Genomic DNA, 66,898 nt, shown 5'->3' on the forward strand with positions numbered 1-66,898 from the left:
ATCATTTGAATTCGACTAGGGAAAGCTCTCACTCTTGGACTGGTTGGCGCAACATTTGGAAATTAAGAACCTCAATCTTGCTAAACATTCTCTCATGTCTAAAAACATCTTCAAATATTTAAACAAACATGATTGTATTTGGGTTGATATCTTACTGTACAAATATGGAACTATTAATTTTTGGCTAGACTCTGTGCCGGCTAAATGTTCTTGGTTCTTTAGGGGTCTTTGTAAATCAGCAGCTTTTATTAAATATCATTGCAAAATTAACAAAGTCAACCCTTTGAGAACATCCTTGCTCTGGGATCCCTGGTTATATGATATTCCTGTTGCTTTAAAACCCACTTTTCTTAATATGGAAGTTGATTTTGATGCTATTTCTTTCTCTGATATCATTATTAATGAACAATGGTCTGTTCTGGATATGAATCATATTTTTGGTACCAATGCTGGGGATTTTCTGTGTTCTCCTTCTCCTATTGCTATTGATTACAACTCTGAGAATCATTGGACCTGGTTTTCTGTTGAATCTCACTAAAATATCTTCTGCTGTTTATCATACTTTGAACAAGCATTCTGGTTGTTCTGATGACTGGGATGGTTGGAACATTGTTTGGCATATTCCAGTTGCTCCTAGAATTAAACACTTTATCTGGCTATGCTTGAGAGGTAGGCTTTCTACATCTGCTTTTCTTCACAGCATTCACCTCAGTCCTGATAGCTCTTGTGTTTTTTGTGGTTTACATCGTGAGACTACTGATCACCTGTTATGCCAGTGTGATAGAATCCAAGCAATTTGGGATCAGGTTAATCGTCTGGTTAATTTATCTATTACATTCTTTAATGGTTTTTCCTCAGGCATTTGGGTTACTGATTACAGGCATTCTGCATATACTTTAGCATTATTTGCTGCCTGTGCTTGGTTCATTTGATTGTGCCGTTGCGATTACATCTTCAGGGACATTCGTCCCATTTTCCCTAACATTGTTCTTAAGGCAGTTGCCCATGTGGATGAGTTCTACTGGAGCAATTATGTTCTCATGGGTAGAAAATTATTACTGTCTAACTTCTCCTCTGCCGATGACAACTTCTTGTTCACTCACGCAACAACAAACCACACTCTTAAGGTAAATTTGGTAGGCTTTTTCTTTTCCTCTGCTAACTATAAAATCTCTTTTGCTGGCAGCTCCTCCCGCCAACTCTCGGACAGCATCTTCGCCCCGATCCTTGCCATTGAAGTTGCTCTCCAGATTGCCTTGGATCTTCATATCCCTGTGAAACACATTCTCTGCGACCACGCTGCGGTCATTCATCTTCTCCAATGCTCTGATCACGTCTCGTCTTGGAGAATTGAAGCACAAGTTAACAATTTGAAATTCCTTCTTGACATGTGCGGGCATCCTCATATTCATATCATCCCCTCATTTTGTCGATTATCCGGCAAATGAATCTTGCTTCGCTTTGGCACGCTCCATCAACATCTTAATTTGTTTTTTTGTTCGGCAAAGACCTTCCTTTTTGGATTATGAAATCGTTTAGAAAGTTTGGTTTTTTCTTTTAAATTGTTTCTAGTTTTTCCTCAATCTGTAGTCTTGTTCTTCTTGAGTTTCTTTCAATAAATTAGCTTCTCCTTTTGGAGAGGTTCTTCCAAAAACATTTGGAAATTATCTGTTATTCCTTGTGTAATGGTTTTCATCTGGAAAATGGCTCATGGTAAACTCCCCTCTGGTGCTCAACATCAGGGTGTGTCATATATGGCTTGCAAATTCTGTGGTTTGGAATTGGAAACTACTTCTCATCTCCTCTGGAATTGTTGCATGATTCATTTTTGTTGGATTAATCTCCTCAACTCCCTTGGTATTGATCTTCATTTTATGAACGCTATCAAGACTGGTGATTGGTTGGATGCCAAAATAAACTCCTGGACTGGAGATGCTTTGTCTAAAGCACTGGTCTTAGTTTTATCATTGTTTTTAATCAGAAATTTATTCTTATGGCAGATGCAAAGGGTGCAAAGATGGACAATCCAACCCATGCTGAAACTGCTGCCATCAACTGGTTGTTGGAGCTGTGCCAAAGCAAGAATTGGACGCCCAACAAATCTGCTGTGACTCTCTGGAATTATTCGAATGATCAATAACTTTGAACAGTGTGTTGCTTGGCACTACAATAACGAAATTCAATCTCTCAAGCAAAGATTACAACTCCTTCCAAATGTTCTAGTTGAGTGCATTAATCGGGAGGCCAACCATATTGCTGATACTCTGGCTCATCATGGAAGATGCAACCTTCAGCTTTCCCTCTTCTTTCATGGCTTGGAGCTCCCGAGATGGCTTGAAGATCTTTGTTCTCATTTCAACCTAGTCTTTTAATCTTAGTTCCTTTTTTCTGTTTTTCTTTAGCTCTGCTCCTTTTTGGCGAAAAAAAAAAAGCTTGGAAGACATTGTTCAGTTTGGATCTTCAAGTACTCTTTTGACGATTTTTTAATGCAGATGGCAGCTCTAATTTGATGAAATATATAATAACCAAAGAATATTGATAACTTTTTTCAAATATTTGAAGTAAAACATCATACTTTTGTCAGTCAATTTGTTCATAATTTGATGAGTTTCTTCTATTCTATTAACTTCAAGAAGGCTTGTTCAACATTTCCAAGGATTTTTCGGATTTGTATGAAAGTTTGGCCAACAGTATCACTTGGGCTTCCATTATGAGCATATTTTTGCATTTCAATTTATACACAAAAGTTACAATTTGTCATTGGGCTAGACATTGAATAAGGGATTTACTTCCATGCACGAAGTGGAATATTCAAATCTCACCCAATGCATGATGGACAGGGATATATACTATAATGGTCCCCATTGTGGAAGGAGTTTGTAACCCCAATCCTCTTGACGATCAATTTTTGGTAGTGCGCACACCCCCTTATTACTCTTATTTGAAAAAAATAGGATTAATTTTTTGACAGGTCACTAAGTTTTGAACTTATTTCATTACGGTTACCAAGTTTTAATTTGTATCGTAAAGGTTATTAAATTTCGATTTTGTTTCAACGGGAGGTTACCCGCGAGTGACCACATCCATGCTGCTGACGTGGATGCCGGAAAAAACACAGTCAGCATGCCCAGACACGTCGTCAACCTGAGTTGGAGCCTCCACGTCAGCCCCCCTGTCCACGTCAGCATTAAGTAACCGTTTTGATACTAAATGAAATCTTAGTGACCGGGAATGTAATAATTAAAACTGATTGTGTGAGCTATAAAAATATTAATCTTGTATGGAATTGGAGATTTTTCGTATGTAACATTTTGCAGCCTGTGTTGAGTTGTGTATAAATTTCACAGTTTTAAACATTTTATAATCGAATGTTTAATCGAGGAAGAATCAAGCAAACTTCATCCATCAGCTGCTTTAATACATTCAAAAAACATTCAAATCTAACATCATCAAGTCTACCATTCAAATAACTTCATTCAAGTATAGATTAGTTAAATTCAAGTCTAACATCATCACATTTACATCAGTAACTATTTATATACATATATAGTGTTAAATACTGTACTCAAAATAGATATCACCATCAGTAGCATGTTCATTAAACCACAGCAAGCACATTCAAAATTACAAAAAAGGAACAAACCCCCAAATCCATAAACGAGGCTCTCAAGTTGGTCTTCCTTGTGCGACACCACCACCTGTAGGAACCCCTTTTCCCGGGGGAAGCCACACTCTTCTTTTTTTGCCATTATCTCCCTCTTTTGTTTTCTCATCATCCTTTTTACCTTTTCCTCCAGGTTTCTTTGCATTTTGTCTTTCATGGGCAGATGTGCTTTTATCTGTTTGTTGTGAGGTGGTATTATCAGTCCCCTTCCTGATGCCTAGCTTTCCCCTCCTCATCAAATTCCCTCTGTCAGTATTAGTGTCAACAGTAGCAGGGATAGTTTCTTCAAGTGTGGAATTTACCTGCCATGTGTGAAAGAAGTATAGGTTGCTCAGGGGTGTAAGGGGGTGTAAGCGAAAGTGAAATCTACAACATTAAGAGAAGAGATACTTACTTGTGATACAAGCTCCTGGGTGAACTCTTCATGTGTTGTGCCTTCCTCTATCTCACTGCCTTGCCTTGCACACTGCAACTTGAACACATGAAATAGAGCATATCTTAATTTCAATAGACTGGGTTGTCTTTATTTCATAAAATATATGTAATATATTATATTATATCATGGTATAAATTACCTCTTGTGTAGTTCTATCTTGCATGTTATTTGGCCCACCACCATCATCAGAAGGTTGTTGACGGTCTTCAGGATCCTATTTTAAGTAGGGCAAGAAGAAAATTTTTTATTGTGTAATGTATGGAAGCAATTATGTTGATTCACATTAAATGTGACCACAATACCAGTGGATTCAATTGTCTTGGTATGTCAGCACATAAATCACCATCTTGCTGCCTGTGTTCATGGCCACTTGACTCTGCACAATCCATGTTACCCTGGCATTGAAAAGTAAAAAATAAAAATCAGTAGCTGACGTACAAATGAATTTAGTCAACATTACAATACAAACACAACAACTTATACCTGTTTACCATGGTATCTTCTATTATGACCTCTTGCTCCACAAACCCCACAAGTGACTTTGCCTCCCCTGTTGGCCACATTTCCCTTATTGAACCGAATGGTATTTTCATCAGCATCCTTCCTTCTTAGCAATGTTTTCCTTCCTCTATTCTTGTTCACGGGCATAGGTGGTATCATGGTTTGCTGTTCAGCTGTAGGCCAAGAATCCCTGTCATGTGTGGGGTTTAAGGTGTGCCCATAAGTATCTAAATATATGCCTACATTGTAACACTCATGCAGACAATTTTCTGGTTTTTCTTTGTTATAATATATCACAGACACTGCGTGTGTGCAAGGCACACCTGTTAGTTGCCAAACCCTACAAGAACAGTTGCACTCATCTTTATCAACAACAAACTGTCCCCCAATGCCTATGACTTGATACTTGGACCCCCCTGACCAAGTTGTAGTATAAAGAGAACTCTGTTGTTTGTATTTCTCTAATGTTTTAGAATTTTAGGGCAATGAGTGGTTTTGCAATTTTTCATAGAATCCCTCCTCCTTTGTATTCTAACCATCAATTGAGTTCTGATCATTTCATTCAATAATACTATACCTTTTGTCCTTGCTTCAAGAATTTGGCCATTAAAACACTCACATAAGTTGTTCAATAATATGTCACACTTAAATTTAGGCTGGAAATATGCCCTACACCAGTGCTTTGGATCTATTTTTCTAAGGTAATCAAAGGTTCCTTGAGACATAATAGCCAAAGTATTCATTTCTCTATCAAATGCTGCTGGGTAAGTAGCCCTTGCACATCTCCACATTTGGTCTTTAAGTGACTTTCCTCTAAAGATTTTCCTGAAGTTGCTGTGGATGTGCCTCACACAAAATCTATGTTCACTAGCAGGAAACAACTCATCTATTGCACTAATTAATCCCTAATTTGGACACACCATCCCCACAAGAAAAGAAAAACAAAATAATATATGAATCAGTAGTCAGTGATAAACCAATAAAACACAATATCAGTTGCCAGTTTCTACACATACCTTCTGTCTATCACTCATGAAGGCCCAGTTTTGACTGTCTGTAATCATTAAATCTTCAGATAATAGATGCAAGAACCATACCCAATTTTCCCTGTTTTCTTTATTAACGACAGCCCATGCTATAGGATAAATGGAGTTGTTAGCATCTATGCCCACTGCAGTCAGTAACTGGCCTCCATATAACCCTTTCAAAAAACACCCATCCACAGATATAACTCTCCTACAGCCGGCTAAAAACCCACTTCTAAGAGGTGATAGACACACATACATTGCCTCGAACATGCCTTGGTCACATCTGAACTTAATTGTTGAGCCAGGGTGGGTCCTAAGTAGCTCTAGTCTGTAATCATATATCCTTACCATCTGTGATTCCTCATCCCCATCTATTGCCCTAAGACACATATGCAAGCATACAAAAAATGAAAAGATATAAAAAGTTATTAAAAAGAATGTAAATGTATTTAAAAGTAATGTTTAGTAGCCACTTTCCATTAACCAACCTACTATCCCATCATCCTATATATAATTACCTTAAAGCAATGCTTTTGGCCCTAAATGCTGTCAGCCTTGTTATTTCAACCTCTTGGTTAATCTTCATAGCCTGTACAATCCCAGCTAACTTCCATGCAGGGTCAGCCCTGAATTGCTCCATGTATGTTTTTGCAATCCAACTGGCATTCACATGTCTGTTCTTATGGTCTTTCCCACACTCATGCTTCATTCACTAGTCATAGTTACTAGAGCATTAGACAGGCATTCACCTCCATTTGTTTCATCATTAGAGTCATCATCAAAGTTGTAGTCTGATTCATCAAAATCAATTTCCTCATCAAGCTTTTTCCCTTTTCCTGAACTCCCTATCAATATATCTTCCAAGTAATCTTCTTCAGGATCTTCATCCTCATCAGAAAATTCTCCTGATATAGCAGTATTACCACCTGTCCCATGTGTGCTACCACCAGCTTCACTATCCATACCCATATTTGCTCTATGCAGGTACCCCCTATCTCTAACAGCTATGCGGACATGAGTAGTTCTTGAGGAATCCAGAGACATGGCCATTGTGAGAGCATCTAAGTCTGTTATAATTTTGTTGAACTTCCTACAATTGCTATTTACATCCATCCACCATATGATACACCCTTCTACAGCTATGTTCAATTGTTGAGCCATGTTTAGGATCTCAATCTTTGATATCTGATCTGCACAGACAAAGTCTACATATCCTGCATGCCTCTCTACTCCATGTAGAATGTAATGCATCTTAATTGTAAATAAGTCTGCTTGTGGTACTGAAATTAAATCCAATAAATCACTTAAGTTAGTTGTACTTCAACTTTTAACCTAGATGATAAAGTCCCATAGTTGTATACTAAACTCAAATGGACAAAAGAAATCATAGCCATGAACAGAACAAATAAATCATAGTTTATTATGCCTGTTTGTCCCACTCCAATTCTCTAATGCCATACTGTTCAAACTCATTGGGTATGAATAGAAAATTCAAAGGGGAGCACACACACTTGATGAAATATCAAATATATTGGGCATCAACAGAAAATTGAGCAAACAAATTGCTCAAAATGCACATTCTATTCAATGAACACATGAACATCATCAAAAAATTAAATGAACAGAACTATATAAAACTTAAGCAAACAAAAAAGTCATTGTAAAAGAAAAATTTAGAAGGGTTTTCAAGAAGGAAAAATTCACTTTAAATTTTAAAAACCCTGCAAATAAAAATTCTCTTTGAATGTGTTATGAATGCCACCAACCCATTAGAAGCCGAACGGTTTGAGGACAGGCTTTAGGGCTCAAAAGCCTCATTAGCCCGTAGCTCAGGTTGCTCTTAAGCAACAAATGGGAAGGTACCATCCTAGCACACTCAAAGGTTAGTACACACTTAATTAAAAAGGCATATACAATGGGCATAAAAACAAAAATTAAGCAACACACATTGATTAAACTGCACAATATATTCAATTAAAGACAACATAAAACACTGCACACACCACACACTTTATAAAATAAATTTAAACCATTACCAAAACATCACAACGAAAATAGACAAACCATTACAAACTTATCAAGATTTAAAGAAAGGAAAACAGAGAAACCAGTACAAAAACAGAAACCTGCGAGTGTAATTTCAATACATAACTTAAACTTTTAAATAACAATCGGATGAAAAGAACATATACAATGGCATGAAAAGAAAAATTCAGCAAAATTATAATTTAAGCTTAAATTGCACATTCTATTCAATTAAAGACAGAATAAAAATCAATTGACATAATTATAATTTAACACACTTCATAAAATAAAAACAAAGACATCATAAGGAAAATAGAGAAACCATTACAGACGGATGAAACATAGAGACCTTTAACCCTAAATTCAGTACATAACTGATTATTTAACAAATAACAGACAAAACAATGGAAAACGGAAACCTTCACCCCCAAATTCAATACAAAACTTATTATTTAACAAACAAAACTGTGGAAAAATCAAACTTTGAACTCCAAATTCTAATTAGATCCCAGGTAAAACAAAAGAGATTTTAAAACATAAAACTCACACTAATTGAAACCTTTTGAAAAATCAAACACTACATCCAAAATAAAATAAATAAATACTTAAACATCATACTTACAATATTCTGGTGCTTGTGATCCTGCACCCCGAACCTCCCAGTCAATCGACATCACTCCCAGCTTATCCTTGAACCTCCTTGAACCTCTTTGTTGGTATACAAGATGCTTCCCAGATCTGCAAAGATTAAAAGAAGGACGTTAGGGTTTGCACGAAGGGTACGAGGGAAACAACTCACCAAACTAATGACTATCGAAGGAAGACAAACCTAAATGGACATGCAAGGGAGAACAAGTGTTGGCCGAGTAGGTGGCTGCTCAGCTTGGGAGATGAATATGGGGGACCTGCAAGGGAGAAGAAGTGTTCGGTTAAGGGAATACTACTAGGGTTTTAACATGAAAAGAGGAAGAAGGCGGCGGCTGCTTGCCTTGGGAGATGACTATAGAGTTAGGATGAGCATGGGTCGCCGCTCTACGGGAGAAGACGGTGAGGTTAGGGTTAGGGCGTTGAGGTTTGGCTTGGGAGATGAGGGGTCGCAGCTCTGTGGGAGAAGACGGTGGGGTTAGGGTTAGGGTCTCGTTATGGTTTGGCTTGGGAGATGAGTGGCCGCCGCTCTGTGGGAGAAGACGATGAGGTTAGGGTTAGGGATTCGTTAGGGTTTGGCTTGGGAGATGAGTGGCCGCCGCTTTGTGGAAGAAGACAATGGGGTTTAGGGTTAGGGTTCGGATGAATGCAGGGTTTATATATTCACACGCTGACGTGGACCAGCTGACGTGGACAGGCGGGCTGACGTGGAGGCTCCAACTCAGGTTGACGACGTGTCTGGGCATGCTGACTGTGTTTTTTCTGGCATCCACGTCAGCAGCATGGATGTGGTCACTCGCGGGTAACCTCCCGTTGAAACAAAATCGAAATTTAATAACCTTTACGATACAAATTAAAACTTGGTAACCGTAATGAAATAAGTTCAAAACTTAGTGACCTATCAAAAAATTAATCCGAAAAAAATATATTAAACATCTAATAATAAGCCAAATACAATATCTAGAGTTCATTTTTAAATATCTTTGACAACACTACCTTAAAAGAAGAAGAAAGGACCACTATTTCTTCTCTAATTTTCGCATAACTATTATATTGTTTTTAAACTTTTCAAATATCCATAGGTTCCTCATAATTATCATTTTAAGAAAATTAACTTTTTTTTAAAAGGTGGATAACCCACATGCATTATTGAAATAAAGGAGGGATACAACCATCTACCAGAAGTGGAAAAGTATGCGCAAATAATAAAAGAAAAACAGGGGAGAAAGGAGGGAAAACAAATATGGTACATTCAACTCCCGAGAAACGAGAGTGAATAAAATGAAAAGGCTAGCCTTCCTCCTGATCAGGGTCTTCTTTACTGGTAGCATTTCCACCGGTAATATCGGCACTGGGTTCTGTCAACACCCAGCTACACCACACTCTTTGGATTGAATCTTTGAGCTTTACTCTTTTGCCTTCTGAGGCTTCAGCAGGATCTCCATGAGCACTTTGTTCTGAGTCAATGCTTTTAAACTTCCTTTCATAGCATGCAGGGATTAGTGATCATATCCTGGAGATGAAGTGCCAAATGAAACCTTCAGGAGGTAATGCTAGTGGCATGTGAGTGGAGCCACCAATAATAACATCAAATAAAACAGAATTATCTACCCTCATAGCATTAGTAGGGAGAACAATAGGGAAACCACCACCAGGATTACAAGGAACAAAATTACAGGAAGAATCTTAATGATTATTGAGGGCCTTCATAATCTTTATGTGGGCTAGCCCACCATTTAATTGTTCCAGGCCGAAGAGTTTTGATTCTAGAGAAAGAGGAGCAAGTGGGCCATCTGAATGAAGGAAATACTCCAAAGGTTTGCTTTTAGGAAGAGTGGAGCACATGGGCCCGATAACAATGTTTTGAAAGCTAATAGAAGCTTCCATCACATGGCTTAATCTTTCATCATTTTGCTCAACATGTGGCAATAAATTGGGCTCAAAGGGAGGCACCCAAGTCTGCTTCTCGTTCACCCATGCACGTTCACTCCATGCACGTCTATGTGTGCCTCATGAAAAGCTGCTTTCTAGAAAATTAACTTTCTCAAATAAAATATTTTGGGAAAATGTTCTTAGACTTGGTCAGGATTTTTTTTTCTTTTCCTTTATTATTTATATTAAAAGTTGGCTTAAAACATAAATGGCTCCATTAATCTTGTGAAGATATTTTTGTATTTATGTTTTATAACTGTGTTTTTGAAAAGTGGATAAATCACTACGATTAAATTAAAAGGAGCAAATACAAAATCAACGCCCCTTAGTAGCACTGTCGAGACAAGGCACAAAACATAACAAAAGCAACAAGCTACAAGAAGTGGAACAGAACAAACAGAGGACAATACAAGAAAGAAAGAAATACAAAAAACACAAAGGGTGCCACACAGCACCTAAACTAAATAGCCACTAGCCCGTGAACTGATCATGTGTCTCCTCAGAAGGAAAAACTTCTCTTGTCTCCTCAAAAGGCAAAACTCCTCCTGTCTCCTCCACCTGAGGGCCTGCTAAATCCAAACTTCGGCGAATGGCATCGACGAGATCCACCAACTTCGCTCTAGGACCCTCCACAACTGAAGCAAACCAAGACAATAGCATATGATCAATTTTAATGGTAAGAGCATGCGCAGACAAGTAATTAGCATTAAAGATGCAGTCGTTTCTAGCAATCCAGATATTCCACACAATTGCTTTTACAACTAGGTCCTATATATCCTTACAAGCAGTCCTCACAGAAGATCTCTAGGGTCCCCATATCAATTGCACAGACATAGGAGGATCCGGGAGCTGCAGTAGCCTCACATAATAAACCCACACCTGTTTAGCAAAAGAGTATTGAAGGAACAAGTGATTCACCGTTTCCAAATCGGCATGACACATAACACAAGTAACCGTCAGGAGTTGATTGCATCTTCATTTTTCTATGTTCTCAAGAGAAAGAATTCTATTTTTCTAAGCAAGACAGTTGAACAAGGTGATTCTTTTGAAACATAAGTTATGCCAAAAGAATCTCTCAATTGGGCACCGCAACCCTCATCATTCAGGAAATTATGAAACAATTTAACCGAAAAAGCACCATTTCCTGTAAGCCTCCACCATTTCCTATCTCCCAAGCTTCCTACAAGCCCCTGCAATCGCGCACTGAGTGTCTTGATATCAGGATTAACTGTAAAAGGGGCTTGATCGAAGAGCACTAGCAGCTCTCGGATTGTACCATTGGGTGCCCGAGTCCTTCTAAACTTCTCAGGCCAAAGGAACATAGGAGCACATCCATTAATCCAACGATCTTTCCAAAAAAGAGACTCCGTCCTTGTATTAACCCCTTGTAATACACAGCCTCTAAGAGCTGGAAGGCAGCTCAACACCCTTTTCCAAAAGAAGGAAACCCTACCTGATATCCTATGAAACATGTTCCAACGGTGAATACCATAGCTAAATTGGATAACATTTGCACCACACCAAGATGCATCAGTCATGAATTTCCACCACCATTTACTCAACAAGGCTTGGTTAAAACTGTGTAGATCTAAGATTCCCTATCCTCCTTGATCGTGGGAGAAACAAAGGTTTTTCCAAGCGACCAATCGACATTTGGGGTGGTCAATGTCCGGTCTTGACCATAAAAAGTCTCTACAAATCCAATTGATCTTCTTGATGACCCAACAGGGAATCTTAAATAGGGACATCCAATATGTAGGAATCGCCGAAAAGACTGAATTAACCAAAGTGAGTCGCCACCAAGTGATATGTATCGTACTTTCCACGACGCAAGCCTTCTGCTGACCTTAGTAATGATCTCCTCCCAATCCTGCCTTCGTGGCCTTCTCCTAGAAATCGGGATGCCTAGATAGGGCTGTAAACGAGCCGAGCCGAGCCGAGCTTGGCTCGTTACTATTTAATCGAGCTTGAACTCGAGCCGAGCTTTCTTCGAGCTTCATTTTTTATGTTCAAGCTTGGCTCGTTACTATTTTAACCGAGCTCGAGCTCTAATCGAGTTTATTTCGAGTTTCATGCTCGAGTTCAACTTGTTAAGAAAATTTGAAGCTTAGACTTAGCTCGTTAACTTGATTAAGGCATGACTATTTTTTTTTATATTCTACTTTTTTTTTATTTAGTAAACTTATTTAATGAATCATTATCAAGTGTAGCTCAACTCGATTTGAGTTTGATTATATTAATGATTGTTACAAATAAAATTATAAATGATACTATAAACGAGCTTTTAATTATACAATAAACGAGTTGTTCACAAGATTTAATGAGCCGCGTTTGGTGGTGTTCAAGCTTGGCTCGTTTATCTCACGAGCTTATTTTACTTAATGAACTAGTTGACCCGAGCTTTTAATAGAACATCGAACAAAGGGCATCCATGACAAGCACGAATAACATGGGAGATAACGGATCTCCTTGCCTTCACCCCCTTTGATATCGAACATAACCATTCGGAAATCTGTTAACCAAAATAGAAGCCTTAGTAGAGAACAAGATACTCTTGATCCAATTGATCCACCATTCCCTGAAGCCCCTGAATTTCAACAAATCAAACAGGAAATCTCAATCCACTATATTAAAAGCTTTAGAAAAATCAACTTTTAAGATGTGACTTAGGACCCTACCCTTGTGAATACTGAAGAGTAGTTCTTTAACAGTAGAAATATTATCAAGTATACATCAAGTATACATCGACCTTTCAGGAAAGTCGATTGTTCAGGTTCCACCAAGTCATTTAACACCTTACTGAACTGAATGGCCAGCAGTTTAGATATAATCTTCAATAACGAATTTATCAAACTGATGGGTCTATAATCACTAGAAGACTCTGATGCTTCCACTTTAGGTATAAGAGCAATGCTGGCCCAATTTATCTTCTCCAGATTAGCTCTATGAAAGTAGAAATCTTCACATAGAAGAAGAAAAAGATCAGAATTGATCATATCCCAAAATTGCTTAAAGAAGAACATAGGAAATCCATTCGGGCCCGGGGCTTTGTCTTCCCCCAAATCAAAACAGCTTGTTTGACTTCCTTTAATGTGAAGGCCCTTTCCAGCTCCACCAGATCAATAGACACCTTATGCGCAAACAGTTTATAACTATTCTTTTCAATGTGGTTTATCCATCTTTATATATACATATATTTGTATTTAAATTTATATACAAATGTCACATTTTGTCATATATTAGAGATTTAATATTAATCAAAATACAATACCTTGATGTTAGTTTTAAATACCTGTGAGACAACATAACTTTAAAAGGAGAAAGGATCCACAAGTCATTCTCAAAGTTTCACATCAGCTCTTATTCTTTAGAGGATTGTGAATGCTAATCATTTAAAACCTTTCATCTAGATGAGTTCTATAAATCCTGGTAATGTTTCTTTCCTCTTTGACCCCTGGTATTTTGAAATTCCCATAACTTTTCAACTGACTTATCTTAATATGGAATTATACTTTGAAACTTTTCAGATTTCTGATATAATTTTAGATGTGAACTGGAATATTCATTTACTTCATTCTATCTGTAGAGAACATCTGAATATTTTTACTTTTAGCCATGGGAATATTAGCTTTGACAATGGCAATAATTGGGTTTGGTTCCCCATTGCTAAGAGTAACAAATTACCTTGCATGGTTTACTCTCATTTTCAACAAAATGCAAATCATTTGGGTACCTGGAATGGTTGGAGTGTTATTTGGCGTTTGAAAGTTGCTCCAAAGGTAAGACACTTCATTTGGTTGTTGTTTTACAATGGCATCAAGACTTATGATTATCTTCACAATTTAAATTTAGGCCCTTAAGCTCTGTGTATTATGCAATTTAGATTTTGAAACCTCTGAGCATCTCTTGAACTTATGTCCAAGGGCTGAAAATATCTAGAAAATTATTGGTGATGATATTGGAAAACATATTTCTTTCTCTAATGGTATTACTTCTGGTGGTAATTAACTTCATCCTGGGATAGATTTGTTCACACTTGCAGTCAATTATAGCAGCAGGAGCCTGGTTTATATGGAAGGCTAGATGCAGCCACATTTTCAAAAATGATCCAGTTAATTGCTATGACATTTCAAAGAAAGCGGTAAATCATGCCAGGGAGTATTCTAATGTGTTAGTTCCGCTGGTGTGGTTTGTGGGTTTTAGGGAACACTCAAGCACTCATATATCTCATACAAATTAACAAAAAAAAGCTCACACAAACAAACCAAGAAGGAGACAAACAAGATTGGTAACCTAGTTCGACGTCCACTTGCCTACATCTGGAGGGCCAAGCCCAGAGATAAACAATCCACTAAAAGAGATGAAAAATAGATGAGTACAAACACTTGTCACTCACACTCTCAACAATAAAGATCACTACCCTCTCTAGATTTTTTAGTGCTCACACACTCTCCTCCACGAGTCACACTTACAATCTACGAGCAAGGTAAATTATATAGACGCCTCAACGTCCCAAATATAGCACATACCTCTTTTAGAATCTTCGCGGCTACTAATTTAAAAACCTTTCAAAATTAGCTGATGCAACTCTGTTGTAACATGAATTGCAACATGGCCTTGACTGCTGACTTAACTGAGTTCTGGTTACGTTACGAACAACCTCAAGACCCATCAATCTCCCGATCATACTTAGTCTGAATCGGTGCAACCAAATCTCCCGATCCCGACTGCCGGCAACTGCCCTATCTCCTCAGTTCCTCATCATGCAGTCCCCTCGCAAGGGGCGCATGTCCTTGTGCATCTTCCATGAAACTTGCCAAACTTGATCTTCAACCTTCCAAGTTTGGTCTTCAAAGATTCTCCAAACTTGATCTTCAATTCACCCAAGTTTGGTCTTCAAATCTTGCCGTTAATGATGTTCAATTATTCTCATCAAGGATTCTTCAAATCATATATTCAATTAGCCTTCATTCATACCATTGATAGATATTTCTTCAATTAAGCTCCATCCTTATTTAGTCTTCAATCACATCTCCTAAATATAGTCTTGATATGATCTTGTCTTCAAGTCGTAACATTTTACCAAAAATAACTCCACCAAGATCTTCAAAATATTAGCCTCGATGTTATAGACATACTAAAAATAGCTCCACCAAAATCTTCAAGATGTTTTGCCTTGCAATCTAACACTCCTTGCCATATCACCATGCTTAGCCATGTCATCAATTTTGTCACGTCACACAGGTTGCCACGTCATCTCGACTATGTGTCAGTCATGCCAATTATAGTGTGATTGCACTAACATAAAGCTTTATGTTCTCACCCTGGAAAACAACTTAATATCAATAACTTCACAACCCATGATAGTCCCTTCCTTTTTATTGTAGCATTATGGAATAGGGATTTATCCAGTTATGGGGTTGGGTTTTGTATTATAAATGCTAATTCTGTTATCATGCTTGCAGGAAACTACCACATCTTTGAGGAAGTAGAATTGAAAACTGAACTAAAGGCTTTTAATGTTGCTTTGAGATACTTGAATATTAGACCGCTTACATGGAAACATACTTTCACTTCCTGCATTGAGCTTTATGGCGCCATCAACAAAGGAAGCCCACATAATGCTTGGAGAATTGAACCTGAAATTTCAATTGCAAATTATTATCTAAATAATTTGGGCAACACTCTTGTACATGTCATTCCCAGAAGTTGGGTGAGGATAACATTCCAATTAGCAATTCATGGGGCTAGCCTGCATGAACTTACACTATTTCATCAAGGCAGAATCCTCCTCAAATGGATCATGAAGGATCTTAAAGCTAATGGCTTAACTATGCAGTTCTTTTATTTGTTTTTTTTTGTTCTTTTGTTTTGTCTTTTTCACAGTATTTCCGGCTGTATTGATTCTCTTTGTTTTCTTTTTCTATTCAATAAATAGCCTTGTGCTCCCTTTATCCAAAAAAAAAAAGTTTCACATGAGCACAAGCTCACCTGAAATTTTCAAATATAAATCCCTTATAATTTAATTTTTCCAAAAATTAAAAATTTTCACTGGTGGTAGAAGCGATGGTTGTGTAGGTTCATTTTCAAAGTTTGATGAGCTTGTCACTTCTGCTTAATTTTGAAATTTTCTTGCAAGGTAATTTCAGTTCTTGGATATTGTCTGAATATTCGATTAATCACTTTGGAGAACAATTGCTCTTCAAAAGTGCTTCATTTCTTTCTGGAATGAGAAAAAGGTGATCATACTTGTCTTCAAAATGGCACATTCTCATTTCTATCTATTTACCTAATTGCTTGCCTATTTACTAGTAAATTGTTTTTTGAATAAAGTGGATAAACCATAACTTTATTGAAAAAGACAAAAGATAATAGGAAGAACTCATGAGAAGAGAAACAACCACACAAAAGAAAACAAGTAAACTGAAATCCTCACTAGTAAAACTTTTACCATAATTTCATTTTTTTTTATAATTTAAGAATTGTCTCTGTGCATCCTTCTGCTCCTACTAGAGCTTGTTAACTTACATCTGTTTTAGTTTGAATTACCGTCTCTAACTAACTCAAAATCAATAGTACTACCAAATGGTTGTGAGAAAAAATAGCGAAAGCATAAGATAGCAAACTTCTGTAATTTTTGCCGTTGGTATCTCCAGGATTTGGTCAATCAATGTTGCTTTTATATCAAGCATGTGTGTTTATTTTCTGTCACAAGTTTGTTATTTAGCAAAATTTCACTGGTTTTCAACATCAAAACTACTATTATGCTTTCATCTTGCGTTATACACATATATATCAAGTTGTCCTCCTCTTGAGTGTCCTATGAACTACAATAAGCTAGTCCCTTACCGGTTCACATGTTCCTGCTCTGTCAAGAGATTGCCATGGATATATCTTGTCTAGTATATATGCCTACTGTATTTTTGCAGCTAAGATAAGTTCCATACCAGTTGTTGATCGCCATGGATCATTGATTAACGTACATATTCTCTCGCAGGTATTCAATTATTCACATGGCTTGATATAACGATCATCATGTTATATATATATATATATTATCTATTCAATTTTTTCAAGCCATTGTCTAAATTGTATAACATAATTCATTTAATAATCATCACTATAATCAATAAGTTTAGAATTTTTATTATTATAAACTAATTAGTATTAGTTTAGCTTCAGTGTTCTCTGCTCTCAGGATATTAATATGGATAAGATTATATCACAGGCTCCAACTGGTGGATCCATTCCAAGGAAGCCAAGTGTCCGATTTTTAACCTTTCATTGGGATAGCCCATCACATAATCAATTGGTTTTTGTTGATCATATGGGATAACAAATCAAACTCTTCAATCTGTTATCTTCTCTTCACAGCTCTTCCCAACAATCATGGCTTCTGCGACTTTGTCTATTCTTGCAGGATCTCTTCTTTCACCCTTGCTTGAAGTCAGTTTGGAGAAACTGACTTCAGTAAGCTCACATCTCTTATGAACTTTGAAAAAATCAAGGTTGCTAATGAAGTTCTCATGTCTCAGTTGGAGTTGGATTGCAGAAATGCAAAAATGATGAAGTTAGTTGAGAATGATGTTTGTTGTATTTAATAATAATAATAATAATAATAATAATAATAATAATAATAATAATAATAATAATAATAAGTGTAAAGACCCGCGCCGTCGGTTGAATATATAAAAAATAAAATTACGAAAATACTATAAATTACGAAAAACAAAGCTAATTATTTTCAGTAGAGGAAGTATATTTTCAAAATTTGAAGGGCTAGGAAATATATTAATGGAATATGTTATATTTTTCATTGGATGATGAAAATTACTTCATTTAGATTCTTTGAAAAAAAAAACGATTTTAAAATATTAAGCCTTCCTCTTGGTTGTTCTCTTCTTTGTTGCAATAATTGAACTAATATGTTTTAGAAATTATATTCACATTGAATGATGGAAGGGTAATAAAAAAGATTAAATGAAGAATGATTTTTTTTAAAAAACAAATTCCCTTGATTTGTTTTCAAACTTGATAGCCACATGTGCCGGAAAGAAAAAAATGTCCTTGTCTCAAGATAAAAAAAAAAAAGCACATACATTAACATATATAATGTATATAACTATATATATTACTAGTCATCCATATTATATATATAATTTATACGCCAAATTGCTAAAAAAACCATAACTTTGCCATATTGCCAAAAAAAAACCACCAAAGTTTGCAATCCCCAAAATCCCCTTCCTTTTACACTCCATGATTTTGAAACCCCCAGAGTACGTAACAGTGGTAAACGGAGTGGTTTTTAAATTTTATGGACAAAATGCCCTTGCACGGGAAGTCGTGGCTGTAGAAGAGGAGGTGGGACGGTTTTTCTTAGGGCTACAGTCATTTGAGCCGTTTGTTTGTCTTTTGTCAACTCGCTTCTCCAGCCAGCCATTTTCCCGCTTGATCCTCTGTAAAATTTAGGTTTTCACTTTCACCGGTGTCTCGAAGGAGAAGTCCTGCACAAGTATTCGGCATTTCATCAGTTTGCATTCTAAGGTATTGATTATGGCTTTATGTTAACTATTCTGTTACGAAGAAACATTTTTCGGCTTTGTTTTGTGATTTTGTTTTTATTGGAAGACATTGAAGCCTGCAGGGGGATTTATCGGCTGGGGTTTTGTTAGTCTGCAGGGAGGTTTCTCAGCAAGGGTTTCGTTTTGTTTTATATTTTTCGTCTGTGTACACGATCGAAATAGTTTTTCGATTGTTATGATTTGTGTAATATTTATAATCTACATTTCCCCTTTCAATTGATATGGTTGTAGTTGTACAAATGAGGTCTCCGTTTTAGGAATGAGCTTTTACCATTTTAGTTTTGTCGTCTCCGTTTAACTATTAGTATCTCTGTTTAATAATATAGGTCTCTCTGTTTAACAAATGATATCTCCGTTTAATAATTGAGAGTTTACCGTTTAACAACTTATATTTTTGTTTACCAACTTGTGAATACTACTGGCTGAATGTGTTGTTATTGACGCAGGCTTGTGATTATGGCGGTCAATCTAGTTAATGGGCGATGCTACTTGACAACGGTAATGGAGACCGTTGCTGAATTGAAAGTTCACATGATCCCTCAACACTGGGAGATCATCCGAAGGATACTGTTTGTAGCATTTACTGAATTGGAAGCTGTATTCCAAGAGTGGGCCCTTCTTGATTCTCTGTTGCAAAGGTATGATAGCCGCAGTAATAAATTCAGGATCGGGGAAAGCATGCTGACTTTTAGGCCTGAAGATGTGGCCCTCGTTCTTGGTCTGCATTGCGATGGAGACGCAGTTGTGTTTCAGAAGAATAAAACACGCTCAGCTTTCAAAGAGAGGTATTTCTCCAAAACCTACGAGAGACACAGAGACTCCATCAAGAGCACTCTTCACCAACTCGTTGGACAGAGGGGAGAAGAAGAAATTTTCATGAAACTACTGATGGTGTACCCCATAGGTACAATCCTCTTCCCAAATACCTCCTTCTCGGTTCTGAACTGGATCGTTGATTATGTCGATGATCTACTTGGCATAGGATTATACACATGGGCGCAGGCGACGCACAAGTGGCTTATGGAGGACATTCCACAAGCAGCCGCACGAGTGCAAGCTAGATGCGTGGGGAAGAAGACCAACACAGGGTATGTTAAGGGTTGCACGATAGCGCTTAACATCTGGTTTTATGAGCTGACCGGAACCAGAAAGAAAGTCCATTTCGGCAAGATCCCAAGGATACTGTGTTACGGTGAAAATACTTACCGGAAGCAAGCAACGATAGAAACCAGTTTGTCATCTCTCGAAGGGAAAGAGGTAATAAATCATGAGCAATATGTTTAACAGTAGACTTTAATATGTAAGCATATTATTTACCATTTAAATTGATTAATTTACCGTTTACAAATTAATCTTCATTGTTTAAACACTTTGTTCTTTGTTTAAGTTTATGCTATAATGTTTATATATATATATATACACGTTAAATGTTTAAGTATAGTTTTTATTGTTTAAACTGAATGATTTCGCTAAGATTGTTTGGTTTACACATATTAGTTTCCTGAGCTGGTTCCTACGAATGCTGATAAAGATATATGTGTTCGGGCCAACCGTCGGTTGGATGCTATTGCTCCGGAACCACTTGCTCGAAGGCAAGATAAGAGGGCAACCTCTTTCGTGCGTGCTCGACGCCGTTCTCCTACTTCCAGCACAAAACGCGCACGCATTACTCGAGGCCAGAGAAGCCCTCCCTTACCCCGCCCGATTGCAACACCCCCACTGACGACGGCATCGACAGTCCCCCCGACGGCACTAGGCGAGGATGTTACTGCAACTCTTATACATGCTTGTCAGATATTGATGACCGAGTTCTCTCGACTTGTCGCTGGGGTTGAGGCATTGGAAGGTCGGTCACAATCGAGTGCGCCGTCCCTCCAAACAAATGAAGCACCCAGGACGGACGCGGCGTCGGAATTCGACGATGACGACATCATCGGGTGGCTATTCCAAGACGGCCTCATTCGAAGAGGCTTGCGAAAAAGAGGAATACAATAATGCCTCCATCTCCACCATAGGCTGATGATGAAACAATAGTAGTAACATTATCGGCTGATGTTGTTACCGTTGATGGCATAGCTATCACGGTGGAAGAGATCACAGATGATGTTGCCATTGCCGCTGTTGATAAGATCGTTGACTCAGTTGTTAACGAAAGCATGAACCCGATGGAATAGGCGGCTGAGAGTGCGGCATCAAAGATGGACACAATCCATGAAGAAGAAGAACTAGTTAACGTTGTGTCTATTGTGGCACCTCCGTCTCTCATTGGTGCTGTTGTCGTGGCCACGCTTGAGAAGGTCGTTGACTCTATTGTTAGCGAAATCATAGCCACGGTGGAACCAACGGCTGACAGTGTCGCATCGAAGGCAGACACAATCCCACAACAACAAGAAGCATGTAAGGATGTGTCTCCGCTTGATGCTGCCGTCATGGCTGCATCAAAGGAAGATGATCCCAAGAAAACTGTTGACCGGGGTCAAGGGAATGCTGCCGAAATGGTAACGAGAGAGAAGATCAGCGCCAATAAAAAAAAGAAAAAGTTCGGGACGCCTTCATTCCGAAGAAGAAAAAATACGTTGGTCAATCCCACCTCAACAAGTACGAAAATGAGTTGATAACGATCTTCCTCAACTGCCCTATGGACAAGTAAGTTTGCAATTTTTATGGTATTGTTTAAACTATTATATGTTACACTTTAAATATCTTAAATACCCCTTAAACTATTATATGTTACCATTTAAGTTATATAGGTAACGTTTAATAATTCCATATACCATTTAAACAATTGATGTATCAGTTAAATATTTATAATATTGTTTACGTATATTTGTTACTGTTTAACCGCAGCACTGTCGTGTGGAAGAATGACGCCGTGATGGTTGTAGACGATGTGATGGACGCTTTCGTATGTATAATTCAAAAGTCACTGAGCATAGTGCCATATCCTTATAAGAAGCTCTCGTCCATCACACGACCATTGGCGCTGTTTATGTCGATGCAGGACGACGCACATGAAACCACTATGGCTATGGTCGGAGATGTCACACGCAACTTGCATGATGTTGAAATTGTCATTCTCCCGATAATTATGAATGGTCACTTCCATATCGTCGTCCTCGACAATGACAAACATAAATACAGGCGTTATTCTTCGTGCCAAAGCGAGGAATACGATAAAGACGCACTAGAAATGGTAAGTGCTTTAATAATTTGTGCTTGAGTAATAGTATTTGGTAAATAATCGGTATTCTAATATGAACTGGTATACCTCCACAGTGGAACCTATTCGACCTTTGTATCAACATGGAGTTCATCGAGTCGGCGACCGCAAAGTACCCACTAGTTCACGACACTGAAACCCTACAAAAAAAAAAGGAAGTATCGACTGCGCTGTCTATGTCATGTGGTTTATCGAGCAGTTACTTGCCGATGAGAGCTACGGCTACCGCATACGGACGTCCCTTATCTGCGTTTAAAGTATATTTACCGCATATTTAGGGAAAGGAGGGCAGCCGACATCACTGTCAAAAGGGAAAATTCGAAACGTGGTTCATAGAATACGTTATCTTAGTTTGAAATGTAAACCATTGTAAATTCAATTCATTGTTTTCGAAGAACATGTCAAATTTTGTCAATGTAAATTAACATGTATCTTTATTTATATAGTTAACTCTTTCTTTAACCTTCCAGTTTCATTGTTTAACTTTCAGTTTCATTGTTTAATTTTAAGTTTCATTCTTTAAAATACCAAACTCTCTATTTAAAATAACAAAGTCTCTATTTAAAAGAACAAAGTTTCTGTTTAAAAATGAAAAATTAGCACACAATCAAGTTTGTTTCTTTTTTTTTGGTTTTACAATAGCTAATCGGCGACAGTTTCATTGCAAGATCTGCGATTATGACCGGAGCCGTGGCAGCGACTACAATGTAATTTGCGGACCTCGAAGGCTTGTGACTCGATCCTCTTTCACCTAGGACGCCCAGGTTGCCTTCTCGTCACAGGCGGTCGTAGACGCAGTTCACGATTTCTGTCGGTAAGCTTGTTATCGTCGGGTATGGGGAATATAGCTTTCTTATACGCCAGTTTGTAATTGTCAACGGTGAAGTAGCCGCTAATAAATCGATGAACGTTGGTGTCTGTCTGCATTATTGCAACGCAAGCGTGTTTGCACGGGATACCATAAACTTGAAACCTGCGACATGAGCATGTTCTGATGGCAAGATCTACAGAGTAGCTGCACTGGTCAATCACTTCATAGCGCTCATCAACACAACGACCAACACAGAGATTTTTGCTATCCTCAACAAGTATCTCCACCTTCGAATGTATGTCCGGGCACAAGTAGGTCTCCCATTTGTTCGCTTACTCACGGTGGTTGCATAACATGCGCATCAACTTGAATATGTGCAACGTAGAACACGAGATCTTAAAGCATATTAAGCAAAGACGATGATATTTAAAGAGAAAAAGATTCATTTAAACGATAATATAATAAATTAAATAATTTTTTAAACAGAGATAAAAAAAAGTTAAATAGAGAAAGAGAAAGCTAAACAGAGAAACATAAAGTAAAATAAAGAATACCGTATAGAGTCGACCATCTTGGTTACCGGCAAATGCCGAGCTTCTGTGATCCAAGCATTGAACGACTCCGCGACATTTGAATACATCTCACCCCATTGATCACCTCTGAACAGATAATTCGACCAATGTGCCATATCCGATTTATTAATCAACCTGCAGTTCATTCACGGTATCGTCGAAATCTTTAGCCGTGGATGGCTACGCAATACGAAAGTACATAGACCAGCACTCCCCTCTCAATGCCTTCCCTAGTCTGATGTTGCCTTTAATGAAATTGGCCTCCAAATGTCGAAGACAGTATGCATGCGGGGAAGAAGGGAAGACTCTTGCAATAGCGTTCACAAGACCCTTAGACCTGTCCGAGACGAATGTAATTATCTCATGATAATATCCTTCCTCGTATAAAGCATCACCTAACTTGGATATGATAATCTCCTTCATTTTCTTATTAAATATCAACTTACTTAAAATACAAATCTCTGATAACATTCAGTTTCACTGTATAATTAACTTTATTAAACAACTTTATTTTCCTCTGATATCAACTGATAATTTCTCCCTTTAACTTTATTTTTCTCTGTTTAAATTTCATTTTTTCAGTTTAACATTTTCATATGAAGTATCAACGTAATTACAATGAAATGTACTTAAAATACAAATCTCTGATAAAAATAGAATGTTCATTCAATACAATATAATACAACATTCATTTTATTATTAAATATCAACGTAATTACAATGACCTTTACTTAAAATACAAATCTCTGATAAAAATAGAATGTAAGACAATACAAAAATTCTCTGTTTAAGCATCAAACTCTCCGTTTAATGCATGACGTAACCATTACGGACCTTGGAATCGTCCAAGTACACCTTTGAATAGGGTGTCCACAACACTTGCTCCAGTCAGACCACATTTTTTTATAGATCAAGTTCTTTTTAAATGATATGTGATGAACTTTCTTCTCGTAATCATCCGCAATCAACTTGTAAGTGAAACCTTCTTTTCTTGACCCCAAGTCGAAACGCACTTCCGTCATTGCTTACCCGTAGAGCAAGAGGGCGAGCATTTCGACTTGGGCAAGAAAAAGAAAGTTTTCACCTACAAGTTGTTTACGGATGACATCCCAGAGGAAAACAATCATAACACATCATGTAAAAAGTCTATGATCTAAAAAATGTGGTTTGAATGGAGCGAATGTCGTGAACACCAAATGTTCGACTCGACAGGATGACCATCACACAAGAAGAAGAGGAAAAGGAAGAGGAGTGGTTGCGCCAGTATACTATGTTTAACGAAATGGTTCTTCCTTCCCATTTATACTGCGAAATCCAACAGCTTGCTGCTGCTTCGGCTTCCGATTTTTATGTGCGACGGGAATGGAAACGCTTGGGTAACCGAGCGTGCATTAATTACACTTAGGGAACCGCTGGCACCATCGCGTTGTATATTTTAAGCAGATAAAAATGTAGTTTAAACGATAAAAAAATAAATTTAAATAGAGAAGCAAATATTTAAACCGTAACAGATATATTTATATATAAAGTTCAATATTTAAACAATAATAAGAAGTATATACACAATGCCTACTCGGCAACAGATTCATTGCACGATCTACGATTGTGACCGGAAGCGTGGTAATGGCTACAACGCAACTCACCATCCTCGGACGCTTACGACTCGATCCTCTTTCGCTTAGGACGCCCAGGTTGCCTTCTCGTCACAGGCATCGGTCTCGTTGTCGACAACACCGAAGGCGACGTGGAAAAAACCGTTATTCCAGTAGGATACGATGCCACATCATCGGTCTCGTTGTCGACGACACTGAATTCGACGTGAAAAGTTAAACAATAAGTTAATAAGTTAAACGGAGATAATATTGTTTAAAATGGAAATTTGATAAATTTAAACATAGACAGGGATAATTAAACAATAATTAGCTTCTACAACTATATAAACATAAACGAGAAGAAACTTATAACAACAAGAACTCGTTTTCAGTAGGATACGATACCATATCATCTGTCTCAACAACAAGATCAACAACAGAACATTTGAAGATGGAGTGCACGTGACGCATGAGACAAACCGTTTTATGTCCTTCGGGTGTGATAAACTTCACCCTGACACGAAAGTGAGATTTATTATTAATTAATTGTTGGGAAAAACCCTTTTATGTCTTTACGGTGTTCAACTCCTGAGTCCTGTTTAAACGCATGTGATCCACCTTAAAATATGTGTATATATATATATCTAATAGAAATAATAATTGTTGGAAAAAAATATACAGAATTTTGGATAACAACAAGAGCATTTTTGTGATAAATGTGTTTGATAATATTGTTTAGTTTAGTAGAATTTGTTGATGATCATTTAATGCCAATGGCAACTTTAATTTGCTAAAATATTTAAAAACATAGAATATTGATAAAAATTATCACATTATTTTTCATATTTGCTTTTTCAATTAAAGTAAAACTCCATTTTTTATTAATATAATTTTTTTGTAATTTGGTGAATTTTTCATTGTAATATTTTTAGAAGTTTATGATGGACTGTGTTCAATATTTTCAATTTGGATGAAAAGTTGGGGTAAAACAAAACTTTGGCCTCCATAATAAATATATTCCAGAATTTAAAATTTATGCCCAAATAATTACATCTTGTAACATATTAAACATTTAATATTAATGCAAATACAATATCTAATTACAAAATCGTATATATAAATATATATATATATATATATATATATATATATATACTTGTGTTGATAAGATTCAATCACAACCTGTAATCTCTTTTTCTTCGTTCACGTGGTAGGATGGAAGCAAATTCCACTAGTTAAAGTCAAAGGAGCGGGAGTTGTTGGTGTAATTGATTGGAAAGAACCAAAAAACCAATGCTACTAGTCAAAGTCAAGGAAAGAACCAAACAACCCAGTGTCCATTGTCAAATGCTACTAGTCAAAGTCAAGGAGCGGGAGTTGTTTGGATAATTGATTGGAAAGAATAAAAAAAACTAGTGTAATCCCCTTCCCCATCTATCAAAGTCTTTCCCTGAGTTTTCTCTTCTCTGTTCTTCTCTTCTCTTCACAAGAATCACAACCCTTTTCAACAATCATGCCTTCTGCAACTTTGTCAGCCCTAGCAGGATCTCTTCTTTCACCTTTACATGCCGTAAGTTTGGAGAAGCTGATTGGTTATTTATGGGATTATCTATCATCAGCACCATCACCATCCTCCTCTGATGAAGCAGAGAAACGGCAACAACTGAATGATTCACTGGAAGCCTTGGAAGATGCCAAGTTGAATGTCGAGTTGATGCAGAGTAGAATCATGAAATTGTTTCAAAAACATAAGCAAAACAAGAGGGTTGTGGGTTTGCACAACAAGCTCAAAGATGTTGGTTATGACATACAAGACTTGGAATCAGAGATGAAGTATATGCAGATGGAGAGAAAGGTGCAGGAGATCAACAAGGCTGAAGAAGAAGAAGAAGCAGCAGCAGCTGACAGTACTAGTAGCCGATTCAGTTTAAAGCGCTCATTTCCATTTGGTCTGCCAATTGTTTCCTTCTCTAAGAAAAAACGTCGCCTTCCGACATCATCGCAATCTTCAAGTCTGTCAACATGTTAGTGTTTTTTTTTGCCTTTTTTTTAAGTTCATTTTTATTAGTTAATTTGTTTTTTTAGATGATGGATTTATAAGGCGATTGTAGTTTATTGAAGCTTGAGAAATTTAATTATGCTGCAGATGAAGACATTGTGAGACAGGTTACTAGTATTCTAAAACAAATAAAAAGCATTGAATCAAAGTTGAAAGATGAAACCACTTTGGAAGATTTGTTTGACCAGCTCATAATGAACAAAGTTTATGATCCACGGGAACATCACTTCACACAAAATGAACGTGTCACCACGTCATCAACAAATGAAAGGAAGATATATGGTCGAAATAATGAAATACAATGGTTGATTGAGTTTCTCAAAGAGCCAAATGTGAATGGTAATGTTTGTGTTGCACCAATAGTTGGGCTAGGTGGAATGGGCAAAACTACTTTGGCTCAGTTTGTCTTCAACCATGAAGAAATCAAAGATTATTTCAACAATCAAGCATGGATATGCGTATCAGATCACTTTGATAGATTCAGAATCACTAAACAAATGGTCGATTCATTCCGTAGTTTAGCTGATTCATGTAGTAGCACCACCAGCTTGGATCTTCTTGAGAGAGAACTCAAAACGCATTTAAGAGGGAAGAAATTCTTACTGGTGCTAGATGATATTTGGTCTGATGAATGGCAACAACTCCTTATTCCTCTCCAATCTGCACAATCACAATCTATTAAAATCAAAATTATTGTGACTTGTAGAGATCCTACTGTGTTAAGAAGCATAGACAAAAAAAAATATAATTATTTTGAGAGGTATAGATGAAGAAGAGTATTGGTCACTTTTTCTGCATTCTACCTTTGGGGAAAACAATCCTGAAAATTATTCGCGTGAACTACATGATATAGGAAAGCGTATAGTGGAAAACCTGATGGGATCACCATTAGCAGCAAAGACAGTGGGAAAGCTTTTAGAATGCAGCCTAACAAAGAAGCATTGGAAGGATGTATTGGAAAATGATTTGTGGACATTAAAAACTAATGCACATGATATTATGCCTGCACTTGCATTGAGTTACTACCATCTACCTCAGCATCTCCAACAATGCTTTGTCTTTTGTTCGTTGTTTCCTAAAAATCATGTCTATTATAAGGATGAGTTGATTTGCATGTGGATAGCCAATGGGTATATACAAGAAAGCGGAAGTAGTTCAAAAACAATGAATGATATAGGAGAAGGCTATTATTATGAATTAGTGGCAAAGTGTTTCTTTAATAAGCGGAAGGATCAGTACCTAGCCTTCACAATGCATGACTTAATGCATGACTTGGCCAAATTAGTTTCTCATGGGGAAACTTATATTTATGAGAGTGGAAAAGATAAAGAAATCTCCAAAAATGTCCGTCATTTGTATGCAGAATGTTCAATTGATCAAGGGTTGGTACGTGAAACTAATAAAGTACGCACACTTGTGTTAAAGAGCGCTAAAGACATGTCTGCCATCCTCAACCATGAAGCATTCAACAAAATCAGAGTGCTAGTCATCTCTAATGCTAATATGCAAGAATTCCCAAATGGTATTCCTCATCTAAAGCACTTGCAATATTTAGATTTGCGGGAAACTCAAATCAAATCAATACCGGATTCATTATGTGAGCTTTATTTGTTGAGAGTATTGGCATTGCATTGTCCACAGGCCTTGCCAAGTCGATTTCATAGCCTCATAAATCTTGAAATATTGTGCATTTGTGACAGGTTTGATTTCCTAAAATATAATGTGAACAAAGAAACAGGTTTCTTGGTTGCCCAATTGAGGAATATGAATGAACTAAGAACACGACTTTCAATTAAAGACTTACGGAATATTGATAATAGGAAAGAAGCGATGAAAGCCAAATTGAAGGAAAAATGTCATATCAAGAGTTTGTATTTAGATTGGAATATTGATTCGGTGGATGATGATTGCAAACATGATGTCGAAGAAGTACTTGAAGGCCTTCAACCTCATCCTAACTTAGAAGAATTACATATTGGTGGGTACATGGGTTACAACATGCCAAAATTAAATAACGATATTGAAAGACATTACAGAAACTAAAAGAAATATCGTTATTTAATTACAGAAAATGTATACCTACAGCGCTCGGATTGTTACCCTCTCTTGAGGGATTACACTTTTCTGACTGTGAGAACATAACAATTGAGTGTGAATCATGTGATGATTCTGAGAATGAGATGTTTCCATCCTTGCAGCTGCCACTTTTATGGAATTGTACAACATTATCATTTACGGGCATTCCAATGTTTCCATCTTTGCAGCGGCTTTCATTGCGTAATACAAAAGTATCATTTACGGGCATTCCAACTTCATCATCATCATCATCATCTCCAACAACACCAGGGCCTCGCAAGGTGTTTCCTCATCTTCAGGAACTCACTATGGTGCAATGTAATGAAATGAATGGATTTCCTTGGGCCATATGTGTAGCTCTAAAGAAGCTACACATAAAAAATAGTTCAGGCATGGATGACAAATTGCCAGGATGCCTCCGTGGCCTTTCTTCTCTTACTCTATTAAATTTGACAGGGGCAAAGATCAAAACCTTTGATGCAGAGGTGATGGCCACACTCCATGCACTATGGCGGTTAGATCTTTCAGATTGTAATAAGCTTTTATCACTGGAAGGTTTACAAGCCCTCCCCTCCTTGACAGTTTTGTGGATTTATAGATGTCCCAAATTTAGATCCTGGTGTACGGCGGAGATGGCAAAGCTACATGAACTAGTTATATTGTCTTGCCAAGATCTAGAATCTCTGCCTAATTGGTTGCATTGCCTTTCTTCACTAGAGGCATTGACTATTACGCGTTGCCCAAAGTTACTTTCACTGGCAGAGGGAGGTCTCCCTTCCTCTCTTGAAAAATTAAAGATCATAAACTGTGACCCAGGCTTTTCGCAACGGTGCCGACAAGAGGGGTCTCCAGAATGGCTAATGATTCAGCACATCCCTAATCATCAAATATATTTTTTATGAAAATTATCTGAGTGGTATGTTTGGATCCATGCCTTTGCTTGTCACTTTGTTTTCTCATTCGAATTATTTATAATATTATCTTCAATTTCACTTGACTAATCAAAATTTATATCAGGAAAACGATCAACCTTATTTTATTTTACCGATATTTGCCTAATCTTTAGATACTGGAATCTCTCACAGATTTCTCGGTAACTATGATGGTGATATTGTAAGTATGTTAACAACAAATAATTTTTCTGATTAATTATATTTATGACATGATGTTATGGCTTGGATTTTCTTTTTTAATTTGTTAACACATGACATTTAATCACATTGGTCTTTCAGCTAGTTGTTTTAAAAAAATTTGTGAGTTAGTGGCTTCTCCCTTCAATTTTTTTTAAAGGAAAATATTGCGCTTGTCATAGTATAATTTATGATGCTCTTCCATTTCTATTTTTTTACATATCATTATGAGTTTAGATTGACTAGCACATGGTACACATGTAACTTTTGTCGTTGTCCAAGGTTTCTACAACAAATGCTCAGTACCTGGCCTTCTTTAACATGCTACTCAGACTTGAATTAATAGCATTAGTTATCTATCATTCTTGAGAGATTGGTGGCAAATGTTATTCCACACCACTCAGTTGGCGCATTCAACATTTCATAACACAAATCTTGTAGGCCAAGAAGATCAGGAAAACATAGATGAACAGTAAATATTCATGAACGAAGAAGATGAACAGTAGAAAAAAAAACTATAAAATCGGGCATCCAAAGCAAAAACACCATACACACCATACTGGATATCACTTCACTACTACTTTCACACATTGCAAGGACTGACTCAACAAACATATATAAAAGGACTCAGTACACAGCTTGACTTGATTCAACACATAGATAAAACAAGACCCAGATTGCCTCGAACTAATGCAAAACATCCAGATGATTAAACCCAGACCGTTCAAATCAAACTTCACTATTCCCTCCAAACATAACCAACTAAACTGCCCAGTAATTCTCAGCACCTTCTGCTGAATTCTCAGACAGAGCTCTGATCAGAGGCATCTTCCCTGTCTTCAATCACTCCATCAAATCTGAGAAGAAATATGGACGAACTTTTTCATGATTGTTGTATTTTAAGTATTGATTTGCTCTTTGCAAATGTTAATTCTTCTGCTAAACAAACTAAAGGTGTTGACTGCATTACAGTGAACCTTGATTTCACCAAATCTTCCCTGTCTTCAATCACTCCATCAAATCTGAGAAGAAATGTGGACGAACTTTTTCATGATTGTTGTATTTTAAGTATTGATTTGCTCTTTGCAAATGTTAATTCTTCTGCTAAACAAACTAAAGGTGTTGACTGCATTACAGTGAACCTTGATTTCACCAAACTAGAGGTTGTTGTTCAGAGCAGAACAAAGAGATGTATGGTTTGTTTTGTACTACTTTTTATTGCCTATGGTTGTCTTGGTTGTTTACAGTGAGTTCTCACTATATTAAAGATCTTTATTGTGACATTAACCTTTTCTTTTCAGATGGAATTTTTTATTGTGGAAAAAGAAATTGAGATTGAAGAACGAGCAGGATGTTTATTTTTTCTTTTTCAATAGACATTGCTCAGTTTGTTTCCAGTGGTTGGTTACTCTGTTGACGATTCTTTAATGCAGATGGCAACTCTAATTTGATGAGATATTTTTAAAAAAAATATTGAAGTAAAAAATCATACTTTTGTCAGTCAATTTGTTCATAATTTGATGAGTTATCTTCTATTATATTAACTTCAGAAGGGCTTATTGCACATTTGTTAGGATTTTTTCTGATTTGTATGAAAGGCCAAAAGTATAACTTGGCTTCAGTATCAGCATGTTTTTGCATTTCAATTTATGCATAAAGGTTACAGCTTGTCATATATTAAAAATCAATTATGGACTAGCCTAATAAATAGGCATTCACAAGAATACCATAAAAAGATCTTTATTATGGGAGGAGTTTGTAACCGAATCTTCATGCTGTAGGGTGAGAGTTTACTGGACGCCTGGACTATCAATCCCAATTGTGCATCCCACTGTTGCGTTTTTTAGAAAAAAAAAATTAAATGGTATAATAATCCAAATACAATATCGATCTACACTTCATTTTTAAATATTTTTTACCAACACAACCTTAAAATAAGAAGAAAAAAACCCACAAATCCTTCTCGAACTTTCACATATTTTTTTTTTTTGAGAAAAGTGGATAAACCACGAATTTATCTTTCACATAATTATTGTATTCTTTTTTAAAACTTTTCAAATATCCATAGGTCCTAATAATTCAAATTTTTAAAAAATTAACTTTTTTGAAAATTACAATTTTATTTTTATATAAAAACTTCCTCTATTCTAAATTTATTTAATAAAATTATCATATTATTTTTCTTCATGTTTGTTTCTTTTAAATAAAACATCATATACTTTTATTAATTTTGTTTTCATAATTTAATGAATTTTTTGTTATATCATTTTGGGAAAGTGGTGTTAGACTCCTGTAGGGATTGTTTTTTTTTTCTTTTCCTTTATTATTTGTATAAAAAGTTGGCCCAAAACATAAATGGCCCCATTAATATTATTTTCATATTTTTGTGTTTAAATTATACACAAATGTTTACATTTTGTCATATATTAACCATTTAATACTAATTAAAATATAATACCTTGATGTTAGGTTTAAATACCTTTGAGACAACATAACCTTAAAAGAAGGAGGAAGGATCCACAAGTCACTCTCAAAGTTTTACATGAGCACAAAGTTCACTTGAATTTGTCAAATATAAATCCCTTATAATTTAATTTCTCAAAATTTGAAAACTATAAGACTACTTTTCTTCGAGCTTGTTTTTCTTTCAATTAAAAACATCATACATTTATTAATTTATTTTTTTTCCTAATTTGGTAAATTTCTTTTATTATATTATTTTGGGAAAGCCTTGTTTGACTCTAATGGTTTATTATTATTATTATTATTATTATTATTATTATTATTATTATTATTATTATTATTATTATTATTATTTTGACAAAGTCAAGCGACAAAGAAAAAGGCAAGCGGGCACTGAAATGCATTAGTTACGGTGGCTTGATTACATGCAACCATGGAGGGTAGAACGAGAGTTAATTCTCACACAAAACTCCCATAAAGGACCTGAACATGAATTGTTATATGAGAGATCTGAACTCGAGACCTCTCAATCACAATTATAGGTAGTTACCGTTGGTTTATAATAGTAAAATTGGTCTCAAATATAGATGAGCCTCCATTATAAATATATTTTCATATGTTGGGGCGTTCTTTGCCTGGTGTCATGTGGAGTGATATAATTTGTCCACATTTACAAAATAAATAAATAAATAAATAAATAAAAATTAATTAACACTAATCAAAATACAATACCAAGACTATAGAGAAAACACAATTTTAAAATAAGAGAAAAGGATCCATGAGTCATTTGGAAAGTTGCACATGATCACAAGTTCACTCGAATTTTTCAAGCATAAGTCCTCTGTAATTTCTTAAAAAAAATTAATTATTTGTTTTAAAAAATTATAATTCTACTCTTAAACCTTCTCCATTCTTTTATTGGCAAACTCACCCCCTCACTACATGAACTTATCCTAGACTTGGAGAGTCTTAGTGAGATCACTTGTGGCTTGGGCTAAGTCCAGGTGAGCTTCCCTCGATCATGAGTAGTTCCATGGCTGGGCAACCATGCATCTACCCTAGAAGGCCTTGCGCGAGTATAGTTGGTGGCCTAGAGCAAACTAAGATATGGTGGGCTTGCCACAAAGAGTCAATTATTGGACCATGTTGCCACATCATTAGCTTTTGGGGGGTTGGCCCATTTATTTTTAAATTTTTATTTATAAATAAAAAAATCTAAAAATATACAAAGATTTCAAAAAAAAATTTCTAAATAATAAATTAGTAAGATTTGGAAGCATAGCTAAAAAATAACTTAAAATAACCATACATATGAAAAAGCTAAAATAAAAATTTATGCTCCCTTTGTAAATACTTGATAGTAAAAATGTCTAATTAGTATAGACAATATATATCTATGAAATATGACCATCACTATAAATTAAGCCTTGTTATATAACAATATTTCTGTAGTGATTTGATCACCATCACCATAAATAAAATAAGTTTTGAATTTTTATTGGTATAATCTAAAAATTTTCATTAAACTATTATGCTAATTCCATACTGATATCACAGACATTTAGATAATTTTCTTTTTTCAAACACAATATTATTTAAAAATACAAAAATAATAACAAGTTAAAATTACATAAAATTTCTTGCATGATTACTTATCCTAGCACTATTTTTTAGATCTCTAAGTTAAAAAAAAACCTTATGACTTTTTAGTCTATTAACACTTAGTCCCTTTTGCATGGTGTTAATATTTTTGTTTAAAAGATGAGTTCGAACCTCAATTCAAGTAGAGTGAAAGCACAGATGAATTGCAGTATTAACTCTTCATTTGTATACGTCTCTAACATAACTTGTGCCATATTTAAAATTCAACGCATAATCCAGCAAAGTCACATCTCTTGGCCGTCTATTTTCCTGTGTTTTCCAAACACTTATCTAAGTTTTACCCATTACCCTACTAATGTAACCATTCTCATTAATCATCCTCTAAGCCCTCCATGTCATCCTTTCTTGTTTGTGATGCAGCCATTAGAGACAACACGGAGACACTACAAGAAAAATCCTCAATTGGTACAGAAAAAATAGTGACAAATTTGTCATAACATTTAACATGGAACTAACAAACTGTATAAAATATATAATTTTTTTAAAAATAAATTTTTTTTAATTTTGTACCAAATACCGTGTCAAATATACAAATTCAATAATTTTACATGTAATGTCAAATGCAATGCCAAACTTTTTTTAGAAATAATTTATTAATATCGTGCCAAATAATTTGCCATAAATCCAAATATAATAATATATTAATGCCGTACCAAATGCCGCGCCAAAATACAAATATAATAATAGTATATTAATACTGTGCCAAATACCATGCTAAATATTGTGTCAAAAATATAAATATAATTATATATTAATAACGTGCTAAAAATATAAATATAATAATATTTTAATACCGGGCAAAAATATAAATATAACAATTTTTTAATACTGTGCAAAATACAGTGCTAAAAATATAAATTTAATAATTTATAAATAATGTACCAAATACACAAATATTTAATATTTTATAATCAATTTTCATAATTCATATTTCAGATAATTTTACTTTTCAAAACCCCCGTCCCATTCTCCTCGACATCCTCTCCGCCCGCACCTCCGGTCATCTTTTCCTCAACTCCATCCCACTCTATCTCCCACTCCGTCCTTCCCTCGTTCGCTGCATCTCCTCCCACGTCCCCCGACACGACTTCTTCTTTTCCGACGTCGAACGCCGTCGCATCTCCATCGGAACCGTACTCCGTTGTCTCTCTTTCTCCTCCTCCTCCTTCCCTTCATTTTGGTCCCGATCTTCGGGAACTAGGGTTAAGGTTTCGCTTTCAATATCGATTTGGAGGTGTGATCACTGTTTCACTGATGCTTTTCATTCTCGTTTGGCGCAGGGGTTTTGAGCGGACCTTGAGTTAGTAGGCTGGGGTCTGGATTGAAGCGTGTTTAATTGCAGGTACAGGTACCCTTGGTTGATTATAGAATTCTGTGGCAGGGTTTTTAAAAGAGTAAAATAATTAACAATTCTTTGATTCATTCAGGAAATAAGAATGACATTGTTAAGGTTCTAACAATTGTCATTTCTCTGGTGATTGCTTTCCTGTTGATTTGCGCTATTTGTGTATTTTTCTGGAGGAGCAGAAATTTGGGCAAAAATATTCCTGGTGAGTTGTTCTTGAATCAAATGCTTTTCTTTTCAGCGTAAATATTCTTGGGACCAATAAAACACGGACTGACTCTACTTATCTTGTTCTTGTGTATTGGAATGTGTAATTGGTATTGGTTTTGGTTTGGCATGATGCTTGGAGGATGGTAGGAAGTTGTTTGTGTTGGAAGAATGGTAGAAGTTGAAGGTTTGGTTTCAGATCTTGTTGGATTTTTTCCCCCTCAATGTTTAGAGTTTGTTGAATTTTCACTCAGCTTTGCAGGTTGATTTATTTATTTATTCTGTGTTGGTTTCATGTGTTTTATGATAGTTGTGATGTGGTTTATTCTTTTGAGTTATCTGTGTTGCATGAAGCTAATCCTTTATTAGATCAGATTGAAAATTTCAAGTGATGAGCATATGTGCAAATATTTGTGGTCATGATAAGTTAGATATGTTCTTTAAAATGGCATATGTGAACTGGCATCATTGGCTAATTTTATTTCAATCTTTTCCATTGTTCTTCAGGCTGTGAAAAATACAAATTCCGTGGTAGTGTTTATGTGATCACAGGTTTTACATGGATATCCTTATATCAAATAGGATAGAAGGTTGATGTTTCTTTTTGTGGATGTTTCAAGCAGAATTTTTGAATAATAGGCGACAAGCGCCCTTTTTTTTTATTAGTGTAAATAGTACCAAACAGTACTGGAGCCTGGATATACAGTGTATGTACAACATAAGAATCCCGGAATCCCTAGTGAACAGTGTATAAGCAGTATGGAACAGTAATGCTAGGGGAGGAATTTGAACCCATGACCTCCCCCTTTACACTTTGGTGTATACCATTGGGCTATCCAATGATTGACAAGCAGAAATATTTTAATTCTAGAAGTCGTGAACCTTATTTTATAGGCAGTTTACACCTTTGAATAATTCAACAATAATACTTTGGAGATGATTGAGAATTAGCAGAGAAGTCTAGAACCTTATTTTTCTCAGTTCACTTAACTAGTATCTCATTGTTTTTATTTTAAATTGTCCTATAAACTCAAGATCACATTCCCAGACCATTCCCACCCTGTATTAATTAATGAAATCAACCATACAAACAAGAACATGCCTTGAAATTTTATATGCTTTCTCAAATGTAGTTTAAAAAATTATTTCTGCCTATTTTTCCAAATGTATAGATTTTTTTATTGTTGTTATTGCATCTTGTTTCTCAATGCATTTACTATGTTCTCTGTCTTGTCAGATGAAGCTGAAAATGTCTCTTCAAAAGAATTTACGGGCATTCACTCTTATGACTTCTTGTTTGTTCCATCAGGTGAAGCTGAATCTGGGTTGGAAAGGCTTCACCAATGCCCAGAAAAGGAAATCCAACGCTACTTTGAAGCAGATTCTCCTTCAAAAGACTTCAATAATTTTCACACAAAGCTTGCCGGTTTGACTAGGTAAGTTTATTGAATCTTTGGCCATTGCTAACACATCCAATGTTTATACTTGATTTATATTTCAAATTTGAAATATATAAGAGAGCAAAATTCTTTCCATTTAATTTTATCCTATAAAAATTATGATGTTTATAGGATAAAATTGAGATAATGTTTGATGAACAGTGTGCTTGGTTAGGATATACATTTTCTATATGGGTTGGCTGTTGCGGTTGTGTGATGTGGATAGAATTATTTACCTAATCTCTTCAAACACTTTTCTTTCTTATCTTTTACAACTCTCTTAGAGACAATCTATAATAAGTGAAATAGATAAGGCATATTCATCATTGTATAAGCTATGTTTTACTTTATGTTTTATTACATTGGTTGAAATTTCGTTATCCAAGAATAGAAAGTTAAGTTATAACACAAAATCTTTAAAAATAATAATAATAAATAAATAAATAAAATAAACAGATGGCTTTATGGGGCACTAAAGACACAAATATAAAACCATTGAGAAGTAGAATTTTCCTTGGTAAGAAAACCATATACCATGTACAGATATCTCCAACTATAAGCTGTTGGATATGCTTTGTTGGGTGAAATTACATAGTAAACCTAAATGAGCCAAAAAAAAAAAAAATGCTAAAACTTCATATCAATTCCATCTTATAATTGTTGAAAATAGGAAATAATCCTTAAAAAAGGGGACACATAGGTCTAGAAACCACAAAGAATCAGGTCCAACAAATAGCTAGCACTAATGGCTTCTTGTTGTATATTTAGTTTAGCTATATAACTTATGTGGAGAGTTGGGTGAAAAATATGAAACAAAAAGCTTAGATATTAGTTTTATGAAAGAAAATCTGTTAGAGCCTCAAGAGCTTCTCCATGTAATATATAGAGAACATTTAAGTTCTGGGGGCCAAATACTGAAATTGAAGACAACAATCAAAACTGTAGAACTTGCTGCTGAATCTCCACAAGGCATCTTAAGAACACCTGAGATTGTGGCAAAATTTCAGGTATCTAATCATGTTATTTATTTTCTTGATTTTGAAGGTACATTCAATTGCACATAATCAAGCTACTTCAGATTGTAATCTCTCTTTCTCTATGTATATTGTCACGGACTCGGACTTCCACCAATGTCTCGTGCCGGCACTTGATCCCTCCTTTAGATCAAGTTCAGCTTCCCAACTTCCTTTGCCTTGGTTTGCCTACCAAAGAACTCAAAGGAACTTGAAAATTTGACTAAAGCTTAGGAAGAAAGAACTTACCAAAAAGCTTCTTGAGGAAAACTTCTATTCTCCTTAAGGACTCCAAATGATTACAACTTTCCTTGATGTCCCCAAAGGCAAGCCCCTTGGGGTATTTATAGTGTCTAGCCCCCTTAATGGACGGTCAAGATCGTTTTGATCCGACGGCCGTTAGTGAGGTTCTAGAATACTCTACATATTTCTCTTACTTTCTCCCCTTTCCTAGAATTTTCTATCATCTTCTAGGTCCATGGAGTGTATTCTAGAATAACTAAGACTCTTCTTACATTATATTACAAAAGGGGTTATAATATGACACTTAGAAAATTTTTCAAAGTATTAGGGAGGAACTTTCTAAGAAGTTGCTTTGACCTGGATTTGTTGCCCCGGGCGTGACAATATGCATATGCACAAACACATGTCACTCTTTAATCTTTCAACTTTTATGAAAAAAATTGGGTGTCCTAACAAATTTATACTTTGCAGAGTGTTCCTATTCAAGCTAGGCAGACACCTCATTTACTTCTGTATTTTGGGACATTGTTAACTAAGGGAAAACTAAATGCATCTGAGTCTCTAGAATTGTCTCGCCATGTGGTTAATCAGAACAAGAAAAATCTTTTGGAGAATTGGTTGGTAGAGGACAAGCTTGAGTACAGCGAAGAACTTGGAGATATTGTGAAGGTTTGATCTCAGTTTATAAGATTAGGTCAATCATTTTTATCTTCTACACTGTCTTGTTGGAAATAATATGGTTGAGGTTGGAGTTGGATGTTCTATTCTTTTTATCTTCGCTAAAAGATGGATTCATCTTTTATTCATCTTCATCATCATCTAATCCATTTCTATTTTGTAGACTGTAGACAATGATCTTGCATTGAAGATCTATGTAAAAGCAAAGGCAACTCCAAAAGTTGTTGCCGCTTTTGCTGAGCGGAGAGAGTTTGACAAGATTCTTATGTACTCAAAGCAGGTACTTGGAATCTAATTTCCTGCTCGTTGAATTAGTCTGCATCTAATGGGAAGTTTGGAGTTTTATGAATATTACATGTGATGAATGATTCATTCTTGCATATAGGTTGGGTATACACCAGATTATCTTTTTCTTTTGCAGACAATTCTATGAACGGATCCACAGGTAACTACTTCAGATACCATGAATCTTGAGCTCAGCTTCATCATTTCATGTGATTGATGCACGTGATGGTGCTTATTTTTATTTTTATTTTAAAAACTATTTCCTCATATTTAAATTAAATAATATCCTTGTTTTGCTCGTATTTGTTTCTGTATTTTCTAATACATTCTTGTATTAAATCATGTCTTTTGTAGCCTTGAATGCTTTGAAGAGTTTAGGTTTTAATGCTCTAAACTATGATTACAAAATTGAAATTTTATGCATAATTTACTATTTTTTGTTGTTATATATCATGAAATGCATGCAAAACATGGACATGCATGAACATGACTCCCGCTAGGATAAATTTTGTCAGTCATAAATAGTAAATGTGAGAATATCTTGAGATGCTTCATGATTATTGGTTGTGGTGTTGTCTCATTTATTTTTTTTTTCTTTTATCACTTTAACAGAGGCACTTCAATATTTTGTGACTGATTGTTATGTTCAAGTGTTTTTCATCACCCACTTGTTTTGTTAGCTAATATCAATGTCTTAACACAACCATGTGTTCTGATTCACTGTTAATGTAGATATATATATATATATATATATATTTATTTATATTTAGAGTGACAGATTATGAATCTTGGTGTGTCTATATATCTATACATGCGGAGCTGATGTGAGGCCTTCACTTGCTTTACAATGGGTTTTTCTCTTTACTCATAAATCATTTTAACACGTATTTTAGCGCTCGCAAGAATCAATGGAAATGTTTTGATAACACCTATGGTGGTATGGCATGTAGCATGTTCAAATGACCACCTAAAAATAATATTGAACAAGGTTATTAATTGGTGAGCAATTTTCATTTATGATGCTTTGTCTGACTACGCTTATATTAAAATGATTGGTGTTGGGAACAGAAGAACAAAGCGAAAAAATTATCATGTTGTTGTTTATTCTATTTCTATAAGCTTCTGTCTGGTTTTCTAAAATGATCTACGCTTATATTAAAATGATTGGTGCTGAAGTCTGAAAATTTGTGAATCTTCTTTAGCAATTTGTTTACTGCCACCTCATGCTGTTGTTTATTCTTCAACTCAAATTTCTTTAAGCTTCTGTTTGGTTTTCTAAAACCCATGCCATGTTCCTATGGGTTTGTTTATATAGTTATGCATATATATATATATATATTTGCATGTTCTCTTTTTCAGATATGTTTGTGTGAGGGGTGTTGTACACCTCATGGTTTAGGCTTGTGGTGCAAAGATATTAAATTTTTTTAATCTTCAAATATTGATCAAATGAGAATTTGTGGAGATATACGCATTTTACTTTCTTTGTTAAAGATTTTGTTGCATATTATCACAAACTCCTAAAGCCTTTTCTACATCCTTATTTTCAGATTGGTAAAAGTGATCTTCTGGCATATCCCATCCAAAAGAAGAGAGAAAGTATCCTGAGAACCATAGCTCATCTTCGCCCTTGGACTAGTACATTTGGTAAGGTATGTTCTGTTTTTTTGCTAACTGTAGGTGTATGGAGTTGGAAGGAATGAACTTTAACCACAGAACTAGGGTGTTTTCCCCAATGATTTATGAAAAATAACTAAAGTACCAAGGCATGTAGGAAGCATCAGACAAATTTTGATTGTTTTACTCTATCCATAGAACAGCTGGAATATAAATAGTACCTGTCACTTTTTTAATGATAAAATATCTGCTCTTCTCTTCTGTTCACAACCCTTTCCATCAATGATGCCTTCTGCAACTTTGTCTGCCCTTGCAGGATCTCTTCTTTCACCTTTACGTGACATCAGTTTGGAGAAACTGATCGGTTATTTATGGGATATCTATCATCATCACCATCACCATCTTCCCTTGATGAAGCAGAGATACAACAACAACTGAAGGATTCACTGGAAGCAAACATTAGCAAAATGAGAGGGTTGTGCATTTGCACGACAAACCAAAGATGTTGGTTATGACATACAAGACTTGGAATCAGAGATAAGTACATGGAGCTGGAGAGAAGGTGCAGGAGATCAACATGGCTGAATTGTTCCGCACCTCCTCACACACAACATGATCTGCAACTCTGCTTGGATCTTCACTAGGAAAAGTTCCGTTGATTGGTGATTCATTCGAGCATACACAGCCATATGAAACATAGACTTGGAGCCAAATGGAGCAGTAGCAGGGATATGAACATACAGATAATCACTCATCTCCTTTTCTTCTGCGATATTATAAAAGTTGTGTATGACTGAAGGAGTCATAACTGTCTACCCTTGAGTCGCCTGCAGAATCTCTGAGTGAATAAGACGCCGGAACTCTGATCGCAATTTGTAAAGCAAATGCTTCAAACTCCTCATTCATCTCAATGTCTTTGGCAAATGCAGGCTTTCTTGATAGGATCCAGCCCCAGTCCTACCACTTTCTCAGAGGTCCTCCGGCAAATTCCCCAAATGATGGCATCGACTGGGACCGCCTGAATGCCCATGCAGTGTATGCAGATGTTAGTGGTTGCACATTTATGGAGAAGGATGAAAGTCTTCTCCTCAATCCTATCATGTGTGTCTCCGTGTGCTTGTCTTGAGAGATTGGAAGCTCATCCTTTTCAGGCATTGTGGGGAAGAACTTCTTTTGCAGGTTCTCAAACATGGAACTCATTCTGAATGTGTGTTTTGAATCTTTTGATTGATTCACTTGTTGGTTTTGTTTCTCAAATGTATGATGTGTTTGTATGTCTTATCTTATTGTTTTTCACAGCTCTTGGACAGGCTGGTTTTATTAGTCCATGTGGTGGATGGGGTCCCATGAACCATTTTCCTTCTTTCATCTTTCTTTAATGTCACCGCATCTCCTTTTATTTATTCCATTTCAATCAATCATCTCATGATATGTATTTATGTATTTATGTTGTGAGTATCTTTAGTGATATGTGCATGTGTATTTATTAATTTGTTCACTTGTTTTAATGATCATAAATATATAATGATTTTATTATGTTTATATTAGATTGATCAATTAGATGAGCAGATTAAATAATTAAGAGTGTTTCTTTAGAAATATAAATATATTTTTTTAATTAGGAGTATTTTGATGTTATGTTTAACTAGGTAATGTGATTAATGTTTTAATAAGATGATATGTAGCTATAATGCACCTAATTAAGCTTGGAATGTTGTCTCAATCATATTAATCATATTTGTCTATTCAATTTTGGTGCATCTCAATTAACTCATTAAAGTTATTATTATTTTTTTAATAATAAATAATAAAAAAAATAAAAAGTATATGAGCAGATTCAAAGATGAGAAATTGAGAAATTGGAGGGAGAGTCTAAATTCTTGTTTTCACCGTCAAATGCTATCTTTTGTCTGCGAAGAAAACGTGGCTGACAAAATCCTCATCTTATCATTTAGTGGGGTTCACATGGCTGACACTTTTATTTTTCACATTTTGTTTTTTTTGAAAAGGTAGATAAACCATATTCAATAGAAAGAACCAAATGCTAGAACAACTCTCTTCTAACAAGCAAAAAGACAAAACTAAACAAAACACTATTCACTAGTTGTGGAACACGGGAAACAGATATTTTCCTCATTTTCTAATACTAAAAATTAAAATGCATATACACTTATAAAATTAATAATTTAATTAATAATTTATTACCTTCTTGTACTCCTTGAGCCACACCTTTTATAATCTTATCATGTTTACACCAAATACACCAGAAATTAAAATTAGCATAATTTTATCTCTTTACATTTTTCTTTTAGAAAACATGAATGATGAAGACTGATTAATTGGTTTAATTTATTTGTATTTATAGTAAAAAAGTAATGATTAATATTAGTGTAACCTAATGGTAAAATATAGGAGTCAAATGTAGGAGATCGAGAGTTTAAATACCTACTTATCCAATTTATCAAATAATAATAATAATAATAATAATAATAATAATAATAATAATACAGTAGTTTTTAATGAATAAATATGGTTGATAGGGAAATGAGGGTAGGTGGAGAAGAGAAGGTGATCTTTCATTTATTAAATCTAATTAAAAGTGAATTAATTCTTATAATTAGCATAAGATGGTATTTATTATTTAATATCAAATGGCAAATGCACTTGAATACAATACACATGCCCATTTAGGATCAACCTTGTAGTATAATTTTTATTCACAGTGCATTACTCTTGCATAAAATTTTTGAATTTATTCATTCACTTTTCCAACTCTGAAGGAGATGTGATTTATTATTTATTAATTGTTGGGGGAGAAAAGAAGTATGGAGAACTATGGCATTTTTGTGATAAATGTGTTTAATAATATTGTTTAGTTTGGTAGTATTTATTGATGATTTTTCAATGGCAATGGCAATTTTTATTTTTTATTATTTATTTATTTATTATTATTATTATTATTGTTATTATTTTTTATTTTTACAAAAGGAGCTACAAGTAGCTGAAGAAGAATACAAAAAAAACAAATTAAAAAGAGAGGCATGAAGCGGAGTAGATATCCTTGAGCCAACGCGGTCGGTCATAGCCTTGAGCGAAGAGCGAAACTTGGGGGTTGGCACTGCCAAAGTGTGCAAGCTGATCAACAAAAGAATTGAGCTCACGCTGAATATGATCGAAGGAGAAATCAGCCCACAAATGGATGATATTTTTGAAGGATCTAATAATAGTTGCAAGTCTCTAAGCACTAGTATTATTGAAGTCCTTGGTTAGCTGGATAGCACAACGACAGTCAGTGAAAAGAATGCAAGGTATCCAGCCATTAGTGCGGCAATGCTCCAAGGCAAGAAGTATGGCTCAAAGTTCAGCTTCAAGGGAAGATGAGCAAAGATCACCAGCAGTCCCTGCAAGAAGGATAACATGTTGATTAGTATAAATAATGAATCTAAATCTAGCCTTATCTGACCGCGGGTCCCAGGAAGCATTAGTGGAGACCAAGATAGAGAATTGGCCATGTGAGAAGAAGTAAATTTTTTCCTGCTGAAGAGGGCATTAACTATGAAGTAATCATGAACCTTAGCCCTGGCCAGATAAGGAATCGGGTTGAATTTTGGAGAGTATTGGCGAAAGACAAGATTACATCTGGTAGTCTAGATTTGTCAAGCAACAGTAGTAATTAAGGCCCTGGCAAAATCACCGTTAATGCTATGGGGAAAATTGGAGTGAGCCAAAAACCACAGACAAGCTGAGAATAGAAGGAATGGCCCAATCCGAACCAGTGAAGAATGGTATTCCAACATCTAGCAGAATGTCAATAATTCCATAGAAGGTGATTTGCAGTTTCAGGATGGATGCCACAAAAGTGGCAAAGGGTTGCCGGCCCAATGTTTAAGTGGTTGAGATAGGCTCTAGTGGGAAGTTTACCATGAGCTAATTTTGAGAGAAAAACCTTAATTCTAGGAGCAACCTTGAGATTCCAGATGTAATGCTAACCATACCCTGCATTTTGATTTAAACCCCCAGAGTTAAGGAAATCATAAACGACGGCTACAGTTGAAGCTTAGTTGGAGCAAGGTCGCCAAACCCAATCATTCTTAACATTGGTATAAAAAACAATGTAATTGAAAACAACACGATTCAAATCATCTCCAAAGAAAACAAAACAAGCATGAAGATTGAAAGCGCCATCAGAAATGAGAAAATTGACAGAGAAATTATCAATGAGATGCATGTTGAAGTAAGTGGGTTTGCGGCTCAGAGGCAGGTCCAAAATCCAGGGATCATCCCAAACATTGATGAGGTTAGGATTACAAATAGCAAGCCGAAGGTTTGGTTTGAGGTTTAACATTTTTGAAATAGCTTTGTGATATCTGGAAACACCAGAATGAGATTCATTGTTCCAAATGCTCCAATTTTGATATTTATGAATGAAAATAGAAACCCAGACCTTGTCCTCATAATTAGCAATTGAAAAGACATGTTTGTCAAGGAGAGCAAGTCTAGCTTTTCTAAGATTGCGAAGGCCTAAACCCCCCTCAGTTTTAGAAAGAGTAACTGTGTGCCATCTAATAGAATGGAATAAAGAGTCCCTACCCTGCCTACCCCATAGAAAGTTATGGGCCAATTTGGAAATGGAATCCAGGATTGAATCAGGAAGGTAGAAAATGGATAGAAAGTAGACTGGAAGAAAGAAGATATTAGTATTAAGAAGGATGATGCGACCAGCTTGGGAAATATGATTATGATTCCAGTTGCTGATAGTAGAGGCAATTTTACAAACAAGGGCCCCAAGTAGGTAAAAGGGAAAATCCCAAGTTTAATATCTAAAATAGCAACAATAGACATGGAGACCCTCTTGTTGAACCAACTAGGAAGATAAATTATGGATTTGTTAAGATTTGGTCTTTGCCTAGAGAGATTTGCATACAAGTTAAGGCAAAATAAAATGTTCCTAGCAGATAGTCTAGAAGCCTTAGTAATGAGAATGAGGTCATCAGAAAACATGAGGTGATTAATATTCATAGGAAGTGAGGGATCAAATCCATAGAGAAAGTTTGTGTGAAGTGCACGATTAAAGATAGTTGTGAGATTCTGAGTGACCAGGAGGAAGAGTAGGGGGAGATGAGGTCCCACTGTCTCACACCGATGGAACCAGAAATCCATCCACTAGGCTTACCATTAATAAGGAAAGAAAAATGAGGCAGAAGAGAGGCATGACTCAATCCAGTGGATCCACATCTCAGGGAAACACATTCTACAGAGGGTTGCAAGGATTGAATTCCATTCTATATTATCGAAAGCTTTCTCAATATCTACTTTAATTAACATCCTAGGGGGGTTAAGACAATTAGTTTCCATAGAATGAACCATTTCTTGAATGCAAGGATATTATCAAAGGTGGACCTACCCGCAAGAAAGCCAAACTACTTAGGGCCAATTAATTTGGGGAGCACGTTTTTGAGCTTTTCAGCTTGTAATAATTTTATAGTAAACGTTACAGAGAAAGATAGGGTGAAAATCAAAAACTTTTTGGGGGTGATCATTTTTGGGTATAAGAGTGATGTAAGTTTTACCCCAAGATTTAGGAATTTTAGCAGTTGCAAAAACCTATGTAGTCAGAACCAGACCAAACTGGACAGTTCGACCGAGTTGAACCGGACCCGGGCATATAGACGGTCCGGTTCAATGCAAAAAATGGGCCCAGCTAAAACCGGTGTTAAATAGTGTGAACCGAGCGGTTGAACCGTTTACTGGATGAACCTGGTCTAGTTCACATGGTTGAACCACCTATTTTTATTTTCTTATTTTAATTAAAATTAAAAGCCAAAATTAAAGCCAAAAGGTAAAACCTATTTTGTGTGTATTTAATTTGAATAAACCAATATTTGAAAAAGTTAATTATGTGGTTTATTTAATTTTTATGTTAGAAAACTTTGTTTTTTGCCTTGTGTGCTTTCAATTTTAATGTTGGAATCATTTTACGATGTTTATTTGATTTAATATTCATGAATTTTATTTACATCTTATAAGTTTTTTATTTTTAATATGAGATAAATGTTGTGAGATTTGTTTTATTGCATATCTTTTATGTATTTAATTTAAAATTTAAATTATTATTTAATATATTATATTATATATTTTTTATTTTTTAAATTCCGGTTCAACCCGATTTAACCACGGTCGAACCTCTTGACCCTTGAACTTTATCTTTACCCGGTTCAATGGTCCGGTTCTGACTACCTAGGTAAAAACATGAGTAATAGCATTGAAAATGTGGTCTCCCAAGATATTCCAGTAAAAGAGGTAAAATCGACATTGAAACCATCCGGGCCTGGTGACTTTCCTCATAGCATGGACCTAAGGGTTTAGAAAACTTCCCCTCCTTGATGACAGGCTTGATCAAGTCGTCCAAGTCATCAGACGCCAGCATAGGAAAGTCATCCGGTAAGGAAGTGAACATATGATTTAGTGAAACAAAGGAAGAAGAAGCCCAAAGATTACGATAAAATTTGAGAAATTCAATTTCAATATCTTCCCTAGAAGTAAGAGTGTTACTAGAGGAGTTGCTGAGAGAGTGGATCATTGATTTGACTTGATGGGCTTTAGTAATAAGGTGAAAGAATGTAAAATTGGTGTCCCTTTGACTAAGCCATTGCATCCTAGCCCTCTGAGCCCAAAAAATTGAGTTTTGCCTCAAAAGTGCTGAATGTCTGTTTCAAAGAGAGTGAAGCTAAAGTTGATGCCACAGATCGGGTGACAGGACTTCACGCTCTTTAATTGCTTTGATTTTTGATTCCATAATAGAAATCTCGTTATCAATCGGTCTTATACCTACAGTCCTCCAAGAAATAAGGTTATGCTTGACACGAGCTATGCAATGGTGAAAAAAATGTATGGGAGAAGAACTAATAACATAATCAAAAGCTTTGACAATATTAATATGACAACTATGATACTCAAACCAGAAGTTGTCAAACCGAAAAACATAATTCTTAGAAGACATACAAAAGTGGGCAGTAAGCAAGGGAGGAGTGTGATTCGAGCAAGCTCGCAGAAGATGTTGATTAACTATTGAAGTGAAGATAGACACCCATTCATGGTTTGCAAGGAATCTGTCAAGGCGGTTCCAACGGCAAGCCAGACTGGTTTGGTTATTACACCAAGTAAAGCATGGCCCTACAAAACCAACATCCACAAGATTATTGCTATTAATTAAATTGGTAAAGAAATTGGACTTATAGGTGTAAGATCTAGAACTTCCCCCTTTGAAGTCTTGATCGGAAAGGACTGCGTTAAAATCCCTAGCAAGGAGCCAGGGGAGACGGGTGGTAGTTATGTCAGTAAGGGTGTTACATAAAAGTTTTTGGGTAGTTAAGATCTGGGAGTTATATATAATAAAAAGGATCCAAGGGGCCTCTTTAGATGAAATAACCAAGTTGAGGGACATGAGAGTAGCGACAACAGGAGTTAGAAACCCAAGGCTTCGGGACCAGAGAGCGATGATACTCCCTGAAAAATCCTGGGCAGGGATAGCCGCCAACTCCCAAGCTTTGGCAAATCTGTTACAAAAACGAAGAGAATGATTAGAATCTATTTTAGTTTCTACAAGGCAAATAATAGTAGGCTTTAAACGACGTATAAAATCCCTAATGCGATCAATATTATGGGGGTTAGAAACCCCTCGACAATTCTATCAAAGAATCTTGGTATAAGGCATCATAAAACACTAGACGGAAAAGAACTAAGAAGAAGAGAGTTTAAGAAATGGAAGTGGGTCTCCCTTTTTTAGGGCATTATTTGTTTTTGGTAGGAGCACGCCTGGCGAGGGCCTCTAGTTTGATATCCTTCTGGTAGTGAGAGAGAAGCATGTTATCGTCCTGTTCAAGAAGGAAGCCGGAGTCTTCAGAGGCCATCATCGACCTTGAGTCTCCAAAGTCATCCATTTGGAGGTCGGGCTGGGGAGGGGCAAGGAAAGCAAGCTTCACCTTATTGACCAGAGAGGAATGGTTTTGATCTACATCATTCTGAGAAGCCAAGGAGAGCAACAGGCGGTGTGATGGTTGAGAATGGGGAGATGGGGAGCTGTTGGGTGTAGGATGGGGTGAGGGTACATGATAAGACGGGATGGTGAAAGTTCCCATGCCACTAGTGGCACAGGTGTAGGAACAAGGGTTAAATCAGTGTAATGAAAAGGCGGTTCCATAGTGATGGAGATGTCAGATCGCCTCTTCGGACCTAGAGAGAGAGAATAGATGCCCTCATCGGGATGAGAAGATTTTTCTTCATTAAAGAAAAAAAAAATTGTTTTATCGAGATGTGGGAAAGTGGGCTTGTTCGAGAAGTAGACCATTGCAGAGCTGCGGTGCGAGAGACAACAACATGTCAGAAAGATCAAAGGTAGTTCCAGACTGTGTTGCCACGTGTCTGGATCTTGGCCATCGTTTCCATTTTGTCGATCAAAGCTAGGGTTTTGAGCTCCACCGCGACCACAGCCACGGCTACGGCGACTACGAGGTTTCAACCATGACCTAAATTCCTACGAGCCATCCTCCTCCCCTAGAGGTGGATTTGGGACAGGATTTTTGGTCTGAGAACAATTTTTCGGCCTTTCATTAGCCACGCTTGGATTCTGGTGGTGATCATCTACCTCTATCTCCCGCTCCGTAGAGACAATAGATGGTTGAAGATCAGGGACCATTTTGCGGGTGCTAATGAAAAAGCAGTTTGACTCCCCATGACTAACGCGCCTGCATTGTAACAGAAAACAAGTAATTTTTCATAGAGTGCAATAATGAAAACAGAATTTTCACCATATTTGACCCACGTTCCCTTTTGCAGAGGAAGATCAAGGTCAATTTCTGCACATATACAAGCATATTTAGAGCGTGAAAGGTTGAGAGTATGTTCATCTATCTTTAGGACCCTCCCAAAGTGGGAAGCAATGATTTCTAGTAATTCACCATTCCAAAGTTCTATAGGGACATGGTGTAGCTGGATCCAAACGGCCGGCGTTGAAAGTTTTTCAAAGACAGGCTGGAAAGATTCGACCCATTCATAGAGTTGGAGAATTCTCCCATCTATGGTCTAGGGCCCATCCCAGAGGAGTTTTTCTTGTATTTCAAGTGATTTGCAACGTATAAAATAAAAACCATTTGGGAGGTTAGAAATGGAGAAATCTCTAAGACCTTTCCATGCGTCAGCCAACGCAAGTTTTGCTTTATCGAGTGGTAGGGATTTGCTAAACAATTTGGCGTATAGCACATTTTGCATTTTGTCTCTGGCGGTAAGCCATTGCTCTTGGTTTATGGTGATGCAGGATTTGATAGAGTTTTTTAAACGATCGAAGTGGGATTTTTGGAGGTGGAGAGGGTGAGCAAAGGTGGATGAAGGTGAGGAAGAACTCACAACCTTAGCCCAGGAGACCCCTGGAAGGTTGCAAAAGAAAGGCTTGGGTCGGGGGCTTTAGTGGAGGTTCAGTGGTGATTTTAGTGGAGGTTTTGGTGGAGGTTTCAGCGGAGAGCGCGAGGACATCATTAAGCAGTGAGAGGGTATCTTAGTCAGATTAAGGTTTGATCCCACCAAAGATGGAACCTTTCAATGTTCTCATGCCATGAATAAGTGCACCAGGATTGAATGGTACTATTAGTTCCTTTGGAGTGCCCCTGGCAATGACAACTTTAACTTGCTAAAATAGGTATAATCACCAAAATAGTCCCTGTACTTTTCTCTCTTTTCCCTTTTGGTCCCTCTATTCAAAAATGCTCCCGACTAGTTCCTTTACTTTTGAAAATGCGCTCACTTAGCTAGATATGTTCCTAACTAGTCTTTCTACTTTTAAATATGCGCCCACTTAGTCCATCTAGTTGGGTCATTTTTAAAAGTAGAGGAACTTGTTATGAGCATTTCTAACTAAGTGGGCACATTTTTAAAAGTAGAGGGACTAGTCGGGAGCATTTATAAGTAGAGGGACCAAAAGAGAAGAGAGAGAAAAATAGAGGGACTAATTAAGGTATTATATCGCTAAAATATTTTAATAGATAAATTATTGATAAAATTATCACATTATTTATTTATATATTTTTAATTAATCTATTTTTATTTTCATAAATTGGTGAATGTTCTTTTATTGTAAATTTGTAGAAGCTTATGTTGGACTTTGTTCATTATTTTGAATTTTGATGAAAAGTTGGGGCAAACCAAAAGTTGGGCCTCCATAATAAACACATTTTAGCATTTCATTTTATGTCCAAATAATTACATCTTGTAACATGAAGTATTAAACATAAAATACTAATCTAAATACGATATTTAATTACAAAATGCATATATTTATATATGAGATTTGAAATCTTTATATGGTAAATATAGTGTCAATCATCAAAAAGCACAAGTATTCTCTAGAGTACTCAATCACTTGCATGGCTTGATATAATGATCATCATATTATATATGTATATACGCATCGATTATCTATACAATCTTGTGTAACCATTTTTTTTTTATAAAATAAATAAACCATATGCATTGAAAAAAAAGAAAAAAAAAATAGGTAGCCATTTCTCAATTAACTTGTATAACATGATTCATTTAATCACCATCACTATAATTTATTTTTATTATTACAAACTAAACAAGAATTAATAGAGCTACAGTGTTCTTACCTCTCAGGTTATTACTTGTGTGGATAAGATTCAATCGGGTAAATTTTTTAACAAGTCACTAAACTTTGGCTCATATTCACTTTGATCACTGAACTTCAATTTGTATCAATTTGATCACTCAATTTTAATTTTATTTCATTAGGTAGTAAATCAAGGGATTTTGACCTCCAAATCAATAATGTGACTCTTTTTTGATGACGTGGATAGCTCTAATAGACTTAATAATATGTCATGGCGAGGACTGACTTAGATTTTTAGACAGCCATGTAATCAATTGGAGGTTGAAATCCTTGATTTATTACAAGTTGAAATCAAATTAAAGTTGAGTGACCAAATTGATACAAATTGAAGTTCGGTAATCAAAGTGAAAAAAAACCAAAGTTTAGTGCCCTATTAAAAAATTTACCCAGATTCAATCACAGCCTCCAACTTTTTCCTTTTTCACGTCATACTGGATAGAAAGGAAAGCAATGGTACATGTCAAAGTCAAGGAGACAACAGTTGTTGGGGTAGTTGATACGAAAGAACCAAGAAACCCAGTGTTATCCCCTTCCCCATCTATCAAAGTCTTTCCCTGAGTTTTCTCTTAATATGGCTGGACACAATGGTGATCGTATTATATATAAATATATATATATATATATAATCTATTCAACCTTGTTTAGCCACTTGCTAAATTGTATATCATTTAATCACCATCACTCTAATAAATAAGTATTATCGTTTACCACAGCATTGGGGAAGCATTTCATAAGAAAGAACCAAGAACTCAGAGCTCTCTACTTCTCTGCTCTTCTCTTCTGTTCACAACCCTTTCCATCAATCATGGCTTCTGCAACTTTGTCCGCCCTTGCTGGATCTCTTCTTTCACCCTTGAGTAAAGTCAGTTTGGAGAAATTGATCTGTCATTTATGGGATTATCTATCATCATCACCATCACCATCTTCCCCTGATGAAGCAAAGAAACAACAACAACTGAAAGATTCATTGAAGCCTTGGAAGGTGCCAAGTTGACTGTCAGGTCGATGCAGAGTAGAATCATGAAATTGTTTCAAAAACATAAGCAAAACGAGAGGGTGGTGGGTTTGCACAACAAGCTCAAAGATGTTGGTTATGACATACAAGACTTGGAATCAGAGATGAAGTACATGGAGCTGGAGAGAAAGGTGCAGGAGATCAACAAGGCTGAAGAAGAAGAAGAAGAAGAAGAAGAAGAAGAAGAAGAAGAATGTGACAGTACTAGTAGCCAATTCAGTGGAAAGCGCTCATTTCCATTTCGTCTACCAACTTCCTTCTTATCTAAGAAAAAATGCCGACTTCCAGCATCATCGCAATCCTCAAGTTTGTCAACAGGTCTGTGTTTTTCTTTTCCTTTCTTTTTAAGTTGATTTTTTGTGCATCATCTTTGTTAGTGAATTTGTTTTTGGATGATGGATATATATATAGAAAATAATTAAGGCGATTTTTAGTTTATTGAATCTTGAGAAGAAATTTAATTATGCTGCAGATGAAGACATTGTGAGACAGGTTACTAGTATTGTAAAACAAATAAAAAGCATTGAATCAAAGTTGAAGGAGGAAACCATGTTGGAAGAATTATTTGACCAGATCAAGTTGAATGGGGTTTATGATCCATGGGAACATCACTTCACACAAAACGAACGTGTCACCACGTCATTAACAAATGAAAGGAAGATATATGGTCGAAATGATGAAATACAATGGCTGATTGAGTTTCTCACAAGGCCAAATGTTTTTGGGAAGGAGCTCTATGAGCTATTTTATTGAAAAACAAACGAAATTACACAAGAGTTTAAAAGATACAGACCCAAGCGAAAAGAAAACAGAAAATACAACACAAACAAAAACAATAAAACAAACACTCATTAAAACAAAATAAAGATTACAAACTAATGCCGGACTTGAGGACTTGCTTCATGAGCCAGCGCGGTAGATCCTTACCCTGATGGAATAGAGTGAGAGCATGGGAGTTAACTCCATGAATCGCCAGATTATTGGCAACATTCATCCAGGCCTTCGGAATAATGCACACACGTGGGAGATCAAAGCTGGAAAGATAATCGTTGATGCTGAGAATTAACGGGTTCAATCGCCAAGCTTGAGGATCACAACCATGTTTAATGATGTTGAAAAGCTTAGAGCAGGCAATGAAGATCGTTTTAACTTGGAGATCAGACGTATGGAGGCTGCCGAGTGCAATCAAAAGGGCTAAGGATTCAGCTTCAAGGGTTGATTCTGCAAAATTATTACAGTACCCTGCACACACAAACTGAGAGTAACCATTAGTAAGATGAAAACCAACACCATGAGTATTAGCCTCGCTATGACTCGTAGAAGCCACAAAAAGATAAGGCCCATCATTGATGGAAAAATTACTAAGTATGAGTTGCTTGCTGGAATTAAAACTTGAAGATTGAGAGAACTCCCTGACATGATTAATTGCCCTGATAGGAATGGATTGAAAGTCAGGAGATTCTTGACGAAATATAAGGTTACATCGAGTCTTCCAAATGAGCCAAGAAGTCACCCCAATTATGGACTGAACATTCGAGTCATATTCAGGATGGTCCGGGGACAGCCAATTACCAGTTGAGAACCCTTCATGAAAGACAATTTGCTTACCAATAGCATTACTAACCTGTTGCCAGACAATCTGTGTTTTGGGACAAGAGTTGAATAGGTGCTCAGCATTTTCAAAGTCAAGATTACAGAATTTGTAAAAGGTTTGAGCACCCAGATTTAACCTGTAAAGATATTCATATGTTTTAATACCATTATGTAATAGTAACCAAATGAAGTGTTTAGGCCTGGGAGCAACAGACAAGCGCCAAAGGTTGCCCTAACCATTCCAAGTATCATGATTACCAACCGATTTGTTGAAATGGGTATAAACCATAGAGGTCAGCTTGTGATTTTTGGACTTGGGGAACCAGACCCATTTGTTATTAGCACCATTGCTCACATGGTTGAAATGCAGATAATCAAAGTTCAAGAATTCCCCAAAGATAGAGCTCATCAAAGGGATATTCCAACCATCATCCAGAATCAAATTAGACATATTCAAATGGTCAAAATCCACATGCATATTGAGATAGGTAGGCTTAAAAGCTAAAGGAATTTCAAAGTACCAAGAATCAAACATTATATTAGTAGCAGCAGGATAAAAATGATGAAGCCAAAGTTGAGGTTTAATGATATCAGCATTATGCCAAAGACCTCTAAAAAACCAAGAACAGTTCGCAGGGATAGTGTCAGTCCAGAAGTTCACATGCCCATACTTATGGTATAAAATGTCCACCCATATGGCATCATGATGATTAAGATAACTAATAACATTTTTAGCCATTAAAGAGATTTTAGATGCACGCAAATTCCGGATCGAGAGACCCCCCTCAGTGCGTTTAAGTGTAATATCTGCCCAAATAACTGAGTTCATGCCTTTTCGATTGCCACTCTTTGACCAGAAGAAAGATCTAGCAACCTTAGTGATTCCATCAAGGATTGTGTCAGGAACTGGGTACACAGACAAATAGTACACAGGGGTGGACAACAAGGCAGAGTTGATAAGGATTGCTTTACCAGCCATTGAAATTTTGGAGTATTTCCAAGAAGAAAGAATATTTTCAGTTTTAGCAATCATCTTGGAAAAGTTAGAAAGCAATAATCTCTTGGGAGAGATCAGCATCCCAAGATACAGAAAATGAAAACTGCCAATTTTATACCCAAGAATAGAACAGATGCTCTTTTTGAGTCTAGGGTTAAATCTAGAAGGAAAGAAAATATCCGACTTAGATTTATTGACACGTTGACCTGTGAGCTTACCATATATAGACAGACATAAATTGATGTTACGGGCAGCCTTCCTAAAAGCTAAAGTAATAAGAATTAAATCGTCCGCATACATAAGATTATTAAAATTTCTACTGAGGGAGGAATTGAATCCAAGAATCATGTTCTGTTGCATAGCAAAGTTAAGAATAGCAGTTAAATTTTGCGCAACAAGAATAAATAAATAAGAGGAAAGAGGGTCGCCCTGTCGAAGGCCTCTGGATGAATTAAACCAGTCAGTAGGTTGCTTGTTAATTAACAATGAAAAGGAGGCAGACCTTAAGCATGTTTTAACCCAAGTAATCCAAATGCTAGGAAAATTCATCCGATAAAGAGTGGCAAGAATTGCATTCCAACTCATTGTATCATATGCCTTTTCTATATCCAGTTTCACCAACATCCTAGGGAGGTATGCAATCTCTCGATCCATCGAATGCACAACTTCTTGAAGAGCAACAATATTATCGAAAGGATTCCTATTAGCAAGAAAGCCACATTGTTCTCTCTACCAATCAACCGAGGTAGAACAGATTTGAGCCGATTCGCTAAAATTTTGGAAATAATTTTGTAGCAAACATTGCAAAGCAAAATGGGACGATAATCAGAAACAGTTTTAGGATTAGTTTTTTTAGGAATGAGAGTGATGTAAGTACGGCCCCAAGAATTAGGGATGATAGAATTGTTAAAGAAAAAGGATATAGCATTAAAGAGAGAATCTCCAATATCATTCCGTAAAAAAACAATAAAAATTCGAAATTGAAGCCAGTCAGGTCCAGGACTCTTACCGGAAGGGAGGGATTTAAGAGCCTGAAATACCTCAAGTTTGGTAACCTCCTTTGTGAGAACCACTCCATCGGCAACCGAGATCGAGGGAAGATCTGAGGGAAGCACCTGAGAAATATCCATGACCGAGCTGACCGAGGGATCGGCCCAAAGGTTCTTATAAAAGTCACAGAACTCTTTCTCAATGCTTTTCTGATCAGTAACAACAACTCCAGCAACATTAGTAATAAGAGGAATAGAGTTAACATGATTGCGACAACGAATAGAATTATGAAAAAAATTAGTATTCATATCACCCTGAAGAACCCACAACTGTCTGGCACGTTGAGCCCACTTAGTGGAATTTTGCCGGTGCAAAGCAGTAAGACGATTATAAAGAGGAAAAAGAGCATTATCAACAGTAGCTGAGTAACCATTTAAACCTTGTAACGCCTCAGCTTCTAGAATATCCAATTCCAATTTATTGATACTGGCCTCTAAAGAATTCAGACCCCTGTTCTTCCAAGTAATAAGATTAGTCCGAGCACGAGATAGTAAATGAGTAAAAGCATGCAATGGATTAGAATGAGGTGTGAAAGACCATGCTTCCCAAACTACATCATGACATTCAAGGTATTCAAGCCAAAAATTATCAAATCTAAAAATTTTCTTTTTGAGGGGCACACGAGGGGTAAGAGTAAGAAGAAGAGGGGCATGGTCAGAAAAAAGCCTAGGGAGGTGTTTAATAATATAAGAGCCAAAAGAATCAATACTTAAGGGGTTAATCAAACAACGATCAAGCCGGGCCCATTTCCTTGTATTGCCCGATTGATTGTTGCACCAAGTATAATTAGAACCTGCAAAGTTAACCTCCATAAGATTATTAATAGCTATAAATTCAGAGAAAACTCGGGCCTTGCGACGATAATAGATAGGAGATCCTCCCCGATACTCAGAAGGAGAAGCAACTGCATTAAAGTCACCAATGAGAATCCAGGGGATAGTAATAGAAGCAAGACAGGAGAGCTCAAAGCAGACTGTTCCTGAATGCGCGTGGAGTTGTAAACAGTAGAGATAATCCAGGACTCGTTCCTGCAATTAGTGATTACTAAGTGTAAAACAAACCTGGATCGGACAATAGGAGTGACTTTGCCAATATGCCTCTGCCAAGCCACAATGATTCCGCCAGAGTAACCTTCTGCAACAATGGCGGCCCAGGCCCAACACTTGCCAATTTTTGAACAGAACTTATCGAGCCGACCGTTATCTGCTCTGGTTTCCACTAGACAGAAGATGAGAGGCTTGAATTTCCTCATCAAAAATTTAATACGAGAGAAGGTATCCCGGCTAGAGATGCCTCTGCAATTCCAACAGACAATATTAGTAATATTAGTGAATAACATGTAAACAAATTGGATAGAAAGAGATCACCAAAAAACAACAGGAACTAAGAACATGAAGAAAACTGAGAGAAGAACAAGGACAAAGTCCTCTTAATGGGAAGCACCCAAACCCTGAGCAGTCTCAACCCCCTGATCCATCCGACCTTTCTTATGGATGGATTCCGGATGCTGAGGTACCCTATGAACAAGGGTTTCCTTGCGAAGTCCTGACTGAAATTGATCCAATGTCATACAATCATCTGGTTCTTCCGGTCCTTCATAATCAGACATCTCACTATCTTCATCCTCACCCTCCGATTCCTCTCCATCAGAATTACTCATGGGAAGATCAGAGTTCAATGACAAAGAGGGTGGGTTTAGAGCATCAGAGACCTGTTCCACTACCATGGCATGTGAAGAGATAAGAGATCCAGCAATAGGATCAGCAGGTGTCTGTTCAGATGTCCGAAGCGTGGGCGGTATGCCAGCAGGATCCTGCAGGTGGGTCAGCTTGGCATTGGAACTCACAAATGGCTTGGAAATAGCACCCGGGTCAGACATATTGGGCGGCCCGTTGTCCCTCGGGACGTGGGAATCTCCACCCATTATGGTTCCCATGTCTTGAGAAGGCAAAAAGGTATCAACTCCATTAATACCTGCCGCCTGATCAGGGGTGGGGCCCGATGCACGCAAGAGACTTCCAAGGTGACCTCCCCTGCCTCGAGAGGAGAAGCTGCCACGTGTCGAGTGGTTGTACCCAGAGCGAGGAGACGCTTGGAGTGTACCGTTGGAAGGCGCAGGGGCATCCGCATGCGCTGCACGTGATACCGAAGAACCAACACTACCTCTGGCACCACCGCGGCCTCCCCCACGACCTCGCCGCCGGGAAACAATCATCCAAGGACCAAAGGGCATCTCTTCCGACTCATTGTTATAGTTCGTACCTTCAGGGGTCATCTGGTCGATCCTTGCCTCCGAGCCATCGTTCATAGGATCCAAATCCACCATCGCCTCCTTCCCTTTCGGTTCACTGTGAACCGGGTAAGGGGGTGGCGAGGAGCGGCTTTGTTCCACTGAACTCCGGCGGTTGCACTGATTCGACCCATGCCCCACCAGGCCACAGTGATAACAAAAGGTGGGCAACTTCTCATAGAGAACCACAACAAACACTCTATGAGCATCATCCCCAACCCAAAAACCTTACTTCAGAGGTTTATTCAGATCGATCTCTACACATATTCTGGCATACTTAGACCTGGACAAAGAGCAAGTAAAGTCATTAATCTTTAATAAAGTTCCCAGAGAGCTAGCAATGAATTCCAGAGTCTTCCCATCCCAGAACTCAACGGGAAGGTTGTGCAGCTGCACCCAAACTACAGCAGAAGATAGCTTGGCAAAGGCGGGTTCAAAAAAGGGTTTCCATGGAGCAAGTTGAAGGACAACACCATTCACTCCCCAGGGACCCTCAAACAGGAGCTTCTGAGAAACTTCATGAGATTCACATCGGAACAAAAGATATCCGTTAGGAAGATCGGAGATGGAAATTTCGCAAACTCCTACAATCTGGTGAGAAGAACAGTCTTGATTTGTTCGAAGATGGGGGGTTTTCCAAAGAACTTTCCAATCAGCGAGTGTTGGAATTGGAGACGAGCACGGGCCACAGAGTCACTGTCAAAACAAATGAACTCAGACGTAGAAGCTTTTAGCTTGCGCAGCACTGGACACTCAACAAGTGGGGAAGGATTGGAAGGACGGTTTTTAACTACAGCCGCAATCTCCGCCCATGAGGGCGGGGAGGGGGAGGGAGGTGGCCCCCCGCTTGCCATGGCAAGAGGGGAAAAAGAACAGGGATGGCTCAGGGAACAAGGATGGCGAAGCTCAGAACAACTCTAACTGTGAGATCTTTGTCACAAGGCCAAATGTTAACAATAGTAATGTTTCTGTTGTTCCAATAGTTGGGATGGGTGGCATTGGCAAAACAACTTTGGCTCAGTTTGTCTTCAACAATAGAGAAATAGAAAACTATTTCGACAAGAAAGCGTGGATATGTGTATCAAATCACTTTGATAGATGCAGAATCACCAAAGAAATGGTAGATTCATTTTGCATTGGTAATACTAGCAACTCAAGTGTTCAATGTAGCAACACCACCAGCTTGGATCTTCTTGAGAGACAACTCCAAAGGCATTTGACAGGGAAGAAATTCTTATTGGTGCTGGATGATATCTGGTCTAATGAATGGCAATGGCTCCTTGCCCCTCTCCAATCTTCACAAGCACAGACTATTAAAATCATTGTGACTTGTAGAGATCCTACGGTATTAAGAAGCATAGACCAAGGATATAAAATTAATTTGGAAGGTATAGAGCATCAAGAGTACATGTCACTTTTTTTGAATTGTGCTTTTGCCAAAAACAATCATGACAATTATTCACAGAAACTACATGACATAGGAAAGCGCATAGTGGAAAAGCTGATGGGATCACCATTAGCAGTGAAGACAGTGGGAAAGCTTCTAGGGCTTGATTTAACTGAGAAGCATTGGAATGATGTATTGGAAAATGATTTGTGGAAATTAAAAACTGATGCACATGATATTATGCCTGCACTTGCATTGAGTTATTATCATCTACCTTCGCATCTTCAGCCATGCTTTGCTTTTTGTTCATTGCTGTGTAATCATAAATATCGTCACTATCAAATGGACGAATTGATTTACATGTGGATAGCTAATGGGTATATACATGAAAACGGAAGTAATTCAAAGACCATGCATGATATAGGAGAAGAGTATTGCCATGAACTGCTGGCAATGGGTTTCTTTGATGAGGCTAATTCTACAAAGGTCAAAATGCATGACTTAATGCATGATTTAGCCCAACTAATTTCTCATGGGGAGATTTACATTTATGAGAGTGGGAAAGATGAAAAACTCTCAAAAAATGCCCGTCATGTATATGTAGATAGCTCGATTGATCCTAGGTTGGTATGTGAAACTAATAACTTACGCACACTTGTGTTGGACCGAGCTTGTGGCATGTCTCCCTACCTCAACCATGAAGCATTCAAAAGAGTCCGAGTGTTAGTAATATTTGATGCTACTATACAAGAATTGCCAGATGCTATTTATCATCTAAAACACTTGCAATATTTGGATTTGTCGCGAACGGGCATAAAATCAATATTGGAATCACTTTGTGGGCTTTATCAGTTGAGAGTGTTGAAATTGCCGCAGTCTCTACTGACTGTACCAAGTCAAATACATAGACTCATAAATCTTGAAATATTGTACACGGATAATGGAAAAAAAAATTACTTCATGTGCACGCAATTGAGGAATTTGAATAAACTAAGAGGATGGCTTTCAATTGTGGCCTTGGAGATTATCCACAATAAGAAAGAAGCAACAAATGCCAAATTGAATGAAAAAAGTCATATCAAAGAGTTGAGTTTACATTGGAAAATTGATAAGGTGGATTGTTGCAAGCATGTTGTCCAAGAAGAAGTTCTTGAAGGCCTTGAACCTCATCCCAACTTAGAAAAACTAGAAATAAAAGAGTACATGGGTTCCAAAACACCAAGCTGGCTTGTGAAATTACAGAAACTAAAAGGATTGTCCTTACGCAATTGCAGACACCTGTCATGTCTACCTGCAGTTGGGTTGTTACACTCTCTTACTCGATTAAAATTGGAGGGGTCAAATATTAAAACCTTTCATGCAGAGGTGATGTTCACACTGCATGCACTAGAGGAATTACAGCTTATACGTTGTAATGAGCTTTTATCACTTGACGGTTTTCAAGCCCTCCCCTCCCTGAGAATATTGAGACTTGATGAATGCCCCAAATTCAGATCCTGGTGCACCAAGGAGCCAACAAAGCTGGGTTATATAGCTATATCGTCTTGCCATAATCTGGAATCTCTGCCTGCTTAGTTGGATCGTCTTCCTTTATTGTGGGGATTGTATATTAGTGAGTGCTCCAAGGTCAATTCACTACCAAATGGAGGCCTCCCATCCTCACTTTATATATTGAGCATCATATACTGTGGCCCAGGCTTAATGGAACGGTGCCAACAAGAGGGGTCTCCGGAATGGCTAATGATCCAGCATATCCCTGAACGATATTATTCATATTAATTTCCTAAAAAATTCAAGTGGTATGTATAGATCCATTCCTTTGCTTCTTACTCTGATTTGTCATTCAAATTATTTCTAATATTATCTTCAATTTCACTTGACTAATCATATGTTATATCCGGCAAAAAAAAATCAAGTGTTTTTTCTATCAACGTTTGCTCAATCTTTCCATGCTACAATCTCTTAAGATTAATTGACTGGTGATCGCAGGATATGAAGAAGCCCCTCATAAATTTTCTCTGTGACAGTGATACTAGAAGTAAGTTAAGTACAAATAGTGTCTCTGATTATATTGATGACATTATGTTTTGGTTTGGACATGACAGGTGTTTGCAATCCTTTTCTTCCGTCTTTTTCTTTTTTTCTTTTATCTGTAGTGGACTGTCACACCGCTGGTGTTGCGCGTGTCCTTTTTATCCCTGTTTCTGTTTTGTAGTTTTGTTCGGTTGATTGTGTTGTTTGTTCGTTTGTGTTGGTTGCTTGTTTTTGCTGTTCTTGTTCTTTTAATAAATTCGTGAATTATCCACTTTTGTCAAAAAAAAAAAAATTATGTTTTGGTTTAGATATTCTGTTGTGATTTATTGTCACAGCTTGATATTTGATTATATTGAATGTTTCGTGTTTGTAAACATAAAAAATAAAATTGTGGCTTATTGGCTTCTCCCCTCAAGGATTTCTTATTTTAAAAGAAAATATTGATCTGAAGTTGGGGCATGATTTATAATCCTTTTCCATTTTACCTCTCATTATGAGTTACCACATGAATAACTTCTGTCACTGTCTAAAAGCGCTTTAGTTATGAATGAAGCCATAGGATGAATAGTTTTTTTTACCCTTTTTCTTTTATAAGAATGATGAGTAAATCTAATACACAATTTCTTTGATTTAATACAGATTTCATTTTGAGAATAATCATCTCTAGAGCAAGGACAAGCAGAATCCAAGTTTTCTCCAACAAGAGCTTAATACTTAACTCTCTTTATTATACTGCTCAGACATGAATTAACAGCGTTAATTATCTAATCACTCTTGAGAGATTGGAGGCCAAAGTTATTGCATCACCACAGATCAGCTGGAGCATTCTCAGATGTCATAACACAAAGCTGAGAAGAAATGTGGATGAACTTTTTTTTTTTGTCTTAAAATTATTAGTAATGAGTCCCTCTTTCGTTGTGTTTATTCTGTTGATAATCTAAACAAAGGTGTTGATCATATTTCAATAAACCTTAATTTCACCAAACTAGAGGCAGTTGTTCAGAGCAGAACAATGAGGTGTTTGTTTTGTACTCCTTATTGCCTATATTTGTCAGGTTTGCTGTGAGTTCTCACTGTAATAAAAAGGTTTTGATTGTGACATTAACTTATGCTTTTCAGATGTTTTTTTAATTGTTGCATTGGAGGAAGACAAGGGGTTTATCTTTTTAAATAGCTTTGATGACGTTTTTGTTTGGTAGGATTGGTTGGTTGCTATTTTGATGAGGTTTTTTTTATTTTTTTATTTTTTTATTTTTAATTGCAACTCTAATTTGCTGACAGATTACATTCAAAAACCATAAAATATTGATAAAATTATCAAATTATTACTCTTGATGAATGTGTTTTTAATAATTTTTTTTAAAAGAATAGTTGTTTATGTTTTTTTTCCAAAATTCTTTAAGGTAGGTTTATCTACTTTTATTAAAAAAAATTATTAAATTTTCAAAGTTAAACACCATACCTTTATTAATTTTTTTTTTTTTTTTGGGAGAAAAGGTGGATAAACCACTTTCATTAAATAAAAGGAACAAAGTGCATACCACCCCTGCAACTAATAGGGGGAATCAAAAAGAGAACAAAACAAGAACGGGAATCCATCAGCGGTGGACACCAACAGCTACAAGAACGGCAGAGAACAGGATGACCCACTAAAGCTTGAAGAAGAGAGAAACAGAGGCCATCCACTAGAAGCACACAAACAGCTATCCCGTGGTGATGTCAGGACCCCCCACTGATGATGCAGAACCATTAGTTGCCTCCCTCTGCACACCAAGGAAATCCAGGCTGTGATGAATAGCAGAAATGGAATCCTTCATCTCCCCCTAGGGCCCTCAGCAACTGTAGATAACCAAGATAGGAGCATAAATATAATTTTCGACAGAAGGGCATGCACAGGCAAAGCAATATTGTTGAAGATGCAATCATTCCTAGCAAGACAAATATTCCAAACAATCGCTTTCAAGACTAAGATCCCTAACACTCTAAGGGCCGCCCGCAAGGATAGTCTCCAAGAATCCCAAAGCGCCTACAAGGACCTCGACGGGTCTGGAAGGTGGAGCAGCCCGACAAAGAAGGCCCACACCTGGCTAGAAACCGGACACAACACGAACAGGTGATCAACCGACTCGATACCCGAATGGCAGAGGACATAAGTTGTAGTAGGAAGTCTGTTACAACGACGAGAGACAAGATTATCAAGAATCAGGATTTTATTATTCCATGCAAGCCAGTTGAAGGCATTGATTTTCTTAGGGCACGGTTTACTCCAGACCACCTTAGCCAACGGGCATCTAGTTCCACTGTCCATGAGAAAACAATAGAAAGATTTCACCTAGAATTTGCTATTGCCAGCGAGCAACCACCATTTCTGATCCCCCATTTCCCCATTCATCCCCCTCAATCTCTCGATAGCCTGCATGAACTCCATATTAGATGAGAAAGGGGCCTGATCGAATAGGAAACTCATCTCCCCACAGTACCATTCGGGTACTGTGTACAACTAAATTCCTCCGACCACAGGAATCTTGGGACCCAGCCATTGATCCAGCGATCATTCCAGAACAGCGTTTCCACTCCTGAATTTACCCCCTTGATAATACAACCTCTCAACACTGGGAGGCAGCCTAGGACCCTTTTCTAGAAGAAGGAGATTATGCCCCCAAGGCTAGGGAACAAGCTTCACCGTACCATCACATAGTTGAATTGAATAACATTCGCATAGCCCTAGGAAGGGTCAGTCATGAATTTCCACCACCATTTCCCAAGTAGCATCTGGTTGAAGGTACACAGATCTAGAATAGAACAACCACCATATTCCTTAGGCTGACAAAGGAGTTTCCAACTAGCCAGTCTACGTCTCGGGTGGTCAATATCTGGCCCAGACCACAGAAAGTCTCTTCGGATCCTATTAATCTCTTTGATAACCCAATATGGAAGCCTAAACAAAGACATACAATAAGTTGGAATCGCAGAGATAACATAATTGATCAAAGTGAGCCAACCTCCAAAAGGATAAGTGTTTCACTTTCCACGAGGAAAGCCTTTTCCTAATCTTGGAGATAAGCCCCTCCCATTCTTGTTTCTTTGGCTTTCTCCCATAAATTGGTATTCCCAGATACATAATTGGAAGAAGACCCCTCTCACAGTTTAAGGTACCAGCCTCCTCCGGTTCAAGTAGCTTCCTCAAAGAAGAAGAGTAGAGACAAGTTTTGGCAAAATTAGTGGCTAGCCCTGAAATCCCTTCAAATACAAGAAGAATTAATTTGACAATCCTGAGATCTTCTAGACCCCCCGTGGTTATAACTAGAAGATTGTCAGTATAGTGTAGGTTACAACGGCTTCTGAATCACCTCAACAGCAGCCCGACTAAGATCTTAGAGTGCAGTGCATGTGAGAACATTGTATAGAGCACATCCGTTACTAACACAAACAGTAACGGGGAAAGCGGGTCCCCTTGCCTCAACCCACATAAGTGTCATACATACCCTTTAGGTGAACCATTTACTAGAAAGGAAGATTTAGAAGAGAACAAAATGCACTTGATTCACCTAATCCAGCGGTCACCGAATCCCCTGGCGCTCATCAAGTCGAAAGAAAGTCCCAGTCTACACGATCAAAAGCTTTAGAGAATTCAACTTTCAAGATGTGCCCAGGGAGCCATCATTTGTGAATACTGAAAATTAATTCCTCTGCTGTAGCAATGTTATCCAAGATACAGCGCCCTTTGAGGAAAGCCAATTGTTCAGTGTCTACCAAATCATTGATGACCTTACTCAGCCGAGAAGCCAAGAGCATGGAGATGATTTTTAAGGAGTTAATCAGACTAATCGGTCGGTAGTCTCCCGGACAATCGGGGGAATCCACTTTGGGAATGGGGTTAATATTCGCCCAGTTGATCTTCTCAAGGTTAGCTCTATGGAAGAAGAAGTCCTCAAATAATTGGAAGAGATCTGCATTAATACTTTCCCAAAATTGTTTAAAAAAGTGAATAGGGAAACCATTAGGGCTTGCGCTTTGTCTCTCCCCAGTTAAAAGATAGTTTCTTAATTTCCTCAATGGAGAATGGGACTTCAATAATGGATAAGTCAATAGGTGTCTTATGCTAAAAAGGCCACTGCAAATTGACCTTAATCTAGCAGAATGCTTTTCCCCAAACTGCTGCTTGAAGTGGGCAGAGAACATTCTCCCAATTTCACAAGAGTCCACAATAATGACCCCATCCTGATTCAGGAAAAGAATAAAATTATGATTCTTACACCTGTTGGCAATAACATGGAAGAATTTGGTGTTTTCATCCATCTCTTTAAGCTACTGAATATGGGATCTTTGCTTCCAATACACCTCCTCTTGCATATGGATCTCCTTCAATTTATCGTGTAGAATTTGATCCTTATGCTTCTCCAAAGAGAAAAACCTTCTAGTTTCTTTGATGACGTCCAGAGTTTCGATTTCCTGCAGCATCGCAAGATTTTTGAGTTTAATGGAACCAAAAGTAAACTTGGCCCAATGCCATAGGCGAGTCCTCACACTCGTGATCTTTTTGGAAAGAATAAAAGCACCAAACTCCTAGAAGGAAAAAGTAGTTCACCACTGGTGCACCAGGTCATGGAATCCCTCCTCCGTAGA

At 36.9% G+C, this 66,898-nt stretch overlaps 3 protein-coding genes and 1 long non-coding RNA gene across 14 annotated transcripts; all 4 read left to right on the top strand.

Annotated features, from left to right (window-relative positions):
• The first annotated feature begins 26,448 nt into the window (after nucleotides 1–26,448).
• Nucleotides 26,449–30,153, top strand: LOC120249273 (putative disease resistance protein RGA4). The gene is made up of 2 exons (XM_039257783.1): nucleotides 26,449–27,035; nucleotides 27,158–30,153. The coding sequence occupies exons 1-2, from the start codon at nucleotides 26,525–26,527 to the stop codon at nucleotides 27,838–27,840; spliced, it is 1,194 nt and encodes a 397-aa protein (XP_039113717.1). The 5' UTR covers nucleotides 26,449–26,524; the 3' UTR covers nucleotides 27,841–30,153.
• Nucleotides 27,947–31,165, top strand: LOC120249535 (putative disease resistance protein RGA4). The gene is made up of 4 exons (XM_039258082.1): nucleotides 27,947–28,200; nucleotides 28,771–29,048; nucleotides 29,156–29,914; nucleotides 31,083–31,165. Exons 1-4 carry the CDS (start codon nucleotides 27,947–27,949, stop codon nucleotides 31,163–31,165), a joined length of 1,374 nt encoding a protein of 457 aa, XP_039114016.1.
• A 4,181-nt stretch (nucleotides 31,166–35,346) lies between these two features.
• On the top strand, nucleotides 35,347–42,631 carry LOC120252433. 11 transcript variants are annotated; one of them, XR_005533973.1, is made up of 10 exons: nucleotides 35,347–35,541; nucleotides 35,682–35,743; nucleotides 35,829–35,951; nucleotides 36,104–36,140; nucleotides 37,263–37,389; nucleotides 39,120–39,317; nucleotides 39,490–39,606; nucleotides 39,712–39,771; nucleotides 41,162–41,263; nucleotides 41,545–42,631. It is a non-coding gene; the product is annotated as an uncharacterized LOC120252433 (long non-coding RNA). The 11 variants fall into 11 exon arrangements; XR_005533997.1 differs by lacking the exon at nucleotides 36,104–36,140 and having other exon boundaries at nucleotides 41,545–42,435; nucleotides 42,528–42,631; XR_005533999.1 differs by lacking the exon at nucleotides 36,104–36,140 and having other exon boundaries at nucleotides 35,347–35,609.
• A 17,031-nt stretch (nucleotides 42,632–59,662) lies between these two features.
• On the top strand, nucleotides 59,663–61,813 carry LOC120249540 (putative disease resistance protein RGA3). The gene has a single exon (XM_039258095.1). The coding sequence runs from the start codon at nucleotides 59,663–59,665 to the stop codon at nucleotides 61,811–61,813; it is 2,151 nt and encodes a 716-aa protein (XP_039114029.1).
• Nucleotides 61,814–66,898: the final 5,085 nt, after the last annotated feature.

This window comes from Dioscorea cayenensis, chromosome 3 (assembly GCF_009730915.1).
Source record: "Dioscorea cayenensis subsp. rotundata cultivar TDr96_F1 chromosome 3, TDr96_F1_v2_PseudoChromosome.rev07_lg8_w22 25.fasta, whole genome shotgun sequence".
NCBI classification, from domain to species: Eukaryota; Viridiplantae; Streptophyta; class Magnoliopsida; order Dioscoreales; family Dioscoreaceae; genus Dioscorea; species Dioscorea cayenensis.

Coding starts and splice junctions, on each gene's coding strand:
- LOC120249273 (XM_039257783.1), top strand. CDS start 26,525: ATGCCTTCTGCAACTTTGTCAGCCCTAGCAGGATCTCTTCTTTCACCT. Junction 27,036..27,157: donor ATCTTCAAGTCTGTCAACAT/GTTAGTGTTTTT, acceptor ATTATGCTGCAG/ATGAAGACATTGTGAGACAG.
- LOC120249535 (XM_039258082.1), top strand. CDS start 27,947: ATGGGATCACCATTAGCAGCAAAGACAGTGGGAAAGCTTTTAGAATGC. Junction 28,201..28,770: donor TGCATGTGGATAGCCAATGG/GTATATACAAGA, acceptor CATTTGTGACAG/GTTTGATTTCCTAAAATATA. Junction 29,915..31,082: donor ACTTTCACTGGCAGAGGGAG/GTCTCCCTTCCT, acceptor CTGAATTCTCAG/ACAGAGCTCTGATCAGAGGC.
- LOC120249540 (XM_039258095.1), top strand. CDS start 59,663: ATGAGGGCGGGGAGGGGGAGGGAGGTGGCCCCCCGCTTGCCATGGCAA.